Genomic DNA, 72,089 nt, shown 5'->3' on the forward strand with positions numbered 1-72,089 from the left:
ACGTGACATTAGTGCGCAAGTCATTATATCCTTCTACTACCCATTACCTTCCCCTTAATGTTATATAAGCGAGTTTGATTAACGACCTCTAAGCGTGCTGCTACCCATCCCTTCCTTGTGGTCCTGGAGGAGCTTAGGACCTATAAATCTGGGTAGTTCTAGACAAACCTAAGGCATTTAAAAGGCAAAAATCTAGGCGACAAACAAATAACATGTAGGACAAGCAAATAGGGAAAAAGTAGTTAAAAGCTCATGTTTACCTCCTCATGTATATAGGCAAATAGACAGCACGTCTCAAAGAACTGATTTTGAAGAAGTTCAGAAAGCCTAGGAATATGATATCTAGATGAATGTTACAGATACAGGATATGCAATGTTTGTTTTAAGGGAAGTGACAGAATCCTAACAAGTTTGCCTACTGGTTTTATAGCCTGTTAAGCCTGAATAATTTCACTCATAAATAGAACTGGATTTCACAGTTATTTAATGGTCTAAGGCTTGCCTAGGTGTGTGTCTATATGCAGTCATCATCTGGGAATTAATTAAACAACTTGAAATGAGTTAATCCTATAGGCATGCAGATCTAAGTGACAAAGACTGATTTTAGGCATGCTGACAATAGAACATGATATCTATGTGTTTGGACCGTTTTTAAACCCTTTTGTAGACAGCTATTGATTTGATAGAAATAGAAATGGTTCAAACATATGCAAATAGAGTTCCTAGAGAACATGGTATCTAATGCATATAGGAGATGACTACTTTTATTAAGGCAGTATTATTAACCTAATAGCAGGATCTCTAAGTGAAACTACTTATGCAAAATCAAAGCTAGAATAGAGATATATGACATGTAGTATGCTGAAGCAATAAACGGGAATACCCTAAGAACAGGATATCTAGTGTGCAGGTTTAACATGGTTAGAATGTAAATAGACACACAAGTCCTAGAACATGATTTCTAGTGCAGATTTGCATAATGGAAAGCCTAAAATCATGATTTCTACCCAGCATTACCCCACAGTACCATACAGATACCCTCCCGTTTCACTAGTGATCGCATCCTACTCTGCATTACTATTGAGTAGCGAGAGAGAGTCGGAGCAGCTTTTACCTGATTTTGGGTCGGGATCGATTTTCACAGAGAGCTAGAATTTGGAATCGAGTATCTATCTAGTTTAGGATTGCGTATGTGTTCCAAATTACACTTCTAATTATTTTTGGGGTTTTCGTTTTACTTCTACCATTATCAACTACAAATGGTAAATGCAGCTAGACTAAGCTAAGAGTTAAACTAAAAAGGGTTGTTCAAATGGTTTAAAAGGCACTATGGTAATGACTTTCACCTAGGTGGTTAATTGACTGGTAATTGAATCTAAGACACGATTGACATAATTAGGTAGTATGATATAACCGTTGCACTATTTTACCCACTATACACCTCTCGGCGGTTCGAGTAATTTTGCCCAAATTGACTTTCTCAAAACCAATTGGGTATGCAAATTTGCACAAGCAACTAGGTTTCAAGTCGGGTATTACTCTCTCGAGGTTTAACCCTTTAATTGGGGCTATCAATCTCTTGAGTACGCCCCAATTCCGTGTTGGACCAATTTCGAAGTCTTGGGCTCTCTTTCTCAAGAAGAACCCAAGTCAACTAAACACAAACTAGTGTTTGCAACCACTAATTCAGAAATTAACCATGAAATATGCCCAATTATCAAACACCCATAGTCAATTTAGCCCTAAAATACAAGACCCATCAATTACCCACACTAGGGTTGAGCCACAACCCTAGCTTATGGGTCTAGCTACTCATAAATAAAGAAGAAAAGCAAGAAATAGATGAATAACAACTCATATTAATTAATTGCTAAGCTAAATAACAAGATTCAATGATGAAAAGTAGATAAAAGTGCCCAAAAAAGCTAAGAATCTCGAACCCACGAGTGCAACTGCTTAATTACAATATCTGATACCCTAAAAATGGGAAAAGAAGCTATTTATGCTAAGCTAAAAATTCTGGACAAAAATGCCCCTGCGGGGTTAGCGCAGACCACACAAAATGGAGTGCGGCCGCACTAGGGCTCTTGAATTCAAAATTCAACTCTCTGAACTCAAGCAATGCAGACCGCACAGAACGGACTGTGGCCGCGGAGGCTTCTAGTGCGGTCCGCACAAAATGGACTGCGGACCGTATTGGCTTGAAACTTCAAAACTAGAATCTCTCTGATTCTTGGGTCTGCGGACCGCACTAAGTCAAGTGCGGCCGCATTAACTTCAGTGCGGACCGCACAAAACATAGTGCAGCCGCATTGACTTTGTGCCTGAATGTCAACCTCTATGAATCCCCTAGTGTGGACCGCATAGAATGGTGTGCGCCCGCAGTGGCCTGTTTTGCCTGAGCTTTGTCTTGTCTTGGGACTTGTGTAAGTTTCACTCGTTTTTGAGCTGATCTTTGATATTTTGTCACTTTGTTGATCAAACCTGCAATCGGGCACAACTTATGATCCTTTTGGGACTATTTAGTATGAATTTCTAATCAAAGCATAAGCAAGCAGGAGTATAAAATGTGTTAAAATCCCTAGTTATCAACTCCCCCAAACTTAAGTTTTTGCTTGTCCTCAAGCAAATAAAATAAGATCCACCCCTTAAGGGAAAATCTAAGAAATTTTTAGCTGACCTAAAGTAACCTCATCTAGCATCAGTTGGGACTAACAATTGCCCTCAATACAAATGAATCGTTAACAACTTTTACTTCTTGAAACACCGTGGATTAAGTGCGACACAAGAGCATCAAGAATTGACTCAACACATCAAAGAACTCTTTTCTATTACTTCGGTCATTGTGGGACCCAAACTTACATATACTCAACTCTCCCTAAGAAAACCTCACCTTTAGAATAGTGGTACTCAAAACGAGGTTAATGGAAGTTCACTCATCTCTCTCAAGAAAAAAGTCACAAGTCCTGCTCTAGGTACCATATGTTTGCCCCTTATGTGAGTATCCACTAATGTAAGCTTCATTCAACTCAAGATCATATAGGGCTTTTGTGGGGACATTGTAAAGGCTTTTGGTTCAGGGTAGGAAATGTTTTGGTCTAAGTAGGTTCCATCTTCCCTTAAGCACTTCTTTTGATTCATTTGGCATCCATTCACTTGACTCTTTGAGTCATTTCACTTCTTTCTAAGGGGTTAGAGAGACACACTGTCACTCTTTATTATGTATTTCAAACCTTTTATCCTTTTTCAACTTTCCACACCTTTCTTTCTTTTGAATCCCATTTTGTTCTTTTTCATATTAAACATTCTATTTGTCGTTTTGCTTTTCTTTCTTTTTCATTGCCTTTTCTTTTCTTCATTTTTGTGCCTTTTTACCACTTTATTGCACTCCTCGTCTCTCCCCCCAAACTTATACTTTTGCCATGTGCTAAAGGAAAGATCGAGTGCCAAGAGGGGGTATCTTTTAGAACGGGTATAGGCTTGTATTATGGTTCTTGAAGGAAAAAGGTTTAAGGCTCAAAAGGGTTGACTAGGGATCTTATCATTGGTAGGTTATGGGTGTGTTCAACTATCATTTGGACCAAGGAGAGCCTATAATCATGTCTCAAGTGAGAATTCACTTAGTATTTTGCCTCAACAAACATTCAGGGCAAGTTCTAGACCAATGGCTCGGGACTTGGAGTTGCAATGCGATTACTCACCACACAAGCTATGGGATTGCTAAAAACGTAGAGTCGGGGACCCATAACGACCTTAGATAAGATTTGAGCACACAATGGTCCCGAAAACCACTTGATGACTGTCAGTCAACACAAGAGTATCAAGGTCACTACTTTCACCATACTAAACACAACAATTTGTTTTTGACCATAAGATCAAAGGCAAATGTGCTAGGCCCAAGTGAAGCTTTGCTTGAGGCACCCTTAACTACTAACTACTAAAAACGAAAAGAAAAACGAACTCAAACCCTTAAGAAGGTTGTCACGCCATCCATCATTGAGAAGAGCTACCCAGTTCACACAACACTCCACCTTTGGAAAGAACCGTGACATTAAGAAAACCAAAAGTCTTATTGCAAACTTGAGAAACAAGAAGCTATGAATCACAAATAAGAAGCTAAGAACGAAAAAATTGTGAAAAGTAGAATGAATATATACAAGAGGGGATTTGAATATACAATAGATAGGATGGATATGTACAATGTAACATAACTTTATATACAAACCCAAAGTAAAATAAAAGTGCGATAAATGTACGAAATGTTAAAATTATATACAACCCAAAGATGAAAAATCAAGAAAGCATAACAAAGTATCAAATATATATACAATCATCAGAATGAATGGGCCTACCCCCTCAAATGAAAGCTGGCATTGTCCCTAATGCCAACTAAACCAAATAAAGCATCAAAAAGAGATAGGAAAAAGGATATAGGGACTCCCTATGGCCTGTCTGTTTGCATAGGCTCTGAGTGGTCCCAGGGTCCTCATTGTGCTCGGGAACCTTAGACTGGTTCCCGGTGGCCTGCTACTCTGCTACTGCTAGGACCTGGGCCTGGACCTGGACTGGCTCCTAAAGTGCATCCTGAGGCTGACTGGAGGAAGCCTCCGGTGGGTCGTCCAACTGGATGACTACATCATCCGCTCTAGGAATCATCCTCTTCCTCTTGGGAGGCCTTTGTGACTGCTCTGACTGGGAATGAGCTGCGGGTACTGGGTCCTGGAGCAGTAAGTCTAAAGGCAGCTGATCTGCCTTCAATCGTCAACATCAGCTCTCGCCACCTTCACGGACTTCTTGGATGCCCGTGTCTTCCTCAGTTTCCTATGTTCCCGAGCAAGCTCTTTGAGATCCTTGCTATGTGAATCAACTGCCTCAGTCAGTACCTTCTAAGTGTCGAGGATTTTCTTTTGGTTGTCTAAAATCTCTTTCAAAGCATCCTAAATAGACTGGGAAACCTGTAGGACTAGGGGTGCCGACTGAGCCTCTACCGTGGTAGTCAGGATGGACAACTTGGATGAGGCAGTATGCATCCAGTTGTTGATACTCAGAAGTGCCTGGCTTAGTTGGTGGGCAGTAATAGGATGGGCCCGGGAAGATGGAATCTCCGGGTCCGCTGAGGTGGATGGACCAGGAGGGGCAACAGTGGAAGTAGATGCAGGCTCAGCTGGAGTCACTACCATAACTGGCTCTTCAGATTGGCCAGTTGGAGCAGTAACTGTACTCTTGAAGTTCTTGCTCTTGGGGTTGTCATCCCCCTGCATGCTGTACCAGATGAAAGGGGCCTTCGCTTTGACTTTGATGTCGAAGGGCCTCTTCTCCACTTATAGGTCCCGGAAGTACATAGTGAGGAAACTGGGGAACGGGTAGTTACTGTCATGCTCAACACCCACAATATTAATAATCCGAGACATCACATTCCCCACATTGATTGGGTACCCCCGCCATGATCGAAGCCGCTAACACAGCACGGTGGAGAGAGGGGAGTTGTCATGTGTTGTGGGGTCTAACCTGCTACATACAAAGGTCTCCCACCCTCGTGCCTCAAAGTTCAAACTCCATCTCAAGATCTTGACTCCAGCAGTCAACCAGTCTGGGGTGGTACCTGGGATTGCTAGGTACTGTGCTAGCCAGGGACGAACCTCCTCGCCCATTTCCATCTTTGCCATGTACAGGGTCTCATCCTCATCATTAAACCCAAGATAGTCATTGATTGTCTTCCCGTCAAACAACACCTTCAGATTTCGAACCTTGGTCACTTTGGAGCCCTTTTTTATGTGGGCTACGTTGCTGTAAAATTCCTTGAACAAGTGTTCGTTTGCATCCACACACTCGTCTAGAAAATGTTCCCAGCCCACTCTTGTCCTAAACTGCCTCCTCACGTTGGGGTTGTGTGGTAGCAAGTCTCTATCAATAAAACTCCTCTCCGGGATTAACTTCCTTACCGGCCACCATTCCCGGAACTTGTGGTACGCTACCTCACTAACAAACCAGTCCTGCCATACCTCCGGCTTCCTAGTTCGGGCAATACCCCCCATTTGTGGTTCACCTCCTTCTCCTACTTCTTCATCTCTCCCTGCTCCCTCCTCATCACCTACTGCACCCTCTCCAGATAATGAAGCTATAGGAGAGGTGAAGTATTCCCCACTACCATCACCTAAGCCCTCAGATGACCCAAAAGAGATGTTCACTAATGCTTGGGCAATGGGGGATGCTGGAGGTGTATCTCTCAGTATATGCCTCTCTAGCCAGTCAGGGATGTATTCTGGCATAGAGTCCGAAAAAATCTCCTGGGAAGGCTCGTACTCACTCCCCGACATGTCAATGGCTCTGTCAGCAGCTTTTATCGCTTTCCTCATGTTCTTGATGTTTTGCCTAGCTTGGGGAGTGAGTCTTATCATTTTCTGCTTCCCTCCCGGGGAAGATTACCTCTGCCAGGTTGTTTAGATCCTTTGCCTCGTTGTTGTACCATTGTCTGCAAACACAATTCAAATGACTTTGTTAGTATCAATAGCAGCAGGCAAGAAACAGAATTGCAGATAGAAGAAAAGAGTTGCAGACATGTTGCAGAAGGTACCCAGTGCGGACCGCACAAAGTGGTGTGTGGCCGCACAGGGGCCAATGTGGACCGCACAAAATGGCCATGCGGTCCGCACACCCTCTGTATCCAGACTACCCACCCTCTGTATCCAAGTAGTGCGGACCGCACAAAATGTAGTGCGGCCACGCTGGGGCCAGTGCAGTCCGCACAAAATGTAGTGCGGCCGCACTGCCCAAAGTTCAGCTTTCAGAAGTTTCATCAATGCGGTCCGCATAAAATGGTACTGCGTACCACACCGGGGCACTGCAGACCGCACAGAAATGACTGTGGTCCGCACTGAGTGCCCAATTGTGGCACTACATTCGGGTTTAACGGATTTTTGATTTAAAGCATAATTAATACCTAAACAGTGCCCCTAAGTGATTTGTCATTATTTTTAACTACAGGAGCCTACTCTAATCAAGAAATTAACAACCCTAACCTAATCAATTGAAGAAAAACTACGGGAAACATAGAGAGGGAAACAAGAAAAACTAAAATCAAAAGAAATTAACAAAATTGAACAATTAAAAGGCAAGTAATTTGTACCAGATGTGAAAGTTAATGAAGAGTAACAAGTCCAAGCAGTTAATTACGAACAAAGACGGTGATGAACAGTGTTTGTATGAGTTTTAAGAGTCAGGGTTCGAATAGGGTAAAAGGAGGGCCTCAGGCCCTATTTATATAAAAGGACCTGGGGCCCAGTCTTACCAACTAGTGTGGACCGCAAAAAATCTACCGCGGTCCGCACTACACAACTTTTGCCAAGTTTGACCAAGTAACCCACGTCGGTCCGCACAAAATGGATAGCGGCTGCAATGGTCCACTGCGGACCGCACAAAATGTAGTGCGGTCGCAGTGGCAAAATTCAGAGAGGTCATCATTTCACCCTTCACTAGTGCGGTCCGCACTAACAACTTCAGAGACCTTTCCACTATGTCCTGCACTGCACCAACACAATCCTGTAACATCTCACAACCAGTTAGCCCAAAAATAAATCCTATCCTACAATGAAAATCAAAGAAAAACAAGAAGAAAAACACATGGGTTGCCTCCCAAGAAGTGCGTGATTTAACGTCGCGGCACGACGGAAGTTACCATCACATAATTTGAAATGGAGAAGTGCCACCACGTGGCTGTCATCAATTTTTCCAAAATCGGAGTCCAAATGACCCCTCAAATCCAAATTTGAAATATTAAAACTCAAGCCCTAGTTCTTCCTATTTTTGCTAAATTTCCATGGATTTCAAGATCAATTTCATAATAAAAACATGTTTTTAGTTCATAGGACTTACCTCCAATCACTTCCCATCGAAACCCCCTTCAATTCCCGTCCAAAAGCTCTCAAGGTTGCTCACAAATGGAGGAAAATGGGTTTGGGTTCGCGGATGAAATGTTTTTAACATTCTGCCCGGACCACTGTAGCCAACCCTATGCGATCGCGGCCCAATACTCTGCGATCGCATAGCATAAAAATCTGCAGCTCCAGACTTAATCCTATGCAATCGCATCCTATCCTCTGCGACCGCATAGCACAATGACCTTAGCCTATGCGATCGCACACCTGCTCCTGCGATCGCATTGAACAAATTTCCACGAAAATCCCGGATTAACTTTATACTGTGAGATCGCATGCCTCCCTATGCGATCGCATTGAACAACCAAACAACCCCTCAAAAATAATTCTTTATGATCGCAATGCCACTCCTGCGATCGCATAGAGCAAAACCCTGCAGCACTGATCTGCAGATTTCTGCAACATCCTAAGTCCCAAAAAACATTCGTTAGCCATCCGAAATCACCCCGAGGCCTCCGGGACCTCAACTAAAAGCACCAACACATCTTAAAACATTATTCAAACTTTCTCCAATCATCAAAACACCTCTAACAACGCCAAAACCATCAAATTACATAGGATTCAAGCCTAAATTTCTTAAAAGCTTCCGAAATACGCATTTGATAAAAAACTCGACCAAAACACCTCTGAATGATCTGAAATTTTGCACACACATCTAAAATCGCCTAACGAAGCTAGTGCAACTCTCGGAATTCCATTCTGACTCTCGGATCAAAATCTTACCTATCAACCGGAAATCGCCAAAATACCAACTTCGCCAATTCAAGCCTAATTCTACACCGGACCTCCAAAATTACTTCCGATCACACTCCTAAGTCAGAATTCATCCCCCGAAGCTAACCGAATCATCGAAATTCAAATTCGAGCCCTCTAACACATAAGTCAACGTCCGGTTGACTTTTCCAACACAAACCTTCCTTAAAGAGACTAAGTGTCTCATTTCTTATCAAAACCACTCCAATTCAACTCGTCCACACAAGACATTGATAATTAAGCATAACAAAATAGGTAGTGGGGAAAACAGGTAGGCAACTCACGAGACGACAGGTCGGGTCATCACAAAAATACTTGAAAATTTACATGTGGTCTTTGGTGCAATAAGTCTACTTCAAGATGAAAGTGATATGACTAGAACATTAAGGAAAATGATATATCAAATATAATAATAGTATTATTAGTTACCATGCACTTTTGTGGAAATTAAATATTATGCTCTCTAGAAAAACAAAAAGATATAGTCATCACCCTCATTTATGATATTTCCAAAAAAAAAATGATATGAATGCCTTTTATTGTCAGAAGTTAATAATTCTCATTTATGTCCTGATCATTAAGATGATTTTCTTTTATATATCAGTTGAGTACTGCTTCTAATTGATAACAATTATCATAAATAAAGGGGAAATTCACCATTCAAGGTGACATCAAAGTCTAGCCAAATTCTCAACAATAATCAACAACTCAAAGAAACAAAGGAGTAGTAAATATGCATTGCATACTCTTTATACGTTCACAGTCTTGTTGTTATTAGGCATAGATAATTTTATTTTGATCAAGACAGAAATCTAACAATCCAAATATTTCATACCACTAGGCTTATAAATGAAAAGTATAATTATTGTGATGCGGGCAAAGTTAATATTTCAACGTTAGGATGAATTACAAAAATTTGGCTAAGCATGATATCATCAGTAATAGTTTTCACACAAAATCTTGTATATAACCAAAGAGTTAACAACCCAGATTGAAACATATTACCTAGTTATTGCAATTGGCAGCAACGCAAACTTTTTTAACTTCGATGAGAAAATCAAATTCAATTTTAGGGTGAAAAATAGAGACTAATTCGTACTGATAACGTGTTATGAAATATAACTCAAAGTAACAATATTGAACAAGGAAATAAAGCAATTTAGTAAAACATGAACAAGAAATGGAGATAGAGAGAAGGAAGAGGTTTTCTTCTTCAATTGTGTGTATTTTTTTATCTATTACAAGGCCTTTATATAGGCATAAAAATTAAAGAAAATACGTCATGGAATATGTCATTGAACATACAAAATATGTCATTAAGAATTTGAGATGAAGATCATGGAAGAAGAGTAAACATCCACCATAATGTGATATTTATCATAATAATTTTCTCTTTGTTGCCTTTATTATGTTTTAGATTCTTCTTTATTTTTTTACTTATCTTCCACTTTTCTCCATCTAGTTTCTCTCTAAAAAAATTCTCCCTCTTTTGTTTCTTATGAAATTATTTATTATATTTCTTGTTTTAATATTCTTTTATTTCTTACCCATATATTGAACGAACACTCATTTAAATTTTCTTATTAAACCCAACACATTGTAGACAATGGAGTTGCTGTCCATTTTGTTTTCTTATTTGTTGAATCTTGTTTTGTATAACATAGGATGACAACGACAACAACAACAACAATAATAACAAAAACCCCAATGCAACCCCACACACCAATAGACTATTGGCTCAAGAACAGTGAAAATGACACAATAAACAAAACAATAATAATGGCAAGAAAATAAGATAACAGAAACAAATAACACAGCCTGTAATAGCAAAGGAACTAGGAATACGAAGCTATAAGATGAATGCAAAAACTACCACCAATAATGCCACATCGTCTAACAACAAGGAACTCTCGACTCCTCTGCCGATACTCATTCACACAGACACACCCCACTCTCACTACAGTACTAGTACTACTAGTAAAACTAGAAGAGTCTCTCGACTACCTGTCAACCCACAACCCTAATCCTCGATCTTCACACCTCCCTATCGAGGGTCATGTCCTCGGTAAGCTGAAGTAGTGTCATATCCTGCCTAATCACCTCTTCGCAGTACTTTTTAGCCTTCCTCTACCTCTCATCTGCCTTGCTATGGTCAACCTCTCGCATCTCCTCACCGGGACATTAATGTCTCTCCTTTTTACATGCCTGAACCATCTCAGCCTCGATTCTCGCAATTTGTCTTCCACCGGGGCCACACCCACCTTGTCCCTAATAACCTCATTCCTAACCTGGTCTTTCCTGGTATGCCCATACATCCTTCTTAACATCCTCATTTCTGCTACTTTCATCTTCTGGACATGAGATTTCTTGACTAGCCAGCACTCGGCTCCATCCAACATAGTCGGCCTCACTACCACTTAACTTGTCCTTAAGTCTTGGAGGCACATCACATAAAACACTATATGCAAGCCTCCACTTCATCCACCCCATGAATTATATTATGTAACATAAGATGATTTTCAAAAAATGCAACTCTATATGCTTTCATTTGATTTTTTGCTACAAAGTAAATGTAAATAAGTATTTCTTCAAATAATTAGGTTTTTTAGTGTATTCACTCAATATAATTCAGGGGGTCTTGGGGATACTGAATTGTTTAGATAGGAAATTTGAAAAAAGTATAACAGTTTAGTTTTTTTAATATATTCACTTAATATAGTTCCGGGGAACTTGGGATACTGAATAGTTTAGATAGGAAACTAACAAAGGTGCAATAGTTTAGGGGTCGTTTGGCTAGAAAACAAGTTATCCCATGATTAATTATTCTGAGATTAGCTATCTCGGGATTAGTTATTCCACCCTCCCATAGGGATAAAAAAATATTAAGTATCACGGAATTAGTTATACCATAATTTTATCAAAACCAAACATGAGATAAACTTATTTCAAATTTAATCTCAGAATTAATTATATTTTATCCCTCATGTCATATTGTTTGTGCAAATAAATGCTAAACTAATTAATGTAAATTGATAGGATGAATCTCAGTTGAATTTAATAATCTCTAGATTAAATGAGAACTAAACTTCTGTACGATGAGTCGCGTTTATAGCATTAGATAGAGAAATCTTTATGTTATGAGTGACAAGATGTATGATATCATAAACATGTAATAAATGCAAAAACTAGTAGTGATTGTGGTATAAAGGAATAGTCACCCAATGATCATATGATTGGATGTTTCCTTTTTTTGGCGATGTGGAACGGAAAGCATTCAATGTCTAAGTGGGATCTTGTGATCTATGGATAAAAATGATGAACAACAAGTATATGGATGCTATGAATAAGACAACTTTATGGTATATTCTTTTCTCAATCTTATAATATCTCTCAATTCTAGATAAGGGCAGTTCCCCCTTGTTTACTATATTCTCCTATTTATAAGGGACATTCCCCAAAAGACCCTAAGAAGTACAGCACAAAGAATATTCCAAAGGTATATTCGTTTTGTCTCTTTCGGAGTTGACACTACCGACCCTACCTCACTTCGGCTGCTCGCCTCTGGTCGTCGTCCTCTGCCACGACGGCTGTCAGTCGTCATATTGTAATAACTCTGCTCCCTAGTCTCATTTATCCGTCGTCGTCATGGTAACCAAATTTGGACAATTATAGTTAGTCCCTCCGCTTGTTGAGGTCGTAGCCTTAAACGTCCTCGATGAGCGGATATCACTCGTTCCCGTCGCCAAATTTGGCTGTCGTCATGCTGGTTCGGCCGAGGTTGAGAGGTAGACACATCCTATGGAACCTTAACTGATATAATTATCAGGATGTGACGTCACTCCCACGTGCTTCATCATTACACTCCTTCCCGAGACAGTGTCTCTATATAATCATGTCTCTAAAGCGGCAGGACAGAATGAAGATAGTTAACACACAAATATGCATAAGACAACTTATATAACATATCCTTGATTACCATGACATGCATCATATCAACAATTAACTGCTACTATGATTTCACATATAGAACTTCGAAAATTTCATTCCATTCATGTGATATAAAAGATGTAATATTAATATGTGCTTATGCTATACATGTGTAGTACGAAGTTGTGTGCATATCAGATATTAAAGGAATGACAAGTATAAGATAATCATACATTCTTACGTTTCATTACTTACCATATGTAGTTTGTCTTTACATCTAACCATGAGATGATATGTATGGCTTTTAATTGCAATTTTTCTGGATATAGGAAATTTTTTGTAGATATATATACAATTAGTTAGAGACTCGTGCTAATAACGTGTTATAAAATAAAAGCAATTTAGTAAAACATGAACAAGAAATAAAAGCAATTTAGTAAACCATGAACAAGAAATAGAGATAGAGAGAAGGAAGAGATTTTCTTCTTCAATTGTGTGTATTTTTCTATCTATTACAAGGCCTTTATATAGGCATAAAAAGTGAATAAAATATGTCATTAAACATACAAAATATGTCATTGAATATGTCATTAAGCATTTGAGATGAAGATCATGGAAGAAGAGTAGACATCCACCATAATGTGATATTTATCATAACAAAATGATCTTTTTTAAAGTTTTTTATTTTCTCATTGTTGCCTTTATTATGTTTTAGATTCTTCTTTATTTTTTTACTTATCTTCCACTTTTCTCCATCTAGTTTCTCTCTGAAATTTTTTCTCCCTCTTTTGCTTCTTATTGTAACGACCCGACCGGTCGTTTTGAACTTTTGTACTTTGATCGCCAGTTCCCAGGTATGACTTGCCCCGTGTAACGCATTATGACTGATGCAGATCGTTGGTTTTGGTTTTCAGGAAAAATCAGAATGAATTTGAAGGAACCGTCTCATTTGAAAGCTTTGAATTTGAAAGGTTTGACTAAGAGTTGACTCATTTGTATATGAGCTCGGATTGGAAATTTTATGATTTGGATAGCCTCGTTAGGTGATTTATGACTTAGGAGCGCGATCGGAATGCATTTTGGAAGTCTGTGGAAGGATTTGGCTTGAATTGGCAAAGTTAATATTTTGGCGAATTCCGGTTGATAGGTGAGATTTTGATCCGAGAGTCGGAATGGAATTCTGAAAGTTGTTGTAGCTTCATTATGTCATTTGTGATGTTTGTGCAAAATTTCAGGTCATTTGGACGTCGTTTGGTTGACTTTTTGATCAAATTCGGATTTCGGAAGTTTTGGAATTCTTAGGCTTCAATCCGAGGGTGATTTGATGTTTTGAGCATTCTGAAGGTTGCAACAAGTTTGAATTATGTTATGGGAGTGTGTTGGCATGTTTGGTCGGGGTCCCATGAGGCTCGGATATGTTTTGGAAGAGTTTTTGGAAGATTTTGCCGTTTTGAGCATAAGCATGTAATGATCCAAAGGTCCATTTTTAGTTCTAGAGATCGAAATTTGATTTTGAGACTTCCAGAATTTTGATAATGAATTATAGGATTGATCTGGAAAGTTTGGTCTAATTTCATCAAGTCGCGATTGGGTTTTTGACACGAAATATGAGTTAATTGTTTAACGAGCGAAATGGGTATTGAACTGAGCAAATGAGCTCCGAATTGAGTTTCGACTGAAGAGCTATGTTTGTATTATTATTTGTGACTCATAGGAATAAGAATCATCGAATTCCGAGTTCGTATGACGGAGTTAGAGCATTTTTAGTGAAAATAAAAGCTACTGCAATTTTCTAGGCAGTTTCTGCATTTTTCGCACGTGTGAATAGTGACCACACCTGCGTGAGCAGTACCCATGTAAAGTACACGTGAATAGTAAAAACGTACGAATAGTACCCCGAAATTTTGGATAGTTTTAAGTCCAGCAGTCCGGTTTTTGGTCATTATTTTTTGACTGCCAAGCTCGGGTTTTGGGCAATTTTGAGCAAGAAATCACGGGAATTCTTGGGGTAAGTGTTCTTGAATCCTTTGTGATTATATTTTATGAATAAATCTTCATTTTTGGCGTTAGATTATTGATATTTGAAGAGAAATGGAGGAATTTTCTAAAATTCCATAAAGATGAATTTTTAAGATTTGAAAGCCAATCCGATGTCGGATTTTGGTAAAATTTATTTGGTTGGACTCGTGGTTGGATGGGGGTTTATATTCCGTGACTTTTGTCATATTCTGAGATGTGGGCCCCACGGGCGAATTTTGTGTGCAATTTCGGATTTTTAATGGAAAATGTAGAATTTCATATGGAATTAATTCCTATAATTTTTATTAACTAAATCGAAGTATTGTGGCTAGATTCGAGACATTCGGAGGTCGATTTGAGAGACAAAGGCATCGCGAGCTAGAGGATTAGTCGGTTCGAGTTGAGTAATGATTGTTAATGATGTCCTGAGGGTTTGAAACCCCAGATTTGCACATTGTAGTGCTATATTGAGGTGAGACACGCGCTGGATGATGAGCACGGGGTCTTTTACTACCGGGGATTGTGACTTGGTCCATCCCGATTGATGATTTTACGCATATTTGATTGAAACTTATTTGTTATCATCATGATTTGGGCTGATTGCCATACTTGGGCTTCGTGCCAATTATTGAAATCCTTCGGGAATTTTTATCACTGTTTTGACTTATATTTAAACTCAGTCCTGTTTATAATTATTGTTTTGACAAACTCAGACGCTTTTATGCAGATTTGAAAACTCAAATGATATTTCTAAATGGTATTTTGGGCTGAGAACTACTGTTTTACAAATGCCCGAGGGGCTTATGATGATTTTCGGACTGAGTGAGGCCGAGGGCCATATGTGAGGATATGCCGAGTGATATGAGACCGAGGGCCTGAGATACTTTATATGTCACGTAGTGGCTTAAGTGATGTGAGGCTAAGTGATATGAGGCCGAGGGCCTGAGATACTTTATATGCCACTTGGTGGCTTGAGTGATGTGAGGATATGCTGAGTAATGATGCCACGAGGTGGCTTGATATAGTGCTTGGGTCGTAAGGGGCCCCTCCAGAGTCTGCACACCCACAGTGAGCGCGGGTACCCATTGTTCTGAGTGATTGATACTATGCCCGAGGGGCTGATATGAGTGATTGTGAGGTAGCCCGAAAGGCCGATACCATTCTGAGAGTGAGCCCGAAGGGCTATTACTGATCTGATATTGAGCCCGAGGGGCTGTTACTGTTCTGATATTGAGCCCGAGGGGCTGTTACTATTTTGATATTGAGCCCGAGGGGCTGGCACTGTTGATATTATACCCGAGGGGCGGTTTGTTGTACATGTTTTGCCCGATGGGCTGTTTATATTTCTATCATTTTTGTTACTCACTTGTAAACTATTTGCTTTACTTGTTGGGAAAAAAGGGATTTTCACTTGATTTCTCACTACTTTACTATTTAAAGTGATTTACTGGTTTAGTATGGAATACCTTGTGTTTTTGCGTAATTTCTTGCCTTCAGTCTTTATTTATTATTATTACTCACTGAGTCGGAGTACTCACATTACTCCATGCACCTTGTGTGCAGATTCAGGTATGTTTTGGCTGATCGGAGACAGAGTCATCAGGGTTTAGCAAGGTAGCTGCCGGCGTTCACAGCACTATTTTTCTCTCTCCTCATTTCATTAGTCTGTATTTGTATACTTCAGGATTTCAGTTGTATTTATACCCTAGTAGATGCTCGTGACTTGTGACACCCCGATTAGGGCTGTGTCGGGTTGTGCTTCCGGTAATTATATCATTAAATCATATTTAAACTGTTTAATAATGTTTAACTATTTTTTGAAAAGGCGATATGGGTTTTTGGCTGGCCTTGTCTTCACAAGAGGCGCCATCACGACCGGAGCGGGGTTTGGGTCGTGACAAGTTGGTATCAGAGCCTAGGTTACATAGGTCTCACGAGTCATGAGCAGGTTTAGTAGAGTCTCGCGGATAGGTACGGAGACGTCTGTATTTATCCTCTAGAGGCTGCAGAACCTTTAGGAAAACTTCACATTCTTGAGTTCTTATCATGCATCGTTTGATTCATCTTGAAATGTAACTTTTTGAATTCCTTCCACGCGTTCGTATACGCGTATGAGCGCTCAGTATCAGATGTGCCTTGATGGTTTGTGATTTCCCGATCGAGGGGCGATGTGTGATCTCTGTAAGTTGATGTTGGGCCAGTCTGAAGGACTTGAGGCCGGATATTTGCCTATGGCTTGAGCACCGAGGTACTGATTGTGTGAGCAAGTGTTTTAAACTTATATGTTCGGTATTGTCCCTATTAGTGGAAGTGACGGTTGAGTAACTATGTGATGAGTATGTTAGTACTGCGAGATGTATCCATATGATTTGGAAACGACAAGAAGGGTCTACTGGAGGATAGAAGAACTATTAGGTGCTTGAATTCCATCTTGATTCGAGGTATAGCCCCGAGTTATAGGCGTGTGAAGAATCTTTTCATGTTTCCCAGTTGTGAGTGAAGTAAAAAAAAATCATGTTGCGGTATGAGTTCAAACTCAGGAAGACTAAGTGACTGCGTACAGTTTATGATGGTGGAAGGTATACATAAATGTTAGTTAAGGCGAAGCAGGTGGGGTTATCTCCTGTAAAGTGTTCTGGAGTTGTGTGATCTTTATGTTGTCTATTAGAAGATCCCATTTACAAGTGAAATATATATGTGAATTTAATTTGGGTCGCTTAAGAGAGTGGGTTTAATTGTTATGAGAGTAAATTCGAGATTTGTAGAAGATATGAAGTACCAGATGGTCTGTGTTCCACAAGCTTATAAAGGATTGAGTTAATCTCACTATGGTATTATGGCAGCAATAAAGCGTATGTGTTATGAGTTATGGTGCGTGTTTGACCTATGGCTTTGAGCCAAGTGGGGAGTCCGCTATTGAATAGTTGATTGCACGGTATGTGCTCTAATGGTCCCAGTTCGAGGTGTATTTGTGAATCAGTTATGGCTCAAGTAAAGGAAATTTCAATAAAGGCTATATTATGCTTTATGGGTGTACGAGAATCGGGGAATGACTTGAGTTGTGGTTGGTAAGGAATGCTCGGTGCATAGGGCAAGAAGTTGCTTGGTTATATTGGAATGAGGTCACATTCTGCAGTGTCGGAGTGCTAATGAAGCACAGATTGTTCGGTTCATTTAATCAATCTAACTATGGTTTGAGTAGTGTGGATGACTCTAGAGAATGGTCCTATTGTGTTCAAAACTCTACATGCAATAATTGGAGGCTTCTAAGTTGTACTTATGGATAGAAACTGAGTTTTCAGTGGAAGATGGCAAGACTTGTGGTATTTTCTATATTAATTATGGGATTCTATATATCAGTATCGGGAAGGTGAAGGTAATGGCTTTGGGGAACACTTAAAGAGCATTCAGCGGCTTAGGAGCCTTCGACGATGTAGCTTTATGCTTGGTTTTCGTGTGATAAGCCTAGGTTGAGGAAATTGTGGTGCTACAGCAAGAAGGAATATCAAGTTGAAGATGAATTAGAAGGAATTTAGATAGATGGGGTATCTTGATAGTAGACCAAATCGGTATGGTAAGGATATGATTAATTCTTTGTGTGTGTTCGAGGTAATGAGTTCCTACAGCTATTTTGCAACAATGCTCTTGGGTTTTGATGGCTTGCTTAGCTTGGTCTAGTTAGAAGGATTCAGTCATGGCAGTTGAATTTGTGCAAATGGAATTGGGAGAGTTCTTATTGATTTCTACCGTGGTTGGAGAGGTGCAATTTCTCCGAGTGTGAGAAGCATAGGATATGTAATGATTTTTCTTCTAGATGGGATCAATGGAAGATCTTGGCTAGATGAGTTACAGTTCAGTTCTGAAAGGAAGTTCATAAAACTCTTAGACAGCGGGTAGCCTTAGATGATTAAGGAAATGGTACTGCTAATTGGAAATGATTTGACGAGAGTCTATGTTTTAGTAAAAGGGCAATATTATTAAGTTTATAGCACTTCGGTAGTATTGCGACACCTTTTGTTAGATCGACTGGTGATATTCGGGTTTGCTTGGTAGCATAGAGAAATTTTAGAGTATCTATAGTGGAATGATTGGGTATTAGAGGTGTGGCATATATTCGGACGGCGAAATTGGGATAGGATATGGTAATTCATGTGCCGTATGGACGTGGAGACGGAAGTTCTCATATTCAGGCTATGTTGTGATTGTAGATCGTGTGTATCAGCACTGTTTAGTGACTACCGAGATTTGGAGGCCCGAGCGGATCTTTCTTTGCTTGGTATGTTAGATTTTGGATGTGATGTTGGGGATTTAGACTGATCGTCTCAATGTTGGGTTATTCTGGACTATTGCGTTATGGGCTAGGTTGGAAATGCCAAAGGTTGAGTGGCGATGTGCGTCAGATTATGTTCTAGTGGAGTGTTTTATATTTCATAGACCCAGTGGATGACTGGGAAGGATTGCTTTTCTTAATTGGGCCTTCGTGATGGATGTCAGTGCAGAGGTTTCTACCATTGATTCAGTTCCGGTGTTGAGGGACTTTCCGGAAGCTTATCCATGTTTGGAAGAGCCTAAATTTATTAAAAAAATATCTTTACATTAATAACTTAAATCCAATCTTATCTGCTTAGTATAGATAATTTAAATTATATCTATGTAAGTATATTACTTAACTATAGTTAGTCTTCGCTTGCTTGCAAGGTGATTATCACTAAGTCATGCAAATGAAATTGGAATTCTGTAGGAGGGGGAAACTTTGAGGCCACATTCTATCAATTTGGCTATAAATAAAATTTAAAATTTGTTGCTAAATCAATTTAGATTTTTGCCATGAATATCAATCAGAATGTGATTGGTTTTCTATTAATCACAAAGACTGGGCTTGCTCACAAATTAAATTCAGAGAAGGTCCTGATTTTTTTATTGATCATCAGATGTTAAGTAGCAAAAATTGTAGAAACAAGATGATAATATAAAAACACGTTTCAGTTTATCTTTTGTTATCATTGTTCAAATAAAATTCTATTCATTATTTGTGGCAAGTGGCAACAAAGGCATAAACCACGGACAAAGATAATTTGAATTTAGAAGTATTGCGCCGTGTTGTTTATCATATAATACTTCATTAACGAGGAACAAGGGACAAAAAATTAAAAAAGAGAAATAAAAATATAGGTCTAATAGAAGTAATTGGAAGAAATAAAATAAGCAGTCTTTTAATTTTGAAAGAACAAGCTTTAAGTCTACAATCTCTTTGTTTTGCGGTTTGCCCCATCGTCTAAAATAAAAGGAAAAAGGTATTTTTGTTATAAAATAAAGACTATAAAGTAAAGACAAGTATAGAGAGAAACTGATATATTATTCGAATTCAAACTGATGTACATAATGAACTGAAATCTCTTCTATTTATAGAAGAAAGGAAGCTGTTGTGTAAGCTGCTACGCAAGCTGCTATGTAAGCTGCTACTACAAGCTGTTATTACAAGCTGCTCTGTAAGCTGCTACGCAAGCTCTGCTGTGTAAGCTGCTACTGCAAGTTGCTGTGTAAGCTGCTACTGCAAGCTGCTGTGTAAGCTGCTACTATACTAGATATGGATAATCTTCTACTGAGAGCAATGTTTATCCATAACGGAGTACTGAATGGATAAGCTTATTATACCCGGTATGGATAATCTTCTACCTAGGGTAATATTTATCCATAACCGGGTACCGAAGTGATAAGCTTCTTCAGGAAGCTTATTTCCAATAGAGTACTAAATGGATAAACATATTTACGGTGGAGTCTCATATGGATAAGCTTCTTCAGGAAGATTATTTACAACGAAGTACTAAATGAACATCCATAATATAATATATTTATAACACTCCCCTTGGATGTTCATTAAAAGATAATGTGTCTCATTAAAACCTCACTAGGAAAAACCACGTGGGAAAAAATCCTAGTGAAGGAAAAAGAGTACACATATTTAGTAATACGCATTGCTAGGTGCCTTATTAAAAATCTTATAAGGAAAACCTCATGGGAAAAAACCTTAGTAAGGGAAAAAGAGTGCATCGCGTATTTTACTCCCCTGATGAAAACCTTGTTTCAAATATTTGAGTCTCCGCATTCCAATCTTGTATACCATCTTCTCAAAAGTTGAAGTTGGCAAAGATTTAGTGAATAAATCTGCTGGATTATCACTTGAACGGATTTGTTGCACATCAATGTCACCACTTTTCTGAAGATCGTGTGTGTAGAATAATTTTGGTGAAATGTGCTTCGTTCTATCTCCTTTTATAAATCCTCCCTTCAATTGGGCTATGCATGCAACATTGTCTTCGTATAAAATTGTGGGTCTTTTCTCACATTCCAAACCACATTTTTCTCAAATAAAATGAATTATTGATCTCAACCATACGCATTTCCTACTTGCTTCGTGAATAGCTATTATCTCAGCGTGATTTGAAGAAGTAGCAACAATAGATGGCTTTGTGGAGCGCCATGATATGATAGTACCTCCATATGTAAATACGTAGCCGGTTTGAGATCGAGCTTTATGGGGATTAGATAAATAACCTGCATCTGCATAACCAACAAGGTCTGCACTATCTTTGTTAGCATAAAACAAACTCATATCAAGAGTTCCCTTTAAATATCGCAATATATGCTTAATCACGTTCCAATGTCTCCGTGTAGGAGAAGAACTATATCTTGCTAGTAAATTAACAGAAAATGCTATGTCACACCTTATAGCATTAGCAAGATACATTAGTGCACCAATTGCACTGAGATAGGGTACTTCGGGACCAAGGAGTTCCTCGTCCTCTTCTAGAGGTTGGAACGGATCCTTATTCACTTCAAGTGACTGAATATTCATTGGTGTACTTAATGGGTACACTTTGTACATGTAAAAGTATTTTTAAGACCCTCTTGGAGCTCTTCCGGAGTTCCAATAAGATTTATGTCACCAACATAAACAGCAAGTGTAACAAATTTTGATGACATTTTCTTTATAAAAATACATGGACAAATAACATAATTTATGTAACTTTCTTTCAGCAAATATTTACTGAGGCGATTATACCACACGCGCACAGATTGCTTTAAACCGTACAAAGATCTTTATAATTTGATCGAGTACATTTCTCAAGACTTTGAATTATATGCTTCGGGCATTTTCAATCCTTCAAGGATCTTCATATAGATTTAGCCAAATAAGTCATATAGGTTAAGACTTGTATCTAAATGGTATGACATCTTCAAGTGTCTGGACTGCTAGTCCGATCCTCACAATCTTTTACAATATTGTGCACTATATTGTATTAAATATATCGTCGACGATCATTTTGTGTCAGTTCCGAAGCGACATAACTTGTGGAGATCTCATCACTTTCTTTATTTTCAGGTACCTGAACTTTTTCGGGAGTTTCATGAAATGTTATGTCGTGGGCTCTTCTAGAGCTTATTTCCTCCTCATTATGATCATTTTGATCATTAGCTCCTACTATTTTTCAAGGATTGTTACCTTTGGAACCGATTGGTCTACCACGCTTCATGCGTACAGTAAACTCTATCCTTCAGGGACTTTAATTTTAATAGGAGCATTTGTAGCTGAAATATGATATTTAATTTTGGATCAGCAAATGCTTCTGGCATTCGACTTGAATTATCTTCTAAGTGAGGATCATATTAATGATAATTCGATTCATATAGCATATTTTTCAACTGTTTATTCCATCCCCCAAATGTTAGAAAAACTAACATATATCCCCAATCATCTTTGGGAAACATATCTTTGTGTATTATGGTAGAGAAATTAATCATATACCACACAACAAAAGATAGTAAAAATATTTGGTTTCCGATCCTAAACCAATTGTGAAGGGAGGACTTATCATATATTATTGATCTGATGCATACAAGTGCTGCTATATGCAATTTAGAAAATCTTAGACCAATACATGAAACTTTGTTCTCATAAGCAATGGTTTAGCCATTAATAGGAGGTATTCAATGCTAAACCAGCTTGGATATAAACCAGCATTATCAAGATGAACTGTCTTGATTTCATAATCTGAAAATTATGCTCTTAATCGAGAAAAGCAATTCCAAATGCCAAACTGCAGGTTGACAATAATTACACATGTAACCATCTCATATATGCACCTATAAGTGGTTCACATGATAGGTGAACGGGCCCATATTCACCTTTTATATATTTCAGAATCAGGGGTCTTAGTCCCAACTTTAGCTGGTATAATCAATTCATTATGAGAACAAGCAACACATGAGAATTCCTGAAGAATCTTCTAGTTCTTTAGTATATGCTTATCTGAATTCTCAAATAGCTCATTTAAAAATGGCAAATGAAAACTTCAAGTTTATCATGTCATGTGCTATCTCTTAGTAAACTTCTGGTTTACTATGGCATAAACTTTTGCTTTAGTAAACTTCTGGTTTACTGTGATACATGATATAGTACAAATTAAAGAATAAGACGGGTAACTTCTCACATACATATTATTTTACCCCCTATGATTGTGAAAACATGAAGATTATCAATCTTCCAATCATTTGTAGTCTCAATATGATAGCCATTTGTATTAGTAAACTTCAGGTTTACTACAACATATGTTTTGACCATAATCATATAATATGAATGACATATTTGTATATAAGCTCTTTGAGAGCCTTCATTTATTATCCACAATCTAATATTTATCGGGCATTACTGGTGTCATGTATCCTTTAGGCAAACAGTTAGCTCTTCAGGAGTTGTTAATACATTTTGTACTATCAAATATTTCTCATACACTTCTGGTATCATGAGAGAAAATCACAATCAAATAAATAATGTAAAACAATTATTTAAGCACAAGAAAACTCTTCTTCATAATATTTTCCTACTTTAGGAGGCAATTTCAATTGTGTTACTTATTCAGGAGCAAATTTAAAATACGAAATATTGAGTATATATTCTCTCAATTATATTACCTCTTCTTAAGGTGAACTGTGATATATTCACATCAAGAGTGCGTTCATATTTACCCGACTTATTAGTATTGTCACATTCACTTCAGGGAATGGATTAATATTATCAAAAGTTCTCATCCTTCAGGAAATCGAACATAATTATCTGAATGCGCATTAATCACATCAAATTGTGATGCCTCAACCTCTTTTAAAATATTTACTACTTCAGGAGCAAATCGAGGCGTGCATTTAATATAGAGAATATTTATGTAGCTTATCTTCAATTGTAACCATAGAAAGCCTAAATTATCACTTCTGGTGATCATAGACATATACCACTTCTGGTGGTTAATTACAATGAGATATATGAAATATAACTACTTCTGGTGGTTGTATATTTCTTGCAAACTCTGCTAGAGTTTAAGTTGATCTAATAATATTATCCAGATTCTTCAAAATGACATAAATAAGATATATTATAGTAAACATCATTATCAAATCATAATTTATTCTTTATGTACAACAATTACATAACCATACTATCTATTACAAACAACAAAAATTAAAATATTTACATTTCTATAGATTCACCACCGATTACATGACTTGTTTCTCCTTCTGGGAGTGCAAGGTAATCAGTTACATCCAAATGCATGAAGTCTAAATTATCTTCAGAAATAAAATTTGCTTCAGCATTTTTCTCTGTCTTCTTTAGGGAGGCTTGATAAAGCTCAACCAGGTGCTTTGGCGTACGACAGGTACGTGACCAGTGCCCTTTTTCTCCACATTTATAGCATGCATTTTCTGCATTTGGTGCTTGCACCGCTTCATGCTTTTGTTCCTTCCTTTTCCACTGCTGGTGTTGAGGAGTGTTCTTTGGTGCATTATTATTACCATGATTAGAGTTTCTTTCCCGACCACGACCATGACCACGACCGGGGCCACGACCTTTTCCACGTTTAGCCTGGTGGAAGTTCGTCTCATTCACTTCAGGGAATGGACAAGAACCAGTAGGTCGGCTTTCATGATTTTTCATTAATAGCCCATTATGTTGCTCGGCTATAAGAAGATGTGAGATAAGTTCAGAATACTTTTTAAATCCCATCTCTCGATATTGCTGCTGCAGGAGCATATTCGAGGCATGAAAAGTGGTGAAAGTTTTCTCCAACATATCATGATTAGTAATATTATCACCACATAACTTCAATTGGGAAATAATTCTAATCATAGCAGAATTATACTCACTGATAGATTTAAAATCTTGTAGCCTTAGATGAGTCCAATCATTTCGTGTCTGTGGAAAAACAACCATCTTCAGGTGGTCATATCTATCTTTCAAATTATTCCACTGTATGACTGGATCTTTAACAGTAAGATATTTCATTTTTAGGCCCTCATCAAGGTGATGGCGTAGGAATATCATTGCTTTGGCACGGTCTTGATTTGATGCTTGATTTTTGTCTTTGATGGTGTCTGCCAGACCCATCGCATTAAGATAAATTTCAGTATCAAACACCCAAGACATGTAGCTTTTGCCTGATATATCCAGGGCTACAAATTCAAGTTTAGAAAGATTTGACATTATTTAGGAAAAGAAAGTTCTTACCTCAGATACTTTCAAAATATTTGCTCGAGATGGCAGAGTCTCGTGCTGATAACGTGTTATAAAATAAAGACTATAAAGTAAAGACAAGTATAGAGAGAAACTGATATATTATTCGAATTCAAACTGATGTACATAATGAACTGAAATCTCTTCTATTTATAGAAGAAAGGAAGCTGCTGTGTAAGCTGCTACTACAAGCTGCTGTGTAAGCTGCTACTACAAGCTGCTGTGTAAGCTGCTACGCAAGCTCTGCTGTGTAAGCTGCTACTGCAAGTTGCTGTGTAAGCTGCTACTGCAAGCTGCTGTGTAAGCTGCTACTATACCAGATATGGATAATCTTCTACTGAGAGCAATGTTTATCCATAACGGAGTACTGAATGGATAAGCTTATTATACCCGGTATGGATAATCTTCTACCTAGGGTAATGTTTATCCATAACCGGGTACCGAAGTGATAAGATTTTTCAGGAAGCTTATTTCCAATAGAGTACTAAATGGATAAACAAATTTACGGTGGAATCTCATATGGATGAAGATTATTTACAACGGAGTACTAAATGAACATTCATAATATAATATATTTATAACAATTTTCGAATAATCAAATTTTAAGTTGACTCTATATCAATCTTTAATTTCGAATAAAGTAGAATGAAAAAAGAAAAAGGAATATCTGAGTACTAGGGTTTTTGTCCAAAAGCCTCAGCCAACACTCTCTCTCACGCTGGCTTTTCCCCACTCACGTTGGCCATAATTTTAGCTGATTTTGCTAAAACCACAACTTAAAGGTACATTGATTCTTGTTTTCTCCTATGCTGAAAATGTGTGGAGAAAGATTATATTTTTATTTCAAGTTTTGATTGTTATCACACACAAATTTGTATTCTAGCTCAGTTTTTATGCTAAAAAGCTTTTTGCGCGCGTGGTGAAGGAAACGCCAAAATTGGGTAAAGGCTACTCCTTTGTAACAAATATTGTTCTTGAGTGGGGTATTTAATTGATTTTTTCCTGGGGTTATTTGATTTTGAGTTTTCTTTAGCTAGCGTATATTCTGTTAGTTTTTTAGAAGTTAAGGTTTTTCTTATCCCATAAATTTATCGTGCTGACTTGTTTCTTGTCTATGTTTTTTTTTGGTTCAACGATAATTTGTTTCATTCTTATTTATTGCAGCAGCAGACTTTTGCAATGGCAACATCTGCTTGGGACATCACTGCAACAGAATTCTTACAGGTATGATTATTACTGTTTCTTTTAATATGTTCTGTATAATGATGTTGAGGAAATTGTTTTAACTCTGGTACTTATTTAATTGCAGGGTTTTGATAGACAAAAGCTAGCATTACCCCGACATTCCAGTAAGCAGACGAATCGTTTGCTTTGGGGTACACTTCCAAGACAAAGCCCTCTTAAGTATTCACATAAGAATTTGAGTTTAAGGTCTCATATTCCGGCGAAGATTAGAGCTGTGGTCTCGAGGGATATCAAGAGCGTCGTTGATGAAGATGTTCAGGTTGCTGAGAAGGTGATGCATTTATATCGTGTTCCGTTTCTACAGGACAGTGCCACTGCTGAGCTTCTCAAGTTGGTTCAAACAAAGGTCTCTAATCAGATAATTGGCTTGAAAACAGAACAGTGTTTCAATATCGGGCTCAATTCAGATATTTCAAGTGAGAAACTTTTTGTGCTTAAATGGGTTTTAGGAGAAACTTATGAACCTGAGAACTTGGGAAGCGAGAGTTTCCTCGATGAGGAGAAGAGGAAAATTCCAGATGCATATATCATTGAAGTTGGTCCACGGTTATCTTTCACTACGGCGTGGTCCGCTAATGCAGTGTCCATTTGCCAAGCATGCGGATTAACAGAGATAAATAGAATGGAGCGTTCTAGGAGGTATTTATTATATGTTGACGGGTCACTTCTGGATAGTCAAATTAATGAGTTTGCTTCTATGGTTCATGATCGGATGACTGAGTGTGTTTATGTTGAGAAGCTTACTTCTTTCAAGACAAGCATAGTTCCAGAGGAGGTTCGATATATACCCGTCATAGAAAGGGGTCGAAAGGCATTGGAGGAAATTAATGAGAAAATGGGGTTGGCTTTTGATGAGCAAGACTTACAGTACTACATCAAACTTTTCAGGGATGACATGAAGCGAAACCCAACGAATGTGGAATTATTTGATATTGCTCAATCTAATAGCGAACATAGTAGGCACTGGTTCTTTACAGGGAAACTTGTTATAGATGGTCAACCTGTGGATAAGACTCTTATGCAGATCGTCAAGAGCACTTTGCTTGCAAATCCAAACAATTCGGTTATTGGTTTCAAAGATAATTCCAGCGCTATCAAGGGGTTCCGAGTGAAGCAATTGCGACCTATCAAGCCTGGTTCGGCATGCTTCTTGGTCATGATTACCAGTGACCTAGCTATCTTGTTTACTGCAGAAACCCACAATTTCCCTTGTGCTGTGGCACCTTATCCTGGTGCTGAGACAGGTGCAGGCGGCCGTATCCGGGATACCCATGCTACGGGAAGGGGTTCTTTTGTTGTTGCATCTACAGCTGGATATTGTGTTGGAAATCTTCATATTGAAGGTTCATATGCTCCTTGGGAAGATCCTTCTTTCACATACCCAGCAAATTTGGCTTCACCGCTGCAGATCCTTATTGATGCTAGTAATGGAGCATCGGACTATGGGAACAAATTCGGGGAGCCTTTGATTCAGGGTTATTGTCGAACGTTTGGAATGAGACTGCCAAGTGGTGAGAGGAGGGAATGGTTGAAGCCGATCATGTTTAGTGCTGGCATTGGGCAAATAGATCACCTTCACTTATCAAAGGGAGAACCCGAGATTGGTATGTTGGTAGTTAAGATTGGAGGACCAGCATATCGTATTGGAATGGGAGGTGGCGCTGCATCCAGCATGGTCAGTGGACAGAATGATGCTGAGCTTGACTTCAACGCCGTGCAGCGTGGAGATGCTGAGATGGCACAGAAGTTGTATCGGGTTGTTCGTGCTTGCATTGAGATGGGGGACAACAACCCGATCATAAGTATTCATGATCAGGGTGCTGGTGGAAACTGTAATGTTGTGAAGGAAATAATACATCCACAGGGCGCCAAAATTGATATAAGGGCAATTGTAGTTGGCGATCACACGATGTCTGTTCTGGAAATTTGGGGTGCAGAATATCAGGAGCAAGATGCTATACTAGTGAAGCCTGAAAGTCGTGAACTTTTGCAAGCAATATGTGCGAGGGAAAGAGTTTCCATGGCTGTTATTGGAACAATTAATGGTGAAGGGCGTATTGTCCTGGAGGATAGCGTGGCAATTGAAAAATCCAGGTCTGGTGAACTGCCCTCATCCTTAAAGTAAAATTAAAATTAATGTCTGAAAGATTAACAATCATGAATTTTATTACCTAAGTTGACTAGATATCTATCACTCAATTACATACCTCTGTCAGTTCCGCCCTAAAACAACAACAACAACATACCCAGTATATTTCCCAACAGGTAGGGCAATTCCGCCCTAAAACTAATGATAATAAATTATATTAAATTTTTAATCAGGCATTTGCTCTTAGAAGAGTAATTTAAGTTTTTAAAAAAAGGAATGTCTCACTGCTGAGCTTTTGTCCAAAAGTTCCAACACACTCACTGGCCTTGCTCAAAACTGAATCTTTTTATGGATGCTGAAAATTCGTGGAAGAACAATTAAGTATTTATTTCAAATTTTGATTTTTGGCAATGATATTTGTTGATTTTGCTAAAGCAATAACTCAAAGCTATTTTCTGGTTGTCAAAATTGTTTTTTTTTGTATGCTGAAAATTTTGGAGAAAGATTAATGTTTATTTCTGAGCGTTGATTTTTGCTGTGCAATGCTGGTGCGTATGGCATTCTTGGTCCAATTTTTGTGCTAAAAAGCATCTGGCTGTTTGTTTATCGAGAAAGAACCAAAATTTAATCTTTTTTCTTATGCTGAAAATTTGAGGATAAAGATTAAATTTCATTTCAGGCTTTGATTTTTAGCATGCAAAACTTGTGTGTAAGCGATTCTAGCTCCATCTTTTATGCTAAAAAGCAATTGAAAAATGCAGGTCTAGTGGATTGCCTCCTCCTCCACCTGCAGTGGATCTTGAGCTTGAGAAGGTGCTTGGCGATATGCCTAAAAAGACATTTGAATTCCGTCGCATGAACAATCTGCGTGAACCACTTGATATTGCTCCTGCAACAACAGTTTTAGATTCATTGAAGAGGGTCCTGAGGCTCCCTTCTGTTTGTTCGAAAAGGTTCTTGACCACTAAAGTTGACAGGTGTGTCACAGGCCTTGTGGCACAGCAACAAACTGTGGGTCCCCTGCAGATTTCTCTTGCTGATGTTGCTGTTATAGCTCAAACTTATACAGACTTAACTGGAGGTGCATGCTCAATTGGGGAGCAGCCAATAAAAGGTCTTTTGGATCCAAAAGCAATGGCACGGCTGGCTGTCGGAGAAGCACTCACAAATCTTGTTTGGGCGAAAGTTACATCTCTTTCTGATGTTAAAGCAAGTGGGAATTGGATGTATGCTGCAAAGCTAGATGGTGAAGGAGCTGCAATGTATGACGCTGCTGTTGCTCTTTCTGAAGCTATGATTGAACTTGGAATTGCAATTGACGGGGGGAAAGACAGCCTTTCCATGGCAGCCCACTCGTCTGGGGAACTTGTTAAAGCCCCAGGGAATCTAGTCATCAGTACCTATGTGACGTGTCCTGATATAACCAAGACAGTTACTCCAGACTTGAAGCTTGGAGATGATGGTGTACTGCTTCATATTGACTTGGCTAAAGGAAAACGACGACTTGGTGGATCTGCTCTTGCACAGGTTTTTGATCAAATTGGGGATGAAAGTCCTGATCTGGATGACACATCTTATCTTAAGACTGTTTTTAATGAGGTTCAGAATCTAATCTCTGATGAGCTGATATCTGCTGGTCATGATATCAGTGATGGGGGACTTTTAGTGAATGCCCTGGAAATGGCATTCGCAGGGAACTGTGGCATTCGCTTGGATTTAACTTCTTTAGGGAGTAGTGTACCCCAAACACTTTTTGCAGAGGAGCTTGGCCTTCTCATTGAAGTTAGCAGGAAGAACTTGGACTTAGTTCTGGAAAAGCTCCGCAGTGGTGCTGTTTCAGCTAATATTATTGCTCAAGTTACTTCATCTCCAATAGTTGAGTTGACAGTTGACGGGGTTACTCATTTGAATGAGAAAACTTCTGTGCTGAGGGATATGTGGGAAGAAACCAGCTTTCAATTGGAAAAGCTCCAAAGACTGGCTTCGTGTGTAGAATTAGAAAAAGAAGGATTGAAGAATCGGCATGAACCATCCTGGAAACTATCCTTCACACCAACATTTACTGATGATAAATATATGACTGTCGTTTCCAAGCCAAAGGTCGCAATTATTCGCGAGGAAGGCAGCAATGGTGATAGAGAAATGGCTGCAGCTTTTTATGCTGCTGGATTTGAGCCATGGGATGTTGCAATGTCAGACCTTCTCAATGGAGTCATCACGCTTGATGAATTTAGAGGAATTGTGTTTGTTGGAGGTTTTAGTTATGCTGACGTGCTTGATTCTGCAAAAGGCTGGGCAGCGTCCATTCGCTTTAATCAACCTCTTTTAAACCAATTTCAGGCATTTTATAACCGTCCAGACACTTTCAGCCTCGGAGTTTGCAACGGGTGCCAACTTATGGCTCTGTTGGGTTGGGTTCCGGGGCCCCAAGTGGGAGGTGTTTTCGGTGCCGGCGGGGACCCATCACAGCCTAGGTTTGTACATAATGAGTCTGGAAGGTTTGAATGCCGCTTCACGAGTGTGACAATAGAAGAATCACCGGCCATAATGTTCAAAGGTATGGAAGGTAGTACACTGGGCGTTTGGGCTGCTCATGGTGAAGGAAGAGCTTATTTCCCTGATGATAATGTTTTCAATCATATTGTTGGCTCCAACTTGGCACCAGTGAAATATTGCGATGATGATGGCAGACCAACAGATATATATCCTTTCAATCTTAATGGTTCTCCCTTGGGTGTGGCGGCAATTTGTTCGCCAGATGGGCGACATCTTGCGATAATGCCTCATCCAGAACGCTGTTTCTTGATGTGGCAGTTCCCATGGTATCCTAAAAATTGGGATGTTGAAAAGAAAGGTCCAAGTCCCTGGTTGCGCATGTTCCAAAATGCCAGAGAATGGTGCTCATGAGGTAATTCTTTTACTTCATTATCAACTATTTTGTCATGTTTCTATCCCTGTTGGAACTATGAAGAAACATGTAGCATAAAGACTGGGTTTGTGTGCATTATGTTTTGACTTATCCACTGTCGTATTTCAATCAATTCTTTCAAAGGCCTGTTCTATTTATGTGTTTCATTGCAGTTATACTTGCTGAGGTAGTTGTAGAATGTGCATTATATATAGGGCTCATTGTATCATTGTTAATAAATAGATTTTTCTCCCGTGCATTCTCACAGATTGTATGCCGCTAGCACTGTTCATCGAGTCTTTTACTTCATTATCAACTCTTTTGCCATGTTTCTATCCCTGTTGGAACTATGAAGAAACATGTAGCATAAAGACTGGTTTTGAGTGCATTATGTTTTGACTTATCCACTGTCGTATTTCAATCAATTCTTTCAAAGGCCTGTTCGATTTATGTGTTTCATTGCAGTTATACTTGCTGAGGTAGTTGTAGAATATGTCCTAGTCCCTTATGTAGTAGGAGTAGAATGTGTATTATATATAAGGCTCATTGTATCATTGTTAATAAATAGATTTTTCTCCTGTGCATTCTCACAGATTGTATGCCGCTAGCACTGTTCATCGAGTCTGCATCACAACATGATAATGAAGCTACCATCTAGTTACTTTTAGTATGGGTAAAGAAACTTATGTCTACTGCATAAATTTTTTCTTGTGGGAAATCTCTTGCATAAGTTAAAAGAACTGAAAAGAATAACAGAATTATGTAGTGACATTTAATTTTGGGTTAAAATTTAAAAAGTTTTAGAAGTTGGAATGGTTAAGCTTTCATTCTTCTTTATCAAAAAAAGTTAAGCTTTCATTCGTTCTTTCTGAGTGCTTTCCTTTTCTTTTCTCTACTGCAATTGTTGCTGTAACAACCAGCTTCACGGTCTCTATAGGGTGCTGTATTAAGCTGGGATTTCTCTTCTTAATATATTTGAGTTGCGACTCACATTTTCAATCCAGAAGAGTTGTGTCAATAGTGAATTCTTTGGTTGTAGATCAAGCTATTACTATATCACTTTAGGTTATTATTAATAAATTTTTGCATAATTAATCTTATACAGTAGCACTTATTCCAAATGTATCTTCATTAGACATGCTTCTTTTTAAAGTATGTGTGCGGAAAATAAGTTCATGTTTTTATCAAATGTACAAATTTTTGGAAAATTCTGAAGTCATGACATTGTTTGACAGACAAATATTATTATAGGGGCAAAGCTGAGAGGCTGGTGCCGTTCTTTATCACATAGAGGTTGAAGTGCAAAGATTGGACAGAAGCGACACAGTTTAATAGTCAGTGCTGAAGGTGCAGAGATTAAGATCAGTGCAGAGCTTGAGATCTCTGCAATTTTGTTGCTGATACCATGGCACAAAGCAGATGAATTTTTCAATTTAACTGGCTGATTGTCGTTTCTGATGGACTTTTTCATTGCCTCTTAGCTGTTTCACTTGTTTCTTGTATACCATAATTGGTTTTTCTTATGTCTTACATATAGATCAACTGATTTTTCTGAGCATTCTTCGTATCAATTTTCCAACTCCTCTTCACTTTGTGCATCATTGTCATAGGGTGTGCTTGTGTTGGTTGTGGGGAACTGTTGTGTGTTATATTCCATTTCATTACACTATCTGAGTATGCATTTTGCTGTTCCTTCTGTAATATTTTTTTTTCTTTAGGTTGTTTGTTTTTTCTTTTCTTTTTTAGGGGTGGGGAGTGGGGGAATGAGGGCACTGAGGTTAGGGAGGGAAAAGCAAAGTGAAAGACCAGGACCTTATAAAGATCAAACTTGATCCAGGAACCATTATGTAAGCATGGTATCTGTTTAGATAGGACCGATTGACCCCTTCTCATAATGAGATTGCATATGACTATTCCGGCCTATTCCCGTATGGCATGAACTTATAATCATGCATTTACTGGAGGAAACTTCATTCTCGATTCTATGAGAGTTTTCTTGAAAGCAATATAGCAATTCCTGTTTATATTGCTTTAATTCTTATCTATTTGCCTTTGTTTTGCCCCCTTTTTCTTTGTCAGTTCTAACTGTGAAATATATGAGGTGCCTATTTAAACATGGAAAAACATACTGCTTGTATATTGTTTTGGAGAAGTTTATGCTGTTACATTTGAATTTTCTTTCGTGTGCTTACCCCTTTATTTACACTTTGGTCATTATGTTAAATTGTTATATGACGAAAGAAATTCTCACTTCTCTTCATTGTTTTTTTTCCCGCTTGTTCTTAATCCTAAATGTTGTGGCTGCAACATAAACCTTGTTGGACCTTGTTATAAGGACAAGGGAAGATGTTTGCTGTATTTGGAAACTGAAATACTTTGATAGTGGTATTTATAGAACACTTCAAGAAGCTGTCCAACCAAGTCAAATTTGAGGTTTTTAGTGGTTCAATCATGAATTTCACTTGGAATTATTGAAGTCTTGGAAAAACTTCAGGCTACTTAAAACTCTGGGAATATGCAAATGTCTTTCCTGGATGACCTTTTCCTTCATATGAATATCAAAACATCAACTATCTGTCAAATCATTGGCAAAGTGATATCTTGTTGAGTTCTATCATCACGCCACCTTGTTTTTCGATTTGATAGTCAGGTTCATGAGAGAATAGGAAGAAAGAATCCTAAACAAGAAATTCTTGGCCATATAGAAACTAAAAATTAATTTAAGTAAATAATTTTCTAAATGGAAAATGGAATTTCACATTGTACTAATATATAGAAGAGGCTTGGCAAGCAGGAGACGGTTGTTTTTGCTGTTTCAAATTTATCTTGCTTTGGGATAATACTGGGTATGTTGTTGTTGTTGTTCCTTTTTCTTGCTTGAATGTTATTTGATAATACTGGGTATGGTGTTGTTGTTGTTGTTGTTCCTTTTTCTTGCTTGAATGTTATTTGACAATCGAGATGTTTTTTTTTTTTTGCATCAAAGACAGTAGCAAAATGTTTCTCTGAGGTACCATATTGTCCTTTTATGGAAATACTTCAGTACCTCATTGGTTACTGATTATGGATTGAAATAATGCTCCCCAATGGAAAGTGAGAAAATGTGTTATAGCTCATATATTCTCATTTTGATACTTGCTTTTTTTTGTTTGAGTTGGCATTCAGTTTGTACTAAAATTATTGCCTAATGAAAGAAAATTAAAAGTTAAAATAACAAAATATTTCAATCGCTGATAGCCTGATACTATGATTTTACATGAGCTACTAACTGTAAGATTGTAAACTCTTGCCTTATTTCTGTTATCTGATACTCTTATGCATTAAGTTCTGACAGTTTGTTAGATTTTGCTTCGTTTGCGTAGAAGAATAATGTGTTTGAGATGCTTATATGTGACTCCTTTTATGTTTTAGGGAGTTGGTTTCTTCGGCACCGTATGTAGTCAATTACATGATAACTACAAGTCCTATCCAATGTGAATATGAAAACATTAGGGGTATCCTTTTGCTGTACTACTACTACTACTACTACTACTGTTCATTGCTGAATGACTGGGACTCATTGGGTACGTGTATTTTGTTGTTTTCAAAGTTTGAGTTGCTTAGACTAAAATGAGATCGTGTACTTGAAAACAAGTATGCGTAAGAGGATATGAATGTGACGTGCTTTATTGTCGCTATTAGTATGTGGGCCTTTCTTCTATGGTGAGTTGATATTTTGGCAGAACTACAGCAAGAGGAAGTAATAGGAGATTTGCCCTGCTGGTGATGTATTCTTACCTGCTTACTGAAAGCAGGAATTTTTAACTTGTACAGCTCCACACAACTAAGCTATGACCTTTGGCTTTTGATCTTACAGGTTTCCGAGATAAAAGCAGAACACTTTACACCAAAAGTGGACATTGTTGTTCAAAATGAGATATCAACAGGTTTCTACAATATTGTCTGTGGAGCTGGGGTATGTGCCGCTCCCATCCAACTTTTGCTCTTATTACTCCTACACAGTTAACTGCTGAGTGGTTATAACTGCACGATGTGGTTACATAGAATAGAATGGAACTGGTTAGTTATCCCATTCTCACACTGTCCGATGCTGCTCCTAACTTTTCTTCCTGTCATAGTAACTGCTAGACCTGGTAAATTGACAAAATTTAAAGATTGAAGTAGTAAAGAGACTAATGATAATTTCTAACGAAGTTCGCGGATATTACAAGAGCAGAAGTCCACAGTGCATGTTGATCTCAATTCTTCTATTAATAAGAAGACACGCAAGATGAGTATGGTTGCTAAAAATATTTTCGAGGAACACACACATTTGGCCGGTCGGCCAAAAATAATTACATCCGCTAGCCAAATATATAAAAAAATAAGTATAAAATATGTATATTATACATTAATATACAAAAAATATGCATTTTACCTGCTATTATTTTTGGAAGCGACTATACTGTGTAGTTTTCCCAAAATAAAATAAAAAAAGAATCTAATCTATACTAATAACTATATTTCCTCGGATTGTCGGTGCCTGATGAGGTTGAAGGAAGTGAGGGCGGGTATTACGAGGTTGTTGGAGGGATAATTCCAACCCCTCTTGTAGTGAAGGATACTAGATAAGTGAAAAAATGTGGTATATTGCTTGATTTTGCTGGACGTCAGAGAAAAGTTGAAAAATATTCATGTTATGGCTGTTTTCTCTTCCTAGCTGATGACAAATTTTGAGAAGTTGGATAGATAAAAACAAGTGTTTTTCATTTTGAGGTCTTGGAATCACGATTTAGACTCCATTACTCGAGTCAGAGTCTTCAACAACAACAACAGCAACGACCCAGTATAATCCCACAAGTGGGGTCTGGGGAGGGTAATATGTACGCAGACCTTACCCCTACCCCGAAGGGTAGAGAGGCTGTTTCCAGGAGACCCTCGGCTCAAAAAAGCAACAGGAGCCGATATATTAGTACCATAAAAATGCATAATAAAATAACAGCAATATAAGAGATATGAAATACAGAATACGAAATACGAAATAGATGGCTGGTATAGTAAAACTAGCAGGTAAAGCCCTGCATCAATAGACGACCAATGACATTCTTAGTCTAACTCCTAACTGGCTAGTCTCACTCTATTGTGCTGTAGAAATATTCACAACTTTCCCCTAACCTACAACCTTAATGCTCGACCTCCATAATTCTCTGTCAAGGGCCATGTCCTCAGTAATCCTAAGTCGCGCCATGTCCTGTCTGATCACCTCTCCCCAATACTTCTTAGGTCGCCCTCTACCTCTCCGTGTGCCCACCACAGCCAGTCGCTCACACCTCCTCACCGGTGCATCAGTGCTCCTCCTCTGAATGTGCCCGAACCATCTGAGTCTTACTTCCCGCATCTTGTCCTCCATGGGGGCCACGCCCACCTTCTCTCGAATATCTTCATTCCTAATCTTATCCATCCTTGTATGCCCGCACATCCACCTCAACATCCTCATCTCTGCTACTTTCATCTTCTGGATGTGTGAGTTCTTTACCGGCCAACATTCAGTTCCATATAACATGGCAGGCCTAACCACTGCTCTATAAAACTTACCTTTTAGTAACGGTGGCACTTTCTTGTCACACAAGACTCCCGACGCTAACCTCCACTTCATCCACCCCACCCCTATACGGTGTGTGACATCCTCGTCAATCTCCCCGATCCCCTGAATAACCGATCCAAGGTACTTGAAACTACCCCTCTTGGGAATGACTTGAGAGTCAAGCCTCACTTCAACTCCCGCTTCCGTCGGCTCAACTCCAAATTTGCACTCGAGGTATTCCGTCTTCGTCCTGCTCAACTTGAAACCTTTAGACTCAAGAGCATGTCTCCAAATCTCTAGCCTCTCGTTGACGCCGCCTCGTGTCTCGTCAATTAGAATAATGTCATCAGCAAATAGCATGCACCATGGCACCTCCCCTTGAATATGATGAGTCAGTGCATCCATCACCAGGGCAAATAGGAATGGGCTGAGCGCAGACCCTTGGTGCAACCCCGTAATAACTGGAAAGTGTTCAGAGTCGCCTCCTACTGTCCTAACCCGAGTCTTAGCTCCAGCATACATGTCTTTAATCACCCTAATATAGTCAACCGGGACCCCTTTATCCTCTAAGCAGCTCCATAAGACCTCCCTAGGAACCCTATCGTACGCTTTCTCCAGATCAATAAACACCATGTGGAGATCCTTCTTCCTATCCCTGTACTGTTCCACCATCCTCCTAATAAGGTGGATAGCTTCTGTGGTAGATCGCCCCGGCATGAACCCGAACTGGTTGTCTGAAATAGACACCGTCCTTCGCACTCTCATTTCTACCACTCTCTCCCAAACTTTCATGGTATGACTTAGTAATTTGATGCCCCTATAGTTGTTACAGCTCTGGACATCACCTTTGTTCTTATACAACGGGACCATTGTACTCCACCTCCACTCTTCAGGCATCCTATTAGTCTTGAATATAACACTAAACAATGCAGTAAGCCATTCCAAGCCTGCTCTACCCACACACCTCCACAGTTCAACCGGAATTTCGAGTCAGAGTCTTCATGGACTTGTATTTTGATATAGTCTTTCCTATTAATCCAATTAGAGATGTCCTTTTTGGCTTGCATAACCCCTTACTCTGAAAAAGGCGACTTAATTGTCAACTTGATTCTTGCCTAACCCCGTATTCCACATGCTCCACATATATACTATTCTCATACGGCATGTCACGCCGTTCCTTAACTGAAGAAAAAAAAATTTAACGCCGCCTGTGTTTGAGTTATACTTTAACACAGCCGGTTTTTCGTATTTAGTAGTAATAGCTTTACTGCAAGCTTCCCTAATCGCTTCTATTGTGAATTGCAGTTAACTAGCTGCTTTCTGGTTCCATTAAAGCGGAAAATATTGAAGCTATATCTCACACTTTCAAGGACTCTGCTTTTATTAGTAAACCAGCTGGAGGAATTTGAATATCTGTGCTTTACAGTTCTAAATTGCAGGGGGTTAAAGCCTTCTTTTGATTTTGTTTCTCACCGTGTTAGCCGCATATAGGTGCTTTTGATGTCTATCTTTTTATATAAAGTGGGCAACGCCTTGTTTCAAGTTACCAGTTAGTTAGTCTATATATACATTGATGTGAACTGAGCATGTTCAGCGATCCTTTTAGACCTACCTTTTTGCAAAATTCAAGTCTGCTCTATGACTATATTTTTGGCGTCCTGCATAAATAAATAAAAACATAGCTACTTATTCTAATAGGGTATTAAGATGTTAAATGCAAGGATAGTTGTTAGCAGCTTGTTAGGACATTGAAGGGGGCTATTGTTCTCATAGATGTTGAAATACAGGTGGATAGAATTGCAGCCATGTAAATCAATAAATTAGTGTTCCATGTGTTCTCACCATTTGTTTTGACTTGCATTTTTCAAAAGTGATCAGGCATAATGATAACTTGGTTTTGAGTGCTGATTACTATTGTGTTGAATATTACTTTTAGATGTCAATTCTTTTTTCAGAATTCTTTTAATTTCTCTGCTGAAAGTGAGGAGTATTCCAATAGTGTGTTTTCCCTTGTAATAAAATTTAGACTTATTGTGTTTTTCGTGTGCACTGGGGCAACTTATTGATGAAGTAGAAAGACTTGCCTAGAGTTTTGTTGATATTGTGGATTCCGTGTACCCGTAAGCTAGAATTCCCTTGACAGCGAAACCATTGTTGACTTGTGAAAGTATTAGCAATAATCTGGATTCAGGAACGGCAAATACATTATGTTTTATTTTGTTAACATGGTAAAAATACATGTTCTTCAGCTGAATATTGTACTCCGTGTGATGAGAGACTGTATTTATCGGGGGAAAAAAAGGGTATAATGCAAACTACAAGCACGGGCTAGTCCCATCTATTGTATAAATAAAATAATATATCCTCAGCAATGATATCTAGACCAAGTTGTCTTGTCTTAACGAGCAGAAAAATTATGTTGCAAGCTCAAACAATTCGATAAATTTCATTAGCATAGTGCCGTTGAGCAATCCGAAACCTTTCTTTAGGCACTGTCTTAATGCAGGAATTGAATAACATGAGTTTTAAATCTGACCAACTTCTTATGCTAAGTCAGTTTTGTATAGATATAGTTTACTGTTCAGTTGTAGAAATTTGTCACATACGGCCTGACAAATGCAAAAGCAGTATCCATATGTAAGTGTAGCTAACTCGTGTAGAGCAAGTTTTGTTGGTCGTTTCTAAAATGCGAAAGAGTAGACTGAGGAATATTCTACTTTACAGACTTGTGTCACGTCCTTAGTTTTAAACTAGGCGCATGTGCGGCACTTGACAATTTGTTTACGAACTTGGTATGCCAAGTTAGCCTAGATTACTACACTCAAGATTGCTAAGAGAATGTTAGATAAGAAAGACTAAAAGACAAGGGAAATTTGCCAAATGAAGCTTTTTATTGTAGAGAACTTGAATGTTTTTCTTGATGAGATACAAATGAATAGCCTCCTTTATATACTAGTTTTCTAGGGGCTAGTGAGTCAATAATAATTATTACACAAGGCCCTTATTATTTGCAAGTAAGTCCCTTCTCTAGAATATTCTACATAGCTAAGATCTTTTAAGGACTTTCCAAGCAATTTCATAGGGTTCTAAGGTCTTCCATGAGATATCTTCATATTTCTCTAGAACCTTCCCACATGTGTCAGTCTATTTCATATGTAAGTTTTTCATATGTCAAAAATATATTCCAAATGGCACCTACGTGGCATGAGGATATGGCAGGCCATGACACTCCTCCACCCAATTTTGTGCGTCCCTCGGCACAAAGCATCGACACGTGCTCGCCCTAGCGTCGCCGAAGATCTTTGTCCATTAGCCATGATGCCCTATGGAGCCGTTCGCCTTCCCATGTCACAAGGTATTGGTCACCTTTCTTCTTGCCCCATTTGTACTTTGGACGACTAGCAATGATGGTTTAGATCCTCCGCCCATCGGATGTCTCTCCTTGCTTTTGGGCTGAATCTCCCCATGACTCAACCAAGTCTAGCAGCTTCTTAAGCATCGGGTCATGCTTCCACTCCTTATTTGGCTGCCATCCGTGGTCCCAGCTATGCTAGCAAACTTGACCCATTTGTTAGTGCATCATCTAAGTCCGATAGAGTGTCATCACTTTGTAACTCGCCATCCTTTTCAACTATGTCCGCCTAACTTTTCTTGTTGCCACCATGCTCTATTTGCATGGCGCCAAGATAGGCTTTGGAATTCCCTACTCTTGGCTTTGATTCCAGGCGCATCCCCCCAATGCATGCGGTCCCTCATGTGTAACCCTTGTGTGCTTGAGCCAAGTTCCTGATCATTGCTGCAAGCTTTCCTAACTTTGGGCATTCACCTGCCCGATGTGATCCTTTTCAAAAGTAGCACCCTCTTTTAGGCACGTACTCGTTACCATTTTCCGCCCCCTTGCCCGTTCTCTTGGACCCCTATCCGTTATGGGATGGCCCCTTGTCATTGCCCTTGTATACCTTCGATATACCTTTCTCGTTGTCCTTCATGATCTCCCCACCCCTTTCGGCGTTGCTTTCTTTGGACTTGGTAGGCTCCATCTTGAAGTCAACGAGCGACTCGACTACCTCTATGGCCTCGTCCACGTTGGTTACTTGATGTTTTCTTAACTCCTGCTTTGCCTAATTTTGCAACCCATCCATGAAGTAGAAGAGTGAATCTTCTTTGGACAATGACAAGATTTGCAACATTAAAGTAGTGAACTCGCGCACATACTCGCAAATTGTGGCCGACTGTCGGAGCTCCCTTAGCTTCCGCCTAGCCTCGTACACCACATTCATTGGGTGAATTGCTTATTCAACCCCTTCTTGATCTGCTCCCACGTCTCAATCTTGCATAGCCCCTTCTCCATGTAAGCACACTTTCGACGCCACCATAACGCGTCAACCTCGGTCAAGCACATTGAGGTGTTGCATACCTTAACAACTTCGTCATCCTCCTTAACTACCTCAAAGTACTTGTTCATCCTCCAAACTAAGTTTGCCACCTCGAGTGCGTCACGTGCACCACTACACTACTTTCGCTTAGGGACCTTCACATTGGTCCCTTTTGCAAGTACTAAGTCCTTGGTAATTCCGACCATGGTTCCCTATAAAACTTCCTTCTAGAAATCTCTTGTATTCTTTCTAACATTCTTATAGTCATAACCTTTGCTCTGATACCGCGTTGTCACGTGCTTAGTTTTCAATTAAGCGCATGTGCGGCACTTGACAACTTGCTCAGGATCTTGCACAACTTGCTCACGTACTTGCTATGCCAAGTCATCCTAGATAACTACACTTAAGATCGCTAAGAGAATGTTAGGTAAGAAAGACGGAAAGACAAGAGAAATTTACCAAATAAAGCTTTTTATTGTAGAAAACTTGATTGTTTTCTTGATGAGTTACAATGAATAGCCGCCTTTATATACTAGTCTCCTTGGGGCTAGTGAGTAAATAATAATTACTACACAAGGCCTTATTATTTATAAGTAAGTCCCTTCTCTAGAATATTCTACATAGCTAGAATCTTCGAAGGAATTTTCTAGAAATTTCATAGGGTTCTAAGGTCTTCCATGAGAAATCTTCGTATTTCTCTAGAACCTTCCCACATGTGCTAGTCTATTTCATATGTAAGCTTTCCATATGTCAAAATATATGCCAAGTTACACCTACATGGCATGATGATGTGGCGGACCATGACACTCTCCTCCACCCAATTTTGTATCGCCCTCTTCACAAAGTATCGACATGTACGTGCGCACCTCACCATGGAATCACCGGAGATCTTTGTCCATTAGCCATGATGCTCTATGGAGTCGTTCGCCTTCCCATGTCACAAGGTACTGGTCACCTTTCTTCTTGCCCCGTTTGTACTTTGGACGACTAGCAATGATGATCTCGATACTCCGCCCATCAGATGTCTCTCCTTGCTTTTGGGCTGAATCTCCCCATGACTCAACCAAGTCTAGCAGCTTCTTAAGCATCGGGTCATGCTTCCACTCCTTATTTGACTGCCATCTGTGGTCCCAGCTTTTCTAGCAAACTTGACCCCTCTGCTTGGTGCATCATCTAAGTCTGATAGAGTGTCATCACTTTGTAACTCGCCATCCTTTTCAACTATCTTCGCCCAAATTTTCTTGTTGCCACCATGCTCCATTTGCATGGCGCCAAGATAGGCTTTGGAATCCTCTACTTTTGGCTTAGATTCTAGGCACATCCCCCCAATGCAGGCAGTCCCTCATGACTCACCCTTGTGTGCCTGCGCAAAGTTCCCGATCATTGCTGCAAGCTTTCCCAACTCTGGTCATTCACCTGCCTGATGTGATCCTTTACAAAAGTAGCACCTTCTTTTGGGCACGCACTCGCTACTGTTTTTCGGCCCCTTTCCATTTGTCTTGGACCCCTGTCTGTTATGGGATGGCCCATTGCCATTGTCTTTGTATAACTTGGCTATGTCTTTCTCGTTGTCTTTGTCATGATCTCCCCCACCCCTCTCGGCATTGCTTTCTTTGGACTTGGCAGGCTCCATCTTGAAGTCAACAAGCAACTCGGCTACCTCTATGGCCTCGTCCGCTTTGGCTACCTTATGTCTTCTTAACTCCTGCTTTGCCCAATTTTTCAACCCATCCATGAAGTAGAAGAGGGAATCTTCCTCGAACAATGACGAGATTTGCAGCATTAAGGTAGTGAACTAGCGCACATACTCCCGAATTGTGGCCGATTATCGTAGTTCCCTTATCTCCCGCCTAGCCTCATATACCACATTCATCGGATAGAATTACTTCTACAACTCCTTCTTGAACTACTCCACGTCTCAAGCTTAGACAGCCCTTTCTCCATGTAAGCACACTTTCGACGCCACCATAACGCGACAACCTAGATCAAGTACATTGGGGCGTTGCGTACCTTAAAAACTTTGTCATCCTCCTTGACTACCTCAAAGTACTTGTCCATCCTCCAAAGTAGGTTTTCCACCTCGTGTGCGTCCCGTGCGACGCTACACTACTTTCGCTTGGGACCTTCACATTGGTCCCTTTTGAAAGCACCAAGCCCTTGGTAATTCCGACCATTGTTCCTTACAAAGCTTCCATCTAGCAATCTCTTGTATTCTTTCTAACATTCCTTGTCATAACCTTTGCTATGATATCACGTTGTAACGTCCTTAGTTTTAAACTAAGTGCACGTGCGGTACTTGATAACTTGCTCACGATCTTATACAACTTGCTCACGAACTTGCTATACCAAGTCAGCTTAGATTACTACACTCAAGATTGCCAAGAGAATGTTAGATAAGAAAGACTGAAAGACAAGAAAATTTTGCCAAATGAAGCTTTTTATTGTAGAGAACTTGATTGTTTTTTCTTGATGGGTTACAAATGAATAGTCTCTTTGTATACTAGTCTCCTAGGGGCTAATGAGTAAATAATAATTATTACACAAGGCCCTTATTATTTACAAGTAAGTCCCTTCTCTAGAATATTCTACATAGCTAGAATCTTCTTAGGACTTTCCTAGCAGTTCCATAGGGTTCGAATGTCTTCCATGAGAAATCTCCGTATTTTTCTGGAACATTCCCACATGTGTTAGTCTATTTCATATGTAAGCATTCCATACATCAAAAACATATGCCAAGTGGCAACTATGTGGCATGATGATATGGCGGGCCATGACACTCTTCTCCACCCAATTTTGTGCCGCCCTCGGCACAAATCATCGACATGTACGCGTGCACCTTGCCTTGGCGTCACCGGAGATCTTTGTCCATTAGCCATGATGCCCTATGGAGCGGTTCGCTTTCCCATGTCACAAGGTATTGGTCACCTTTCTTCTTGCCCTGTTTGTACTTTGGACAGCTAGCAATGATGGTCTCGATCCTCCACCCATCGGATGTGACCCCTTGCTCTTGGCATGAATCTCCCCGTGACTCAACCAAGTCTAGCAGCTTCTCAAGCATCGAGTCTATGTTTCCACTCCTTATTTGGCTACCCTCCATAGTCCCAGCCTTGCTAGCAAACTTGACCCCTCTGCTTGGTGCATTGTCTAAGTCTGATAGAGTGTCATCACTTTGTAACTCGCCATCCTTTTCAACTATGTCTGCCCAACTTTGTTGCCACCGTGCTCCATTTGCATGGCGCCAAGATAGGCTTTGGAATCCCGTCCTTTCGGCTTAGATTCCAGGCGCATCCCCCAATGCAGGCGGTCCCTCATGTGTCACCCTTGTGTACCTGAGCAAAGTTCCCGATTATTGCTGCAAGCTTTTCGAACTCTGGGCGTTCACCTGCCCGATGTGATCCTTTACAAAAGTAGCACCTTTTTTTAGGCACGTACTCACACTATTTTGTGGCCCTTTGCCGTTTCTCTTGCATCATGTCCGTTATGGGATGGCCCCTTGCCATTGCCCTTATATACCTTGGCTATGCCTTTCTTGTTGTCCTTGTCATTATCTCCCCCACCTATCTCGGCGTTGCTTTCTTTGGACTTGGCAGGCTCCATCTTGAAGTCAACGAACGACTCAGCTACCTCTATGGCTTCGTCCACTTTGGCTACCTGATGTTTTCTTAACTTCTGCTTTGCCCAATTTCGCAACTCATTCATGAGGTAGAAGAGGCAATCTTCCTCGGACAATGATGAGATTTGCAGCATTAATGTAGTGAACTCGCGCACATACTCCCGAATTGTGGCCGTTTGTCGGAGCTCCTTTAGCTTCCGCCTAGCCTCGTACACCAAATTTATCGGGTAGAATTGCTTCTTCAACTCCTTCTTGAACTGCTCCCACGTCTCAATCTTGCATAGCCCCTTCAAACTCAAGGAACTGCTTTGCCTCTAGGTTGACTTGGATCACATCATCCCGAACTTTTGATCGTATGTCGTCCAACTTTGTTGGTGTTGTGGGTGTCAATCTTCTAATGTCAGCTCTCTGGTAGGACAATCGATCTCTGCTTGATTAGCCGTAACTGCATGATTGATCTGATGAAGATTCCTATGAACTACAGCCGAATTCCATGTCAACACACTGTCGATGCCACCATAACGCGGCAACCTCGGCCAAGTACATTGAGGCATTGCGTACCTTAACAACTTCGTCATTCTCCTTGACTATCTCAAAGTACTTGTCCATCCTCCAAAGTAGGTTTGCCACCTCGCGTGCGTCCCATGCAATGCTACTCTACTTTCACTTACGGACCTTCACATTGGTCCCTTTTGCAAGTACCAAGCCCTTGGTAATTCCGACTATGGTTCCCTACAAAGCTTCCTTCTAGCAATCTCTTGTATTCTTTCTAACATTCCTTTAGTTATAACTTTTGCTCTGGTACCACGTTGTTACATCCTTAGTTTTAAACTAAGCGCATGTACGACACTTGACAACTTGCTCACGAACTTGCTATTACAAGTCAGCCAAGATTACTACACTCAAGATCGCTAAGAGAATGTTAGATAAGAAAGACTGAAAGACGAGAAATTTGTCAAATGAAGCTTTTTATTGTAGAGAACTTGATTGTTTTTCTTGATGAGTTACAAATGAATAGCCCTATTTATATACTAGTCTGCTAGGGGCTAGTGAGTAAATAACAATTAACACAAGGCCCTTATTATTTACAAGTAAGTCCCTTCTCTAGAATATTCTACATTGCTAGAATCTTCTGAGGTCTTTCCTAGCAATTGCATGGGGTTCTAAGGTTATCCATGAGATATCTACGTATTTCTCTACAACTTTCCCGCATGTGCTAGTCTATTTCATATGTAAGCTTTTTATATGTCAAAAACATATGCCAAGTGGCACCTACATGGCATGATGATGTGGCGGGCCATGACACTCTCCTACGCCCGCTCAACTTTCTACCTCACCTATTCCAAGTATTTTAGTAAAACCACTCCTTTCAAAGTCAACCAAATGTTTTTTTTTTCTTTATCCAAAGCAAAAGATATTCTTTTCCTACTTTTCAATCCAATTTTTTAGTCGGGGGTGAAATTATGAAAGAGAAGGTGGAGGGCAGTTAGGTTGCTATGTAAGAACGTCAATCTTCAAAAGTGAGCCGTTGAGACATAAGATGTGAAAGTAGGCAATATTGATTATCACGAGTTCCACTTGTACTTGAATCTGCTGCACCCAAGTTTTCTGTAATAAAAGAAAAATTACTTCGGCAGCGAGTGGAATATCAACAAATCTCATGGAACACCTATCTTTACGAGATTCCAATAAGATTTGGGCAAATAATTGAACAAATGTTGCATGTTCTGTTACATGAGAAACAATGTACTTTGAAACTACTAAGACTAACAATTTTCCCGCTTGAATACACTCAAAGCTGAGAAGGGCCTAGTCCAGAAACAAAAAAGTCTATGATCAGTTACCATGGAGATTGCAATGGCTTCTCCAGCAATAAATTGATTAGAAGTTCCATCTCATGGTCATCAGCGAGGATCTATGGAAAGAAGAATGATATTAACGGATCAAAAATCAGTTAAATAGACGCTCAATTATGTATGTTTCCTCGCACGACCACTGGAAGGAGCAGCATCCTCTTTCCTAGTACCAGATGCCTCAGGCTTCCTCGCCCACGCGGGTGCACTGTCTGGCTCATAACGATAATCATAAAAGAGTTCTTCTCCAGCGCAAATTCTTTCATTGGCAAAGATACCAACTCTGTGATCTCCAGCCACCATCATGACCTATCGAAGAGTTGAGTCAGCAACGCAGAAACAGGAATTCTACCATGGCCTCGAAGTTTTTATATAAATTTAACTACCTTAGCATAGCAATTTGGAACAGGAGAATGATTTGCAAATTTTAGTTTATCGCCCTTCCGATGAGCATCAAGCACAAACTGCACCAGGAAAAAGATAAGTTGTTCGTATGAGTTGGGGCTGAGACCATTAATTCTAGGGAATAAAATACAAATAGCCGAGTATAGAGGGTGGTGTCTCATGCCTGATCATTTAGATTGAATAGAAATGAAGAATTTTCACGATCATAAATCTTTCCGCGCTTGTCAGCTTCACGGTGTGAAATTAATTCACCTGTGTACTCCCCAAGGTATTCATGCTTTCCAACAGTATTCTGAAAGTAATGCTTAAAGATGAGGCCCCAAGAAACATGTTTCTACTTTATGTAAACCCATCATGTTGTCAGATCTTACCTTCAAGAAAGCTCCCCAGCCAGAAACATCAGATCTACCAAGAAGAACCTGTAGATGAATATAAGTCATCACAATCAGCCTAGAGCTGAGATTTGGCAACTTTCATTCTTAACTTAGAACACCACGGAGAAGGTGGGAAGGAGAAGGAAAGCAGCAGCTTCCTTATGATGACTAATTACAGCAAAAGCTCAAATGATACATAAAACTATAAATGTGCAATAGAGCAATATAATTCTCCACCTCAAAATGAATACCGCAAGAGTTTTTTCACTTAGGGTGGACCGTCACAGCAAGGTACTAGAGAACGAATGAAAGGGCCTCCTTGTCAATTAGGACCAAGCCAGAAACATTCTTAAGAATTGACTCAACAATCTAGCCAGGGAAGAAGTTGAACATAAAAGATTAAAAAAGAAGTCATCTAATTCAAGAGCACACAAATTTTCAAAAGAAAAATCTTTTCCAGATAGAGGACAGAGGACAGTAATAGAACCCAGTAAAAGAATGTATACCCATTGGATAAGAAACTTCAATTCAAAAATTGATACCCTCTTTACGGAGAAAAAGGAAGACCCAGTAATAATTACTTGTCTATGTGGTAAAATTTCACCAGATTCAAGAAGAAATAACAAATATAAGTACCTTTTGTTGCTGTTTGAGAAGTAGCTTCATATTCCTGCATTCATGACTATCACCTCTTTGCGGAGGAACCCCAAGAGTACCATCACCACAACTGGGAAAGCCAAATAACATGCACGCAAATTATTTGCGAAAAGAGATGAGTGCTAAAACATACAAGTTTTGTTCATTTTGAAAGATAAGACTATTGTTAAAGTCCGCACAAGACAAGCATTATATGAACTGTTTAGCTTGGCAGTTAAAAATAGTTACTGCTAAGTTTGTAATAATTGCTAATGCAAAAAGGTTTAGTCCTTCAATTGGCATACCCACAACCCGAAAAAGTAGAATCAAGGCTTTGGAAAAAAATGGTGAGATTTGGGACAAAAAGGAACTCCACTACCACTTTCCGCTAGAAAGGATCAAGATGATTAGCAAGTACTAACCCAAGGCAGGTATACAGAAGATGGGCGATCCAACGAAGGAAAAAAACTAATAAAAATGTCCGTGGGCACTAGAAACAGTTTCTGCTATGGTATTGCTAATCCAAATTAACAGCTTAAAGGAACTAGAAAGCAACAGAAAATAACAGCATGGCTGATAGAACGCACCTGATCCAACAATTTCGACAAACATCAGGATCACATTCCCTGCCTGCAGCAAAGCAAGGGCATTGACGGCTTCTACATTGACTTTTGGCACAATGACAACCACGAAACCTATTTTTGCAACTCTTTGGGCATCTAGGAATAAAAATAGCAAAGCACTCGAGGAACATTAGCTAATCAAAGCATTAAATCTGTAATAACAAAGAGATGTATGGCAAAAGATACAAAGTCTGAGGTTGTGAATTTCAAAAGTGGTACCCCAGTGTCTGCTTCACGGTTCTCATAGCAATTTCTTTTTTAATAAGAAGCAAATGTTCAATGAGAAAATCTCATAGTTACTCATGGCAATTTCAAGAGAACAATGCTGACTTACATAAAGTGTATAAGAAAATCTCATAGCAATTTCAAGAGAACAATGCTGACTTACCCACAGTATTTTTCGCAGCAGGTCCCATTTACAATGCAGGGACACTCTTTTCCACAAGGGCCTTGACAGCCACATGGATTAAACTGCCGACAGGGTTGATCCTTCCTCTCAGAAATCCGTTTCCTAATTGCATGATATCCAGCAGATTTCCATGTGTATTTTAAACGGCGAACTCTGCCTCTTCTACGTAAAAATTTGGATCTTCTTCGAGGTTCATTACCCTAAAATATATTATGAATTTATTATCACAACAGGATTTACCTAAGCGGGCTATGATTCAACTTCCCTTACCTAAGCAGAACAATTTTGAGAAAAGTAAACACTGACCATGATTTCCTGACCATCGTTGGAACCACCTTCAAGACCGCCATTCATCCCATCACATGCTCCTGAGAATAGCTTATTCCCGGAATTGTTCATATACTGGAAAACCTCCCAGCATGTCTTCAAACCATTCATGAGATTTCGAGCTATCAAACAGCTGTATAACAAATAAAGTTGATAATCCAGGTTAAAATCAAAGGTGTAATGATACAAATAAGAAAGGCACTCAAATTTATCACCCAAAGGAAAAAAAATTTAATCTTCACAACCAATGAAACATAAAGGAGTTCGTCTGTAGGTTTTCATATTCAATGTTTAAACAACTCAACTGGCGGTTCGCTTAGTACAAATAGGCTGACTCAGTTCATCTCATAAAGTTTGGACAAATCGCCATACCCTAAGTTTCTAATTTCTGAGAGTGAAGAAAATCACTGCCTTATGGGTAGATATGATACTTCTCTTGCTGTACAAACAACAAATGACCCCAGGATAAATTTACATTATCTCTCATTTAAGGATTGCAAATTAGTGACTAGAAGCTTGCTTTATGTGAACTTTGAGCAGTCAGATATCTTGGTACACAGTAGACTCGGTGGCAACCAAATGATCAAGGTTGTGAGTTGATAACAGACCAAGTTGGACAGGTGAACTTGTATGATGGCCAATGGGTAACAATAAATAAATAAACCTTACATTTTCATTAATTAGGAGGCACTGTAAAACGGGATCCGAATCCACAGCATCAAAGAAAGCTATCCAAGCCAGCTTTTCTTTTTTCCCCTTGTTTGGACAACGGTGGTATCTAGGCCAACTTGTGTGCTTGCTTTTCGAAAGCTAGCACAAGGCATCTAACTAATATGCTGAACATCATTTTCTTTTTTAGTCAGAAGGCAGGCAATGTGAGTGATAATTTCACATCTTATAATACAAAACGACAAAACTTATAAAGATGACCCACGACCCACGCATATGGAAGCAAAATAAGCAAGACCAGAGATATAGCAAAGCATAGTTTTGGAGTTTACCAACCTGTTTCTACCAAACATTTCTAGACCCTTTTCAAAGAGAGCCTTTTCAATGGGTCTCCAAGATTTAGCACTATCTATTTCTTGTTTGCAGTTACTCTCACCCACATATTCATTTTTCCTCGACGAGTCATCATAATTTGTCACAGGTTTGTCACTGGTAGCTTCCAGCAATTGGCAACCAAAAGCCTCTCCTTGCAAAGAACTTTTACTGTCCAAAACTGGAGAGTTTTTCCTCCTGGACCTTTTAGCACTATTACATTGTGTTTTTTGTGAAGATGGACTCACATCTTCATTTTCCTTCTGTGAAATACAATGAAGATTCAAATCTTTGGAACCTAGACTTCCACTTGCAACAGAGTCGGATTCTAAAGCTGTCATTTTCTTCTGCCTTTTCTTAATGGCAACTAGAACATGTTCAGCTATTCGCTTGCTGTTCCTTTTGTTGCTCCCATCTTTACTGGCAGATTTGCTTTTCAATGGAGATGAAGAGTGCTCATTAGGAGTGACATTATTTATGGGTCTAATCTCTGAATCACTGCTCTCCGAGGTGTTTTTCGCATTTGATGGAGCACCTTCACCTTGTGAAGACTTTGATCTTCTCGACACATGCTTCCTACTTGGCATCTGAGTATTATTAGCAACGTCAGATGGCAGGACAGATTTTTTGCCATGAGTAGCGCTCTGAGGACAGATCATTGTAGTAGCATTACTTTCGAACTTTATAGCCTGAAGTGCATAAAAAAGCAAATAAGATTTGGAGGTAGTACGACCAAAAAAGCGATACAAAAACCAGCATACCTAATTTGTACTGCTAGATTTTTTAGACATAAGAAAAAAAAGCAGGAAGCCAAATTAATCCTCAAATGTCTAAAAATTGTACAATTTTAGAGAGGAAAGATACCAGATTGTAGCAATTTGGACCACAGGGCTCCATATCTGCATTAGAGCAGTACCATGGTAGTTGTTTTTCAGCCTAATTAATGTAAAAAGACATCATAAGCATCCCATTTCGAGTACATACAGTTCCAAGGTAATGAAACATCTGTCGGAAGACCAATAACGTACAGGAAAAATAAGATCCTGTGAACATCCATGTAATCTACAATCAAAGACCTGCCAGTGTGGGCAAAATGAGAAGGAAAACATTTTATAAGTAGGAAGAAGTACGAAACCAAAAAAAACAACGAGAAGAGAAGATTCGATATAACATATTATGTGGTAGTTTGGTAAACAAAAAGTAAGAGGAATAACCAAAGATATACTTACAAGACATCGACGACAAAATAGATTATCAAAAGAATCCAGAGCGGCATCAAGATCTTTGGCAAGATATAAATCTAAAGAACTTTCCGTGTACTCATTCTTTGAAGAGCCTGCATTATCTTTCTTAACAAGATCTTCATATCTCGCCTGTATAAATGTTTGATGGTGTTTTATCTCTGTAAAGCCAGCAAAAACCAAGAAATGGGAAACAGCTGGACCAGAGTTCGCACTATGACCAGTTTTATTAGATAATGGATGCTTAATGACAAAGTGTAACAAATATCAAAACCAAGTGTGTACCTTCACTTCACTAGGTTTTCTAGACAAGCACTGTCCTAGCAATTCCAACACACTGTCGGACAAGCCAACTTCTTTGATCGTCATTCTGCGAATAAGCAGACAAAGATACATTATCTTGACCATCGTATTCGTGACATAAAAATCTAGATCAAGTTCTACATTCAGGGATACATAAAAACAAGACTTAGCTTAAGTCTGGGAAGAATTATCAAACAATTGCAGTAGATTTAGACAGAATACAAGCTTAGAAATTATGCACAGCCTTTATAAATTAAGAGAATACGGACACCCATACTTGGCATCATTAACAGTAATTAATACAACTGTCATGATAGCATGAGATTAAAAAGGTGGAAGCCACTTCAAGATTAACTACAGTCAGATTGTGATGATCTTGTCTTCAAAGTAATTAGCAAGCGCCATAGGCCCAATGTCTGAACTTTCTCTACACGACTGGAAAGTATGTCTTTTTTTTTTGGGTAAGGGAATATTAGTTCTCAAGGTATAATATTCACAGCGGAGAAAGAAAAAAAATAGCTATGACATACGTAACAGGTAAATCTTTCCTATGGGAATATTACTGACCCAAAGTGGAGGAAATATTGATGGAACTATCTAGTTCTAATCCCCTAGCTAAAGAATACTTAATCCTTCAGAGAAACATGATGCCATTGTTCCATGTGGAAAACGTTTTCTCTGAAGAAGATTCTCCATCTACCAGAAAGAAAAAGAAATTACTAAAGGGCACAATTGACTTCAGGTAGCTTAATTTTACCAACCGCAGCATATAATCTTCGGACTCTGCAAACACCTTCTTTTCTTCTTCTTCTTCAAGTACTTCTTCATCACTATCACTACAAATTAAAGTTTCTCCACCATTCTGGTCATAATAAATTCTTCTACGACCAACCACAGATTGATCCTCAGTCATTCTCTGATTTCTGCAAAACGCAATGTAGGACCAGAAAAATTAAAATATCAGGAAGAGAAGTAACTGGCAATAGCTACAATGAACACTTTGACACCTACAACTATCAAAATGGTGAAGTGGCATTGTTAATGGAAATTTTAACATTTAGAGTCCCAGTTATTTCCTGGCTTTGGACAGAAAAAAAAAAAGGCAATAAGGAAAAGAGGTAAAAAAATTTGAGACAGCCCTATCGCTGAAAACCAATGCAAATAACCCACAAAAAGACATGCATCAATTTCTCCATTCTGCCTTCTAAGAATAAAGAGACTGTACAAACTACTATGTAAAACAAGGATACATCAACATAGGTCTCTTTTGGAGTATGCGGAATAAACAGGATAGGAGGTTGTTTCATAATAGTGGGAATAATGTCAAAGCATTAAAAAAACTTTTTTACTTCACTTGTATTTTTGGTGTAAAGAGAAAATACCATTGGTAGTTGATCAAGCTTGGTGGAAGAAAGTGCATCACCCAGACAGACGCACATCTTGTACATATTTTTGGACACCGAATTGGTGTTTATTAATGAAATTCTTTGACTTACAACAATATCAAAGTTCTCTGTGAAGAGGGAGGAACGAAATCCAACAGATAACCACTTAATCAGTATTGACATACTAAGATCAGGTTCACATATCCAGAAACACAGGCATCAACTAAAATCCACTACTGCACTGATCTTTAGCCTGTAGGAATAATAATCATAAAGAAGACGGTCCTGAAGTCAAGAATATTACAAGTTATATCTAAGATCATACAAGAGATTAAGATAAAAGCTGCTATAGACTATAAATTAAGAGGATAGGCAGTTCCTTTTTCTTTTCTTTTTTTGATAAGTAAGAGGATAGGTGGTTCTACTTGGCTTTCATTACAGAATACAAGCATTGGATAAAAAGTCCTATTCTGGGTATGAGATTAAAAGTTAACAAACTAATAGGAGATGAGAATAATGATTAAAAGCTATTCTCAAGGCATGTACAGTTTTAGAGAAACCTCATTAATAATTTAATATAGCTGGGGTGCATGAAACCACAAGCTGTTAAGGAAGCAAAATTCAAACTTGAACATCAGATGTGTACTTTGTCAAGACAACTTAACGCACCTATCCAAGAAAATCCATGTAGTATATGGAGGTATTCTTTTCTCTTCTGGAAGTTTAATGGGACGTACGGCGTTCTTGACTGCAATACTTGATCCTAAAAGAATTGCAGAAGTGGCGTATCCGTCATCTTCAGAGCTATTGCTATCATCATCTCCATTATTGGTATCAATGCCATTTTGCATATCAATTGCATCCTTCTGCCTTTTCGATAGTAGATCAACTGTTCTGTCAGCACCAAAGATCTCAAGAGATTTTCTCTCTGTTGCCAAATTGTAAAGATCCTTTGTCAGATTCTCCAACTTTTGTGTATTTCCGTCTACCCTTTTCTACGAAGAGAAGAGAACGGGTCTCATTAGTTCAAATATAGTAAAGTACCTATAATCAAAATTCAGAACTGATTATTGGGCAGAATGCGGAAGAAACTGAAAGACAGAAAAAGAAAGAGCACCTTTATATACGCAGCACGTTCAGAAGCAACTTTTTCCTTCAAAGAATTAATAACTGATAATACTTCCTCAGGTTCTACAGTTGCTTCTTCAGGTGGCACATTCTGTCAAGAAATTATGATCCCATTAAATGATAATCTTTCAATTTTACAGTAACATCAACAATGCCTCAACCCAAACTACCAGCCATTCGCCATATGAATCTTCAATAACCATTCCACTCCATTTGGATATGTACCATTCCAATTTTGTATATTGAAAAAAAGAAAAAAGGAATTAAGTGTGGCAAGAGAAATAACAATTAACAAATATTGGAATGCACATGCAATATATGGTTTCACTTCCTCAAAATAGGCGAGAGCCTCCTACATGCGACATAAGCAAAAACACCCGAGCACAAATGCACAAGACACCAGCTGAGAGACACTCGGGTATGAAAATAACCCTATGTGATCCAAAAGCAGTAATTCTAAACACAACTAAACAAATAATGCAATAGAAGTCTTAATTAAATGTTCTGAAAAATCTCAAAGACTAGGAGAACAAGATATATAGACACACCAATACTACTAGTATTGTACTCGAGTACACAACACTCTGAGGAAAGGGGTAAATGCACTAAAGAAGCACAATAAAAGGAACATGGGCATTTTGCTGCGTGAAAATCAAAATGAAATAAGAGAACCACCAAAAGAAGACCCCGAAAAAGGAAAGTGTTCAAACTAGTTTCGCAATCAGGAATTAAAGTACCATTCACCCAAGATCTTTTGGATGGCATGAAGACATAGTTGAAATCTTTAGTCCCTTGTTTTTGTATTCTTTATATTACCTACTTGGTACTGAATTCTAATGAAATTGACACTACTTTATAAATAAATAAAAAGTGTTTTACAAGGCGTTTCTGGGGCAAGTCCCGGGGCGGGGCGTAGTAAAAAACACCGGGGAAATTTGGGGGTGAAAGTACAGCGAGGCATAAGCCCCATTGTTCTGAGCGTACACTTAGGCGTTGGCGAGTTCTTTTTTGGTTGGGCCGTAAGCACAGAAAAACTTTCAAATTAGAAATAAAATTACTAAATAAGTCCTTAATTTAATACAAAAAACACAAGAGCCAACTTGTTATTAAATCCTAGAACGTTAATGAACATAAAAGTCAAAAGATTTTTTATTGTTAGACATAATTTTTGTTCTTTCTCCTTGTCTTCTACAGGGTAAAAGGAAAAATGATCAATTTGCAAACTCCAAAGCAAAATGGCATCATCTTCCATCACTTGCTCTGGTTCGACGCTTCTGATGGTAGGTTCATTCATCGCTTTTTCTCTTTTATTTTTTATTTTTTGCTCTTTCAAGTTAGTTTAAAATTTTCTACTAAATTTTTTTTCCAAAGTCTGAATAGTTTTTTAGATGACGCAGTTCTAATTAGTTTTTTACTCAATTGTTGATTATGATTAGCGTTTTAAGATTAAGCAGTTCTATATGCATTTTCACTTATATCATATTTTCAAGAAATTTAATTAATTTCAATGTATTTTACCTTCTTTTAATATTTATCTTTATTATATCAATTTATAATATATTAATAATTAAAGATCCACGAGGTTTACGCCCAGAGCCTTGAAGCTTATGCCTCGCCCCGTATCAGGTAAAACAACTCGCCTTGCGTCGGTGCCTTTTAAAACACCGGAAAAATTACCATCCAGTCATTGCTGTACGTTTAGCACATTGAATTTATTAAATTAGGGATGTGCGCTCATTATTATCTCTATGAACAAAGAATTAAGTATTAAAAATATAATTTTTCCTATAAGAAAAACAGATACAATTTTTCCTGCAAGATTCACAACTATACTACAAGCCCTTCTACATGTCCAAACTAGAACTGACAAAGACTCTGAATTCATCAAGAACTTCTTAAGTCAAAACATCAGACTTTATACAACAAGCGAAACAAAGAATAAGTAACTCGTACAGATCAAAAACATAGCTGGCAGTACTTCTTTTCATTAAGCATAGCCGGCAAAATTCATTTTTTGTTGAGAAAATAAACAAAGGAGTAGAAAAAGTAAGATTTACCCAATTATGCTTACAACAAACACTAGGTAATTTCTTCTCATCTACCGAAGTCTAAGCTTTGGTGGATGGAGTTACACGGTACCTGTGTTGGTTAGCAGGTAGTGAATTGATAAAGTGTGCAGGCTGGCCCCTACACCATCAATCATAAAAAGAAAGTTTTTTTGTGGCCAGCTGCGTTTTCCACTGATACGAATTATTATCTATTTGGTTTCATTGTGGGATTATCTACCTGGGACATAAACTAGCTCCAAGAAATAACAATGCAGCTGGTAATTCACTATATAAGTTACGAAATCAAAAAGACTAAATAAAGTTACGATCTTTTCTATGTTCAGAGCAACATTAAGAAATACCGAAATGTAGTTGAAAAGAAAACATTAAATTACAGAATCGACACTGGACGAATTACCGGAAGATCATTTAAAGGTTGGGATATGCAATCGGAGGGGGAGTCGTCGGACACCGACGACATTGCCGTCGTTGAGCACGATCCGGCAACGGAGCTCCGGATATAGATCTGCAAAACCCGAATTTTGCGGGTCGGGTTAAAACCCTAGCTTTTTTGAAGTTTCGGAGAGGAGGGGGAAGGAGCTAGAAGAGGAAGCTCTATTGGGTATATCGCTTTTCTTTTTTTAGTTTGGATTATAGGAGTACTTTTTGGTAGGAGCATTTATTTATTAAATTAAATTAAAGTGAAAATTAAAGAAAGAAATGATCTGTTTGGTGAGAATTTGGTTCTGATCAGTCACTATTATTTTGAATTTTTTGAATTTCAACCTTTCATGTTTTGGGGATGTGGACAAGTTTTCCATTTCTTTATCCAAGAAAAAATAGGAACTTTGGTCGCATTTATTCCAAAAAATCAGTTACACCTCTTACCTCCTTATATCATGTTTGGCCAAGCTTGAAAAATCAATTTATTTTAAAAGTATTTTTGGTGAAAAGTAGCTTGTATTTGACTAATTAATTTAAAAAGCACTTCTACGCAGCAATTAGTATTTAGCGAAGCTTTTAAAAAGTACTTGTAAGTATATTTTTCTTAAAAAATGTTTATCAAAAAAGTGTTTCTGAGAAAAAGTTATTTTTTTCTATTTCTCCAAAATTACTTCTCCTAAAAGCTTGGCCAAACACTTTTTCAACTTGGAGAAACTTGGCCAAACAGACTATTCTTCTTCTTCAAATAATATTGATTGTGCCCCACATAGGTGATGTGGAAGAAATAGTATTTATTGATTGTTTTTTCTCTCAATCTCATCCTTCATTATTATTAAATAATTTTATTTTATCATTTATGTTACCTTTTTTATATATCGTATCATAATTTTTCTTTATAATATTGCAAGTTTATTCATTATATTGCTAGTACGTGATACCATAAAACGAAGGCAAAACGATACAATGCATCCAAACATTGTATTCATCAAACGATACAGTACAGTATAATTCAATACAAAACGATACATTATGAAACGATATATAATAACCATCCAAACAAGTTGTAAGGGGGTAAAAAGATGCCCAGAAATTGGAGTGTGTACATCATTTAACATACGTTTGATACTATATGCTTCCTCCAAAAACTTGAACTTTAATGTCTGCAATTCTATCCTAACTTGCTCCACAAATTTTTGGAGATTCTTCACGCTCATCATTAGTTGTGTAATATTCTAACTTAGATTCTCCATCCCAACTCGAACGAAAGAGCATTTTCTTCGATTTGTATTACTAGTCTTAAAATATGCACGTTGTGTATGTACCAATTTTGATGAGTATAAAATATTTAAAAAGTTACATAATTATTACATTAAAAATTATTTCACTTGTAAAATTAAATTAAAAAAGTAAAGTTTCTTTAAAATACTAATTTTTAATCCTAGTTAACTAACTCAATAAGAAACAAAGTAACCCGTGTAACTTTTCTTCATCTGCATCTTTCCACCAGAAAATAAAAAGGTTACAAGTAATTTTCTTTTTAACAGATAACTCTCCCTAATCTAATTAGTCAACACCAAATAGGATATATTCTGGGGTTGGATCCATTGTGAAAATGTCTAATACTTTTATCTTTCTTCTTTTTGCACAAAACAAATAGTATACTTGAAGTAAAATTGTTTCTTGACCTAACAGGCGTTTGGACATAAGAATTGTAAAATTTTAAAAAAAATACGTAAAAAAAAATATCAAGTGAAAATAGTATATGAAAATTAGAGTTGTGTTTGGACATGAATATAACTTTAGGCTATTTTTGAATTTTTGTTAGCGATCTGAAGTGAAAATTTTTAAAAACAGTTTTTTTTTTGGTTTTTTAAATTTCCGAATTTTTTTTGTTTTCAAGCGAAAATCGAAAATTTCATGGCCATATTGATTTCGAAAAACAATAAAAATAAATCAAAAAAATAAATTCTTTTTATGGCCAAAGGTCGCTTGACAAAAGCAATGCAGTATGTTTACCGTGAAAATGGTAACAACAATTAAATTAGTAAATGAGACTCTAAAAATACGTGATCTATTTTTGTGCTAGTTGTTAGAGCAGTTGATGCTAGGAGTATAAAGTTTTAACGAAGAGATACAAGCTAAAACGGAGCAGTAATCAAATCGAGGGGCTTGCTGCCCGGGCTTCGGACTGGTCGATGGAGGGCCTCGGGTCGATATCCGGGTCGATATCCGGCTCGAGCTCGAGCTATCAGGGGTAACTGGGAGAGGGATAACAACTAAGATATAATTAAAGAAGGCTCTTTATGGCCAATATCAAGCAATAAATGAAGAACAAGTATGAAAGCAATAAATGCTAAGAATGGCCTCGAACGAGTAAGAGCGAGTACGTTAGAGAGAAGGAAGAGAGAGAGATATTATTGATCTTGTGGAGAATAGTTGGAACCCCATTTACAGAGTGTTAACGACTCCCCTTTTATAAGAGATAGGAGTCTAAACTTAGTACAAAATATGTTGAGTGATAAAGGAAACGGGATGAGACAGTTAACTAGCTTCATGACGTATACATAGGCTAATGTTAGGCTGCCTAGGTATACTTGATCGACTCCGGATGCACTCTTCGGAGGTTTCTCGTATTCGTCAGGGTTTCGGTTGATGAAATTCTCGGCTGGGCATCTACAGATCTTGAGGGAAGTAACCGGCTCGAGGTCCCGAGCCTCCGGGACGGCCTCCCGAAGCAATTTGCCAATGAGAAATTGGTCCTCCGATTTCACCGTACACACAGTATTTAACAAAATAAACAAATGAAAATACAAAACATTACCAAGTCTAGGCATTGAACAAAATCCTGGACCTCACTTTTTAAATTGCTCAAATAATCCTAGAAAACTCAAGAGCTTATGAACTTGATAAATTATATTTGCCTCATGATAAGAATTTTATAATTCATTCCAAGGAGCTCCACGTCTTTATCGCTCCTAGTGCTAAGTATCTCATTGTATTCTTCTTCTTCCCTAATGATTAATTTTTCAAAACCAAGATTTCTTCTTTATGAATTAATCCAATATCTGAATAATATGAAAATCTCTAGACTGTCCTCCGGTAGTGAATGTCTATGATCTCCAATTTGAAATCTTGTCGTGCTAAAAGCATTCTCCGATGCTACTGATGATGCTTGAATAGCCAGGATATCTTGGGCTATTATTGAAAGTATTGGAAAAACCTTGTCACGCTCCCTCCACCATGCCAAAAGTTGTTCGTTGCCTTCTTCGTCTTTAATACTTTCCAATACTTTATTAAGATAAGAATCAAGTTCATCATCAATAGAGGAATCAAAACCTGTTATATCATCCATATCTTCCCATAGAACTTTTGCTATAGACTTAGAAATAGAAGGAACAGTTTTACCACCTGTTGTTTCCATAGATTTATATTTATCAAATATTGATCTACCATAAGAATATATGCTAGCTTGGCAGTCTTCGAGAGATGGTTGTTCATTTTCTTGGATTGTTAAACTCTCATAAATCTTACGAACAAGTCCCTCTGCACCTGTTAGTTTTAAAGTTGGGTTAAGTAGGTAGAAATTAAATAAACTTGGGGAATAGGGAAAAAATACTTTTTAAATTTTGAAATCATTTCATTAATGGCCGGTGCATAAGTTAGATTTGTTTTATACTTACCAAATACAACAGAAATTCCACAAATATACCATAATATTTGTGTAACAGTAGGATAATATATGCCAAAAAATTATTGTGTAGCATAATAAAACTTTTCTAAAAATTTAGTAAGCTCTTTGATCTCATCCCAATCAGAATCAACAATTTGATCAGCGGGGGTACCATTATGCATATTAAATACCTTTTGTATAGGCACCCGATAATGATAAGCAACTTTAAGCATTTCATACATAGAATTCCACATAGTACAAATATCTTTTGGAACTTTTCTAAATGGAAGGTTATCACTAGCACATTGTTGAGCAAATTCACGAAGTCTACTCGCTTTATTAGTACGAAAAATATAGCCGCAAGCATGTTGTATTTTACTATAAGCATCAGAAAATAATTTAATACCATCCTTTACAACCAAGTTAAAAATATGGCATGCACATCTAACAAGAAAAATTGCTGGATTAATTGGACAAAGTCTAGTTTTTAAGCTAGTTGCTGCGGTTGTGTTAGCAGAAGCATTATCTAAGGTGATAATTAAATTTTTATCAATGAGTCCATAAAAATCAAGTATTTGTAGAATAGTAGTTGCAATATATGCTCCAGTGTGTTTTGAATCAACAAATTTATAACCAATAATACGTTTTTGCATGTTCTAGTGATGATCAACCCAATGACATGTAACAGTTAAATAATCGCAACTATTAGGACTAAGACCTATATTAGATGTGATAGACACTTTACAATCTAAGTGAAAAAATACACAACGAATATACTGAAGATATTCGGTTTGAAATTTGAAAACATCATTTCTATCCGTGGTCTTAGGAAAACCTTGAAAAATAGGATTATAAGTTTCTTGTATATAATGCACAAAAGCACGGCGAGAAGAAAAAGTAAAAGGTAAGCCACAGATAGCCACCATTTTTGCTAAGTTTTCACGATCTCTATCTTTGTTATACGGGCGTAAAACAGTACCAGAAGTAGGGTCAAGCTGTTGTTGTAAAAAATTAGAACCCCCGCCAGATCCACCAAGAGTGCCAGTACTAGTGCTAAGATCCATAATTTTTCCGGCTTCTATGTTAGCTTGTATCCATAAAGATTTGTGCTCCTTAAGTAAGTGTCTGGTTAAACCCCCCGTCCCACCACTTTTTGTGTGTGAAAATCATTGTTTACATTTTCCACATATAGCACGATGATTGACTTTATCATGTTTAAAAAAAATTCATACAAGTGATGTTTTGGGACGTTCAGGCTTAGGCTTACCCCTTTCAAGAGGTACAAGGGGTAAAGCTTCAGACCAAGATTGACTCTGAGTTGGAGCTTGTGTTGCGGGACTAGTGGGTGTTTCCTCTAATTGTTCTTCCTCATTTTCTTCGTCCTCAAAAAAAAATATCATTGGCAAATTGTTTTTGTAAAGTTTCATGATCTAGTTGTTCTCTGAAATTAATATTATAACATGTGGGGGGGGGGGGAATGAAGTTTCATCAACATGAGTCATTTCATCTATATATTTTCTAATTTTAGGAGAAGGGTTAGGATTAGGATTACTACTACTTTTACCTTTATTATTTTTTTAATACTTTTTTAAATAAGCCAAATACATTTTTAGGTGTCATAATTTAAATACAAAATTAAATTTAAAAAGTTGACACAAAAATTAAATACACAAATGAAATACGAAAATAGAACACGTAAAGTAAACACAAAAATTAAGCACTAAAATGGTACGCAAAAATTATATATTAAAATTAGGAAATGGAACGAATGCACCGTGATTAAATATTGAAACTTGAAGAAATTGCCCAAAATATCGCTCCAAATACTTGACGAATTAATTTGAAGCTTGAAAGTTGCTCCAAAAATTTACCCAAATACTTGAAAGTTATCACTTGATAGTGAGAAAATTGAGATAATAATATAGATAGAACGGAAAATGCGTAAAAATGTCACTCAACTTTCAGAAATGGTCTATCCATGTCATTCGTTAAAAAAATGTTCATTTCATGCCACTGCCGTTACACATTTGGCCCACCCATGCCATTATTGACTAACGGCTCAATTTTTATTTGGCCCATCCATGCCACTGTCGTTAGTCAATAATGGCATGGATTGGCCAAATGTGTAATGACAGTGGTATGAAATGAGTATTTTTTTAACGGATGACATGGATAGACCATTTCTGAAAGTAGAGTGGCATTTTTAGGCATTTTTCGAATAGAATATAAGAGATTTGAGAGGGAATGATTGATTTTTGTGGGAAAAAAATAAAGAAGGATGGAGGTATTTATAGTAAAAAATAGAGCCAAAGTATAATTTAATAAACTTACGGGTTATATTAAAAGTTTAGGGAAGGGGGGAGGGGGTGGAGGTCAATTATAGCCTTTTTGGCCGTTGGGAATGGCTATTTTTGCAATTGAAGCCGTTGCCCAACGGCTAGAATTAAAATTAAAAAAAAGGACGCGGGACATGCGAGATGGAACGGGACAGGATAAACGGGACGGAATGACCATCCCCTCCCATCCCATATCCTGTTTAGAATGAAGTGGGCCGGCCCGGCGTTGGACAACCATAGGCAAGACATTGGAAGAAGTCGTAAATCGACAATTAATCACATCGCAAATTAAAGATCAATTAAAACTTTTTAGGGGAAAATGTATCTCCAAAAAGGACTCAAACCGTAAACATATCTAAAGCTATTTATTTGATTAATAAAGTAGAAATTTATGTATACTACTTAAATATCCAAAGCATCTAAAATTAGATGAACAAGCTGATGGATTAACGATTATCATCGACTCAAGTAATTATAGCCTCTTCAACCGAAATTCAAATATACTCATGCACAAACGCCTCCCAGGCACACATATTAGTAGAAATACAACTTTCGAAAAAATTACGATCTTAACATAAATCACAGATTGAGTCGACTAAAAAAAATAGGACCTGAAATAGCTTGATATTAGACTCATAGTGATAATTGAACCAAGAAGAGAAGGAAGATGTGCAAATCGTAGAGCGCGAAGAATACAAAGAGAAATCTACGCTTTTACGGGAAAGAGCGGGTTATCTATGACTGAGTAAGCTCTTCTTATAGAACTTTGATTCCCCAACAGAATCAATATTCAAACCAAAAACTACTCTCTTCGACGATAGTTTTGAATTGTGCTTGAACTCAAAATAGCAATATCATTAGCCACATAGCTATTTGAATTAGCAAGGATTCTATTGACATTCGAATTAGAGGACGTATAAAATTATAAAATTCACATCATTGTTTTATTAAATTCGATTGATGAAGTTTCTAAAAATAAATTATACTTTATTTTGCATATTTCAAATAAGGGAGGTATTTTTATATGTGAAAATTTTTGAATTGATTTTAAAGTATTAAATATCGTGACTTTAAATAAGGAAAGATTTAATAAGTAAAATTATAATTTAAAGTCCTTAAATACTAGAAAAAAATAAAATGATAATTTTGCCTAACTTCAAATATATTTTAAAGCGTAAAAAATTCGAACAACATGTCGCTAAGGGCCCTCATACTTTTAATATAGTAAAGATAGATATAGATATAGATACTATATTTATAGATATAAATATAGATTTATGTTTTATGTAATTTTGAGTTTTAATTATATTTTAGTATATTTTTATTTATTTCCTGAATACACTTGAAACAAGTGCAACACTGAAGAAAATGAGCAATTATTACAAATATTATTCCATGTTAGGCATGCCCTAGCTAATTTTGAGAATTTAAAAATTAACTAAACTATTTCATTGATAAAGATAAAAGGGATGTTTTCATACCTATACAAAATTAGAAAATTTATTACCAAAAATGTCCATGTTTACATAATTATCCGACCTGCCCATGTTTAGTCTACAAAATATATACATTTATTTAAACTAGAATCCTTTCTATATTAGTCTTCCTTTTTTAGACGTGGGAAATTAGGATCACAGAGGATTCTTCGGAGAATTTACTGACGCAATCTTCGCAATCTAATTAAGCCTGCTATTATGCCGATTTACTCTCATCAACGTCGCACAACCAAGTTCAATACTCTGATTTTCTCTATCTCCTCTAGTTTCAAAATTGGAAACAAAAATCGGCGAAAAAAAATTGCAAACAATTATCTACAATCGTATTGAATTCCGCGATATAATGACAAATTTAGCTATTATGCTTTAGCTAAATGGTCATTGGGATACCATTGGGAGGTACATCGATTTTAATGTTGATGGAATTGTAGTTAGCGAAGATTCAAATTATAATCAATTGAATTCTGCAATTGCATAGCATATAATGATCAATACCTTTGAGAAAATCATCGAAATCAAATACACTGTCAATGAACGTTGTCCTCCAATAGAAATTAGGAACGATATGGGAGTTCGAGTATACATGGAGACCAAAAAGGAAAATAGAAGCTTATGAATGTATCAGCTGTGTATAATAGTACGTAATTTCTAATTGGAAGGCAGTATCTCTAATACGAGCACAATTGCAGGTTTGCTTTGTATTTTCAGTGATGATATTCTGTCAGTTTATTGTTTTCTACAATTATTCTACACAATATCTACAATCATACAACTAACAAATGTAGTTCAACTGTTATAACTTTTGAAGTATTCAATTTCAATTGTTGCACAATTTTACTACAAATTAGCTACAATATATTTCTGAATTGTATATACTTTTAATTGAGTGCAGGTTCATCTGGAACAATAATGTTGATCGATAGGCCAACATCGCGTCGATTCTGGAATATGAAAGTAACATCATTACAAAACATACACCAAATGTTATTAAAGTAGGTCAAGTCTACAAAGACAAGCAAACAATTGTCAATGCAATGAAGCACTATTTTATCATGAATAAGTTCTAATTTAGGGTGAAGAGGTCTAGCGCAAGAAGGTAGGAACAGTTCAATTGTTAAATTCATATTTTTGTTTATTTTGTAGTTGATTGGTATTCTTTTATTTATAGGTAGTACTTTCTTTGTATATAATTGTTCATAAATTTGTAATTTTTTGTAAATAATTGTTTAATATAAGATTTTTGTGCTTAAACAGCCTATTATTTTGTAGCTACATTTTTCATAACAATTTTTAAATTATTTTTTTCTATGGCTACTACCTGGTATATGTTAGGGATAATTGTACATGGCAATTCAAGTCAACCAGCATAAACGAATCATCATTGTTCAAGGTTCGAAAATTCAACAGCTTGCACATATGCTCTTTGATGAATAATACATACATACAACACAAACCAACTGTCATGGTAGTTGGCAGCATGGTGATGCCAAAATATGCGGATCCTAAGACAATATACATACCAAAAGATATACAAACTGACATGTTGTCGGATCATGGTGTGAACTTAACATACATGCAAGCTTGGAGAGCAAAGAAAAAGGCTTTAGAATTTTTGAGAGGTCACCCTGTTGATTCCTACAGTTGATTGCCAAGTTATTTTTATATTCTGGAGAAGACTTATCTAGGGACGGTAGTTAATTTGAAGAAGACTGAAGATGATTGTTTCTTGTATGCATTTGTTGCGCTTAGTACGTCCATCAAGGGTTGGGAGTATTGTAGGCCAGTTGTGGTAGTTTATGGAACCTTCTTGAAGTCGGCATACAAGAAAATAATGTTAACAACCAGCACAATAGATGCAACAGGTATTGTAGATTCTTTGTAGAAATATTGTTGTAAAGTTGTTTTTAGTATGTACTTTTTATACTATAAAGTTTTATTATAGAAATTGATTTTCTTTTTGCCATTTGTGTGATAGGTAGTATATTACCACTGGCATACAGTGTTGTTGCTTCAAAAAATGACGCAACATGGAATTGGTTTTTTTGAGCAATTCAAAGATGCGTATGGTGAAAAACCAAATATGTGCGTTGTTTCGGACCGAAATGAGAGTATCTTGGAGGCAACATCTACTGTTTATACTGGAATACCACATTATGCTTGCATGTGACATATTTGGATAAATGTAAGGTCAATGTGGCATATTTGGATAAATGTAAGGTCAAAGTTAAAGAAGGTCATCTAAAGTTAAGCAAATTGTACTTTGCAACGGCACGATCATACACAATTGATGAATTTAATGAAAGAATGTCAAATATTAAAGAGATCGACGTGCATGTTAAAGCATACATATACGATATTGGCTATCACAAATGGTCTCGGGTACATGCTACAGTGAACAGAATGCAGACGATGACATCAAACATTGCAGAGTCATTGAATGTGGTAATAAAAGATGCAAGAGAGCTGCCCATATGTCACGACCTGGATTTTTTACCCTCGGGAGTCGTGATGCCGCCTACTAGTGAAAGCTAGGCAAGCCAACCATTTGAATCATTTACCTTTTTCCATTTTAATTCTTTAGCAATTAAGAACCAACATTATATAAACAACGGAATTTAATAAGCGGAAAAACAAAATATAACCATTTAAATATTATCAATACAATTTCTTAAACATAGATTACCCAGAACTGGTGTCATAATTTTACAGATTGTCTAGAAATACTACAAATAAAGGTCTGAAATATTAATACAACACTGTTTTTGGAATACATGAAAGAAATAGAATGAAAAGATAGAAGGAGACGCCAAGGCCTGCGGATGCCAGCAGGACTATCTCGGGTCGCCTGTTGGACTGAAGGCAGCAACCTCACAGTGGTCCAAAAGCTGCAACACTGGGATGTACACACAGTATCATCACAACCGACCCCATGTGCTAGTAAGTGCCTAGTCTAACCTCGGCGAAGTAGTGACAAGGCTAGGACCAGACTACCAAATAAACCTGTGCAGTTAAATTATATACAACAGAAAATAAAGGCAGAACTTCACAATTTAAAGATAGGAATGGGGAATCATGCTGTGGGGTACACCAAGTATCAATAGAAAACCAACAGTTAAATGTAGAGAAACCATAACTCAGTTATCAATAAAAATCAGGAAAATCAAAGACAAGTGCATGGCATCACCCTTCGTGCTTTAACACTCTCTCACGAATAACATGCACGACATCACCCTTCGTGCTTTAACACTCTCTCACAAATATCATGTATGGCATTACCCTTCGTGCTTTACACTCTTACTCACTCAAGCAACTATCACAAAGCAATTTGGGCAAGGGAATCAATAGCATCACAATAAAATCAAGTAACAATAGAAAATTAGTAAATAAACGTAAAGAACACCGTAACTCAATTATCAGCAAGAATCAGGAAAATCAAGGACAAGTGCACGGCATCACCCTTCGTGCTTTTACTCTCGTCCTCACCATAAGAATCAATATAATCGGCACGACATCACCCTTCGTGCTTTTACCACACATAGTCATGGCACAAAATGATTCTTCGTGCATTATCACTCATATAAAAGCACAGAATGGTACATCGTGCGGCACGATATCACCATTCGTGCATTAACACTCTCTCACAAATATCATGCATGACATCACCCTTCATGCTTTAACACTCTTCCTTACCCAAACAACAATCACAAAGCAATAAGGGCAAGGGAGTCAATAAAATCACAATAAAATTTCGGCAAGGGAACAATAGTACAAAAATAATATCTCGGCAAGGGAAATAATATCAAAAGTAATAACATCCCGGCAAGGGAGATAACACTAAAAACAACAACATCCCAGCAAGGGAGACAATATCATAATCCTCTTCTCTTTTAACATTTACTTCACAACTCAATTCACAACTTGAGCCAATGCTCTAAAATGTTCAATTGCCAATAATACTTCCACAAATTATTTTACAACTTGAGCCAACGCTTTTCAATGTTCAAATACCAATATTACTTCTACAAGCCTTGTTCAACAATAGCAATCATCACATAAGGCATGAGCAATACAAAACGGGTCACATTAATCATAGTATAAGACTCACGGGCATGTTTGACACCAACGTATAGATACTAGTTACGTCGTACTCAACAACTAATGCATAGCAAATAGGATACAACTCCTAATCCCTCAAGCTAAGGTTGAACCAAACACTTACCTCGATACCTGATCACGCCCAACTACGCCTTATAAAAAGGACTAAGCAGTCATTGCAAATATAATCCGATTTACAAGTCCGGAGTCGAATCCCATAGAGAACTAAGGCTTAGCTACAGTTGTTCACTATCACTAAGAATACAATCTTGAACAATTCCTAACTTATAGATATTAAGATTTTTGTGTTTAACTAACTAACTAACTAACAAATTAAAATAATAAATTAACATTAAAGATACTACAGGTTGAAGAAAAGATTAAGGAGGTCTAGAGTTATGATTTTCCCAATTATCGGAATCCTTCCCGCTATGTCTTCTATAATTTTGCCTAAGTATTCTCTACCGATCATGAACGCTTTGCGTGTTGTAATTCTTTCCCGAGTAATTACGACAATTTACTAGACATAGCTAGCTTTAATTACAGCTCACTTATATCGCACCCAAGGTTTTGTTATCCCTAATCCCACCTTTAAACCCTTGGTTATTGATTCCTCACATACGTCGGGAGTGATGTTGTTCAACAACTACCTAAATATGCACTCTCTCCCGAGTAATACATACTAAATAGTCACAGCTAATTGAGGGCCCTTTAATCAACCACAAGAATAATATAGTTAAACAAATAGAGAAAATATTACGGCTCAATTATATAAAAACATAACAAGGATTTATCCTACAAAAGGTTCAATCAAAACCCTAGATAACAAATTAGCTATTCATAATAGTATGTAAAACTACAATACTAAAAGTCATAACCAACAATGAAAAATAGGAAAAGGAAGGAAAAACTCGTAGAAGAATTTCCCGCCTTGCTCCTATTGTGTCTCTGCTTCCTTATATCGAATCTGTGTCAAAAATTGGTCTCCTCCCCTCAAAATACCATTTTTCCATATATATATATATATATATATATATATATCAAGTAGGGTCGTGCCCAAACAATTATACCTTCTCCTACGTGAAAAAGGACAAGTTTCCAGGCCTGGACGTCCGCGGCTACGGTTCGGGCGCGGTACTTTCCTATTATACTAGACAATGCACAATATGCCTACTCGATTCTTCGTTTGTTGCTCTATCATCCATTAATCCCCGAATATGATCCAGGATTAATTTCTTGGGCTTTTACTCAGACTTCAAAGCTTCAAATCACTTGAATTCATTCCATAACATCTACATAGCTCGGAATCACCCCTACAAGACATAAAACACACAAATAGTGCAAGACACTAGCGATTAAAGCTCAAACTCAATTAAAGCGCAATAAATTTGAGTGTAATAAACGACTAAAATACGTAATTATAGCCTATCATCAATACCCCACACTTAAAACTTGCTCATCCTCGAGCAATCAAACTACTTTTTTTTATAGACACGACCTTTTTAAATAATTCTTCTAACTCATCACACCAAGAGTATTTAAAATAGACTAAGCAAAAACGCGTAACATCTTCACCTCAAGATTTGACTCACAAGTACCACGCATTATTCACAACTCACCCACTTACTCTAACATAGAGGTCACTGACATTACCGTTCCTTCATGAATTTAGTGCCCTCACACAACAAAAGAGAGTAGTTCCATACAATAAAATTTAAGAACACTTAGGAACTCAAGATAGAAAGAATTCACTCACTCTCAGAAATAACATTCATATGCCACAAAAGATGCACCATAGGCTTGACTGTAGTGTACTACTCTACTACTCGAGCTTATTAGGTCTAGGATCAAGTAGGACTTTATTTGGTTGTAATGTAGGCTGCGGGACGGGTAGGATACATTTAGATATAAGAGTGACTACACCTCCCTAAGCACTTTAATACATATACTTTAACATTCAAACCCCATACTTATGTTAAACCAAAACTCCACCTCACATCAATGTATATTACCCCATTCTTCTTTAAGCACACTTACATCAAAAGCCACCACTTATCATAGAATATTTTTTTTCTTCACAACAATCCAACTAATTTTTTTTTTCCTCAATTCAAGTGGCTCTTACTTTTCAAAACAGTGCACTTTTCTCCTTATTTAATTAGTTCTACTCAAAAGCCAAGCCAACACCCCACACTTTAACTTTTACAAAATTCATAAACAATTCAAGTGCTCATGCGAGGTTAAAAGGTTCAAATAGATGATTAATTCAAACAAATGGGTAAGGCTTGTAATGTGGTTGCCAAAGAAACAAGATTACAAGCTCAAAGGGGTTAACTACAATACATAACAATTAGGTGGGTAAAATATACATATCTGGCTCAATAAAGAAACGCCTATATCACTTCCAAGACTGAACAAAACTACTATTTCGCTTTGCAAATACACAGGGCAAGTTCTAGGCATTAAATACAATGCACAAAATATAACAAATCCTTACACACACGTGGCACATAACTCACTCAGAATTAGTTTCATCAAGACACTCTAGTCAAAGCAGTTAAGCAAAGTTAAGATCATAAAATTTAAGGTACTTATACAAGAGTCAAAAACTGAGTTTAAGCGTTACAACCAAAGTACTCACTATTCTCAAGGCATAACAAAGTCAAGAGATATTGGTTCAATTTAAAGCACAACACAATGGCTCCTACTCTAAAAAAAAACTAACTACACCTGGTTCAAACAAAACCCTTGGAAAAGAACCGTGGTTTAAAGAAAAACCAAGGGGTAATTGCTACACTACCTAACAAAAGAAAATCCTTTTGTTTTCTTTCTTTGGACTTAAATCCCTCAAGAAAATTGTCTAATAGATCCATCGTCGGGAAAAGTCCAATCTTTAAAAAAATATTATTTAATTAAACTAACACAACTAAAGTAGCATAAAAAGTCACCCAGACAATCTTCTCACCCTACACTTAATCATAACCATAAGAGGGTAAGAGAAACTCCCAGGTAGGACAAAGGCCGAAGCACTAGCAGTTCATGGGGTACTCAGACTTCTCCCAGGTTTAGTCATTCGTGTGGGTACCTCACACTTTGTTCCAACCATTTGGTTTGTTGTTGCATCCTTCCAATAGCTTTGCTTTCCATGTTTCTAGAAAACAAAAAATCGGCACTACAAAAATAATACAATAAAAAAATTTATCAAAAAAATAAAATAAAACAAAGCAGGAAAGCTGGGTTGCCTCCCAACAAGCGCTTGATTTAACGTCGCGGCACGACGCGAA

At 37.8% G+C, this 72,089-nt stretch overlaps 3 protein-coding genes across 7 annotated transcripts; 2 read left to right on the plus strand and 1 right to left on the minus strand.

Annotated features, from left to right (window-relative positions):
* The first annotated feature begins 25,850 nt into the window (after nucleotides 1–25,850).
* On the plus strand, nucleotides 25,851–32,997 carry LOC104236313 (probable phosphoribosylformylglycinamidine synthase, chloroplastic/mitochondrial). Of its 4 annotated transcripts, none has more exons than XM_070155726.1 (5): nucleotides 25,851–26,138; nucleotides 26,362–26,421; nucleotides 26,507–28,536; nucleotides 29,293–31,439; nucleotides 32,675–32,997. In XM_070155726.1, exons 2-4 carry the CDS (start codon nucleotides 26,377–26,379, stop codon nucleotides 31,436–31,438), a joined length of 4,221 nt encoding a protein of 1,406 aa, XP_070011827.1. In that variant the 5' UTR covers nucleotides 25,851–26,138; nucleotides 26,362–26,376; the 3' UTR covers nucleotide 31,439; nucleotides 32,675–32,997. The 4 variants fall into 4 exon arrangements, with proteins under 4 accessions (XP_070011827.1, XP_070011825.1, XP_070011826.1 ...); XM_070155724.1 differs by having other exon boundaries at nucleotides 25,851–25,979; XM_070155725.1 differs by having other exon boundaries at nucleotides 25,851–25,979; nucleotides 32,691–32,997.
* Nucleotides 32,998–33,094: 97 nt separating this feature from the next.
* On the plus strand, nucleotides 33,095–38,626 carry LOC104236312 (uncharacterized). The gene is made up of 3 exons (XM_009790210.2): nucleotides 33,095–35,002; nucleotides 35,296–35,394; nucleotides 38,308–38,626. Exons 1-3 carry the CDS (start codon nucleotides 34,985–34,987, stop codon nucleotides 38,491–38,493), a joined length of 303 nt encoding a protein of 100 aa, XP_009788512.1. The 5' UTR covers nucleotides 33,095–34,984; the 3' UTR covers nucleotides 38,494–38,626.
* An 8,013-nt stretch (nucleotides 38,627–46,639) lies between these two features.
* LOC104236314 (histone-lysine N-methyltransferase CLF-like) lies at nucleotides 46,640–57,415 on the minus strand. 2 transcript variants are annotated; one of them, XM_009790212.2, is made up of 17 exons: nucleotides 57,183–57,415; nucleotides 54,706–54,807; nucleotides 54,258–54,583; nucleotides 52,965–53,126; nucleotides 52,186–52,270; nucleotides 51,889–52,032; nucleotides 51,688–51,735; nucleotides 51,524–51,595; nucleotides 50,624–51,348; nucleotides 49,598–49,751; nucleotides 49,271–49,491; nucleotides 48,847–48,978; nucleotides 48,260–48,350; nucleotides 47,621–47,668; nucleotides 47,413–47,541; nucleotides 47,231–47,308; nucleotides 46,640–47,153 (listed from the first exon to the last, which is right to left on the minus strand). In XM_009790212.2, the coding sequence occupies exons 1-17, from the start codon at nucleotides 57,243–57,245 to the stop codon at nucleotides 46,962–46,964; spliced, it is 2,772 nt and encodes a 923-aa protein (XP_009788514.1). In that variant the 5' UTR covers nucleotides 57,246–57,415; the 3' UTR covers nucleotides 46,640–46,961. The 2 variants fall into 2 exon arrangements, with proteins under 2 accessions (XP_009788514.1, XP_009788515.1); XM_009790213.2 differs by lacking the exon at nucleotides 57,183–57,415 and adding an exon at nucleotides 54,887–57,168.
* Between the last annotated feature and the right edge of the window lie 14,674 nt (nucleotides 57,416–72,089).

The sequence above is a fragment of the Nicotiana sylvestris genome, chromosome 9 (genome assembly GCF_000393655.2).
Source record: "Nicotiana sylvestris chromosome 9, ASM39365v2, whole genome shotgun sequence".
In the NCBI taxonomy this organism is placed as follows: domain Eukaryota; kingdom Viridiplantae; phylum Streptophyta; class Magnoliopsida; order Solanales; family Solanaceae; genus Nicotiana; species Nicotiana sylvestris.

Excerpts from the sequence above, each read along its gene's own strand:
- LOC104236314 (XM_009790212.2), bottom strand. The coding sequence starts at position 57,245 with ATGTCGTCGGTGTCCGACGACTCCCCCTCCGATTGCATATCCCAACCT. Across the intron at positions 54,584-54,705 it reads AACGTGCTGCGTATATAAAG|AAAAGGGTAGACGGAAATAC; the intron begins GTGCTCTTTCTT and ends TTCTCTTCGTAG. Across the intron at positions 52,033-52,185 it reads GAAAACCTAGTGAAGTGAAG|GCGAGATATGAAGATCTTGT; the intron begins GTACACACTTGG and ends ACATTTATACAG.
- LOC104236312 (XM_009790210.2), top strand. Across the intron at positions 35,395-38,307 it reads ATATTGTCTGTGGAGCTGGG|TTAACTAGCTGCTTTCTGGT; the intron begins GTATGTGCCGCT and ends TGTGAATTGCAG.
- LOC104236313 (XM_070155726.1), top strand. The coding sequence starts at position 26,377 with ATGGCAACATCTGCTTGGGACATCACTGCAACAGAATTCTTACAG. Across the intron at positions 26,422-26,506 it reads CTGCAACAGAATTCTTACAG|GGTTTTGATAGACAAAAGCT; the intron begins GTATGATTATTA and ends ATTTAATTGCAG. Across the intron at positions 28,537-29,292 it reads GTGGCAATTGAAAAATCCAG|GTCTAGTGGATTGCCTCCTC; the intron begins GTCTGGTGAACT and ends TGAAAAATGCAG.